General features: G+C 36.6%; 2 protein-coding genes across 10 annotated transcripts in view; both read right to left on the reverse strand.

Annotated features, from left to right (window-relative positions):
• The window catches only part of LOC103994846 (probable protein phosphatase 2C 33), a 6,159-nt gene extending 2,471 nt beyond the window's left edge, over positions 1-3,688 (reverse strand). The window contains exons 1-3 of one of the 3 annotated variants that reach the window (XM_065121414.1): positions 2,891-3,688; positions 1,531-1,905; positions 1,266-1,383 (exon numbers count right to left, since the gene is read on the reverse strand). In XM_065121414.1, the coding sequence (XP_064977486.1) occupies positions 1,266-1,383; positions 1,531-1,905; positions 2,891-3,145 (748 nt within the window). In that variant the 5' untranslated portion in view covers positions 3,146-3,688. Of the gene's footprint in view, positions 1-1,265; positions 1,384-1,530; positions 1,906-2,799 lie in introns of all 3 variants that reach the window. The other 2 variants (XM_009415288.3, XM_018830750.2) reach the window with 2 other exon arrangements.
• Positions 3,689-13,288: 9,600 nt separating this feature from the next.
• Positions 13,289-27,381, reverse strand: LOC135619421 (uncharacterized). Of its 7 annotated transcripts, none has more exons than XM_065121416.1 (8): positions 26,835-27,381; positions 25,150-25,241; positions 24,313-25,013; positions 20,293-20,363; positions 18,322-18,411; positions 18,050-18,244; positions 13,968-14,072; positions 13,289-13,697 (listed from the first exon to the last, which is right to left on the reverse strand). In XM_065121416.1, the coding sequence occupies exons 1-7, from the start codon at positions 27,207-27,209 to the stop codon at positions 14,010-14,012; spliced, it is 1,587 nt and encodes a 528-aa protein (XP_064977488.1). In that variant the 5' UTR covers positions 27,210-27,381; the 3' UTR covers positions 13,289-13,697; positions 13,968-14,009. The 7 variants fall into 7 exon arrangements, with proteins under 7 accessions (XP_064977488.1, XP_064977489.1, XP_064977491.1 ...); XM_065121417.1 differs by having other exon boundaries at positions 13,289-13,709; XM_065121419.1 differs by lacking the exon at positions 13,968-14,072.
• Positions 27,382-72,089: the final 44,708 nt, after the last annotated feature.

Consider the following 72,089-nt stretch of genomic DNA (forward strand, 5'->3'; position numbering starts at 1 on the left):
AAAATTCAAAAGAGGACAAACATGTGATTATAGATCTCCTTTTCATTAATCTGCAGTTGTAAACTTCAGAGTTGAGAGAAGTACATTTTGCTGTTTCAGCTTAAGGTTAATGGCTCTTTATACAAGTTGCTTAGGACAATTAGAGAATACAAAGAAACTCATTCATTTGTTTGTTGTTGTGATCATTTCTAAGTTTTGAAGCCTCTAAAGCTGAAACTTCATATTTAATCTGAAATCACAGAACTGTTATAACCAAATTTTTGAGTGACATAGAGAGCAAAAACATCATCATAGTGTTCCCCATGAAACCACCATCATTAGACCAGACTGCAGGCTGTACAAAGTCCCTTTATATACTAAGAAATACTTATAAAGAGAATCGTGTCATCTTAAAATATAATGCACACTAACCCTTGATCTGCATCAGCTTTCCTTGACATGCAACAGGAATTTTGTGTCTCTCCGCAATGATATTTCTTATTATTTTTAAGGTGACTGTTATCCAGAAATGATGTGAGGCTAATGTATCAATACACCATATATCAGTGCGTCTAAATTAGTAACAATCTTGGTCAGCAAGTTCAAAAGACAGAACCTTAACTTCATCAAGTATAACATACCCTTCATAGAAAAATAGCCAAATAACTGATCCAAAAAAATAAAATATATTTGAATGTTTAAGTTGATCATCTTGGTTGCAAGTATGTAAAGAAATAATCAATAAATCATGAAAATTGGAAAACAATTGTTTTGATGGGAATTTTGGAGATTAAGATAGGTTAAAAAGAATTAGAAACTGCAAACAGTTTTTTACAAGGAAGAATTCCCTTCCATTGCACAGGATCTAAGTTGTCCTCTGTATACATGCTTTCAAATTCTGATGAGACAAGAAAGTGTACCAGAAATCTTAAACGAAATTTGCACACAAGACCCTGCAGTGTCCAAGCAAGGGAGTAAAATCTGTTGTGCGGTAGGCAAATCATACTAGTTTGACCAAAATAAAACAGATGAACTGGATTTAATAGTGATATTTGGTATATGCCACAATGTAGAAAGGTCAAGCATATAAATAATGGACATTGATAATTTTCTTCACACAGTTAAATTAATCCCTACCCAAATAAGAGGCTTCTGTTTACTCGCAATGAGATAAAGAGCAGATCGCATACATAATCATACTAGATATACCTGACATGACAGCAAAAATGAACAACTACATGTGCACTCAAATGTATCAAGAAAAATAAAAGAGATGGCAAACGTACTTGGAAGATTTGGTTTAAGATCCACAGTCAATTGAACTGCAATCAAAGAGTTGTTTTCATCTCTAGTGCCAAGTACTGCTCTTGAGTCTCCAACATTTCCAATCACAAGTTCTTGACCCTGCAAACAAGACATTCTAATAATTCCACGAAACTGTTTCTCAATTATTTAAAATAGTTACTTATTAGAAGCAGCACTCTTCATAACCAACATGTATCTGCTTCACAAAATATATGAATAATAAGATGTTAATGAATAATATTTAACCTGCTTGACCAAAGTGACTGCTGTTGTCCCACTGTAAAAGCAATCTATATCAGAATGCTGTCTCAGTTCTTTATCCATGATTCTAAAAGCCTTCAGAAATGGATCTTTTAGTGTCCTTAAAATATGGGAATGCTCATCATTTTCTTCAAAATCAATGGAAGTGTGATTCTCCTCTTTGAGGGAAACAGTTGAACTTGTGTCTGAATTGATGCTTCCTGAATTATTTACAGTGGTTTCTCTACAATCCTCACCTTCCCAATTGGAATTTAGCTTTAATGGGAGAACATCTCTGACTCTCTTAGCAATCATATGGCCATGTGGACCATGGCCATCAAATACTCCACAAAATACAGTGTCATTCCTAGAGCCAAAATTCTGAACAAGAGAAAATTTATCCAGAGTTAGTAATCTGATGTGACTTTATAGTTATCATAGAAAGAAGTCAATGCCAAATGGTTGGCGATGTCAAAAGTGAAATAAATTAGTTCACAAGCAAAACATACTCAAATAAGATATTGGGGAAAAAAGAGTGTGACAGGAAGAAATATGTCATGTTCACTTCTCTCAACCTCAAAGTAAACTGAAAATTAAGGAAATAATTGGGCATAGCCCAAAGAATTTAGTAGGATCTAAAAATTCCAGATACAAGTACTTAAGATATCCGAAACTTGATCATGTCAATCATAATCCGGGTGAAAGGATGGATATCCTAAAGCAGCTACTAAATACTTAAAGCAAGCATGCCAAGGTCACACTGAGCATAGTGGACATCTTAGATACAGGGCTGGATTAATATGAAAAACTTTCTATTCCAATGAGATTCTATAAACAAAAGTTTATAAAAATCAGAAGAAAAGATAAATTTCGCACTACCAAATCAGAGGCTGCAAAAGATAAATTTACCATAACAACAATGCTAATGAGAAGGTTCATCATAGTACATCACACGAAACCAATGCAATTTTGAAGGAGCGGTAGAAACAAATTATGCCTGGCATGCAGAGTGTCAATTTCATGCTTGAATTATGGAATAACTGTGATGCATCAGGAAAGAGTGGATGCAAAAGAAAAAGATCATCTTAACATCAACAAGAAACACACCCTGGTGAAACCAGGAACTCGTTATAAAATGCAACAAGTCAGTTGATTAAAAATCAGAAAAAGGCTTGCAATTGAAAAGAAACATAAGTGTTTCATTTAAATCGCTGCAATGCATTAGAAGATCACGCAAAAAAAGAGAAAATGGTTATCACATCAAAGAGAATTCACCATGTTCAAGCTAGAAATCCATAACCCAACGATCTTGACATGTTCTTGCAATGATTTAGCTATCAAAGATGGCAGAAATTGGGTTTCGAACCTCCCAAACAATCATGGCGTCCTGATTGGGTCCCTTCCTGCCTTGCTGGGAGAAGAGCGAGGCGACGCCGCTGGACCCGTTCAGGAACATCCTCCCGGGGATCCGATGGAGATGCTCCTCTTTCTTAGAGTGGCTCCGCGGCCCCGGCTTCTTCCGTTGCCCCCTCCGAGGCCGCTTCGCCCCCAGCGCCGGCGACGAGGGGGACGACGGGCTGGAGGAGCTGCTCTGCCCGTCCGACGACAGGCAGGACCCCATTCGGAGGGCCCTGACCACGCCCAATATGCACTCCAGACCAGCCAGGCAGCCGCACCCGCCCTCCTCCCTTCTTGTCGGCTCCGTCGAGGCCTCCCCCCAACTCGACCTCCTCCTCCCCTTCTCCCTAACAAACCTTTCGAAGGATCACAAACACACGGGTCGATCCATTCCGACTAAGAATATTCAACAACGATGCCTACGGCCAACAATTCAGATTGCTTCCGGTTCAGAAACCCGATTCCTCACTGTTCTTCCTCGATCCAGCAGAAATATCGAGGAAAAGGCGAAGAGGAACAGACTAAGGAAAGGGGAAGCAAAATCTACAAGGCGAATCCCAACAAGAACACACAAAAGATCACAGCAACAACAACATCAACAACAACAACAAAGTACGCAGAATAAAAAAAAAAAGGGAAGGGGAGGGATCCTCATGTATGGCTGCGTAGAATTTCCAGACGAAGACGGCAGGAGGAAGAGGAACAGGAAAAAGACATGGTTTTGCCTTTGTTTTCGGGATGTCATGTTCTCCATCTTCTTTTTAACGAGTGGGCAGAAAAATTGAAGGAAAGGAGAGAGTCCTTTTTCCGGACGCCATTTGCGTTTGACCGGATCTTCTTCCTTTCCCATGCGTGGCGTGGCGTGGCGTGGCGTGGCGTCTGCCCCCGCACTGTTCGTTTCATTTCCTCCTTTTTCTTTTTCTCTCTTTTATGAGCTATTTAATCCCATAAAAAATAAAATAAGTGAAATATAATGGACGAATTTTCGAAAAAATATCTTTTTCTTAAAATTATTCACTTTTATATTTTCAAAATAGTATCCGTATTTATCGATATTTGAATCGATCATTCATAATATTAGTTATAATATTTTTAATGTCTTTATCAAACAGTAATTTAGCTCGAAACTTAATAAAAATTAACCTCATATACAAATAGAATTTTACTTAAGTATAATTGAGGAATAATAACAATCAAATAGAAAATTTCTGATATAACTTATATTCACCTATGGATCGATCCATCAAGTAAGAGTTGTAGCTGTGTCTTATATTTTAGGAAATATAACAAAATGGAAATGGTTGAGAAATATGAAAAATGATATTTTGGAAAAATCAAAAAAGGGTTTTTTAATAAATTTATCCAAAAATAATTTATATTTTTTAATTATAATTTTTTTCTTTTTTATAGACGATGGTAAGACAATTGTAATTGAGTCAATTTTTAATTGAAGGTTATTTACAGCCTATGCATGTCTATTATTATGATTATTTTCCTCACAGCTTATCCTAAATTGGATAAATGGAGGTAATATTCAGCTTAATTAATTGCTAAATTAAGACTCTACCGTAAAGATACATGAACTCTACATTAAAGATATGGAAGGAGCAATTTACTAGAAAAAGTTCATAATAATGAGTTTTTTATATTAAATTATCTTTAAATATTAATAATACTTGACACCCTTAAATATGAATCCGTTCAATCCAATCAAGATAACTCAATCTCGGTCAGATTGATTTTGAGTTGGATTCCTTGGGATCGAGGATCGGATCAAGTCGAATCCCTTCCACCAACCCATGAGCCATCTCCGTCACCTCCTCTTCCCACTCCACCACCACCTCCTCCACCCAATCTGTCATCACCTTCCTCTTTTCATTAGCTTTCCCTCTCCTAGTTGTCTCCTCCCACTCTATCGCCTCGCCTCCTCTTCCTCCTCATTGGCTTTCTTCTCCTTCACCCAATTAACTTTCTCTTTCTTTTGTCTCTCCCTTACTTCCTACTACTTCTCCAACTCTTGTTAGGTTGGATAAGGAATGAGCAATTTTCTTGAAAAGTCCATAATAATGAGTTTCTTATATTTATTTTTTCACTTTGAAATACCTTTATATTTTAAAATTTAATAATTTTCTTAACCAATTGGTGCCCTTAAATCATGAATTGGTTCAATCGAATCAATGTGACTTAGTCTATATCAAGTCGATTTAAGTTAGATCTCTTTAGATCAAATTAGATCGAATCCCTTCTGCCAACCCATGAATTATCTTCACCACCTCCTCCTCCTCCCACTTCGTCTCTATCGCCTCCTCTTCCTCCCAATATGTTGCCTCCTCTCTCCCCCTATTAATTTTTTCTTCCTCCTCTTTAGCTTTCTCTCTCTTCTTTTCCTCCTCATACTCTATTGCTTCCTCCCCCTCCTATTAGCTTCTCCTCCTCTCCCTTCTCTAAATCCACTAACATCAGCTCCTCCTCCTCCCACTCTATGGTCTCCTCCTTGCCCTCGTTGACTTTCTCTTCATTTCTCTCTCCTTTAGCTTCATCCTCCTCTCACTCCACCTTTACTGTCTCCTCGTCTCACTCCATCTGAAATACCCCGATTAGTCCCATATTAGAAGTGGACAAGATTAAGATTGACTTATAGGGGTCTAATGAGTATACTACTATCAACTTCAACTTAAGCATTTTGGTTAGTAGTTTGGGTCAAACGAAGTTGATAGGCCAGTTAGCCCATTAGACCTGAATCATGACATTTAGTATTAGAGCCGACCTAGTATATGGATGAAGTTAAAGGACTAGTCACAATGTGGAGCCACCATTGGGCTATGTCTCACATACACCATGTTAGGTTTTGATCTAAGCAATATAGAGCCTTAATAGAGACATCAAGCTCTTGAGTGGGGGAGATTGAAATAATAGAGACATCAAGCTCTTGAGTGGGGGAGATTGAAATACCCTAATTAGTCTCACGTTAGAAGTGAATAAGATTAAGATGAGTACACTATTATCAATTTCAGCTTAAGTATTTTGGCCAATGATTTAGGCTAAATAAAATTGATAACCTAATTATCCCATTAAACCCTGACATCCTTTGACCCTTATTTAATTGGTCTTGTCTAACACCTTGAGTGCTAAATCATCCATGACCTCTACTATTTTGATATCTCTATTGAGATCTAATTTTTAATTTTTTTCTTTTGGTCATTCTTGTTATCTATCTTTATTTGAAGAGTATATTTTGAAATTTTATATGAATATTTATTTATTTTTTATTTATGAATAAAAAATAAGCTCATTAACTTATCAATAAATAATATGTATATATCTTTAGCTTCTTCTATAATAGTAAAAATTATATCAAATTTTGGAGATAAACTCATAAAATATTTTTTATTACAGGTTGATTTTTTAGACTTTTACCATCAGATCTCATTTGACTTACAATATAAAAGACATTTAAGAAAAAACCAATGATAGATTCAAAATCTATCATAAGAATTTTGAATTAGAATTAGAAGCTTTAAAGTTTTTATCTTATTTGTGTCTCTAAACACACCTTTTAATATTTTTCAGACTTTTGTTGATATTAATGTCATCATGATTCAGGGGGAATATGAACTCATATATTGGTTATTATAGCATGTAGAGGGATCTTGTATCTTTTTGCATATTCTTATTCATTTAATCTTTTTGATCTTTGATAATGTTAGGATCTTATAGATCATACTTAATAAGATCAATCTCTACTAAATTTCATAATTCTTGTGAAATAAATAGAATTTTCATTTTAATTACCTAAAATTGATAATTTTTACCTTTAAAGATAGGAAGAAGTTGATTAAGAATACTTTAATGCATATAATCTTCTTTTTTCTTCTAGATCTACTAGTTTTTCTTTTTTTTTAATCAACTTATTCATGTTAATCTTCTTCAAACTAAGTTCTGATATCACATTTGTTAGCTTTCTATGTAACTTTAGGGAGAAAGAGAAGAAGATGGTAGAAGGAACTAGGAATCCTTCCGATCTATAATGCTTTGGATTGATCAAAGAATATCTATTTATACTAACCAAAAAATAAAATATAAGTTTTTCAAATAATAAAAAAAATCATCATATCTCAATATATTTTTTCATCCTTATCTATTTATTTTAATAAAAATCTTATTTCTTATTTCATTTAATTATTTGAATTAATCTTATCATTGATGAGGCTCATAAATCGATCCTAAACATCCGGAAAAGACAAACATATAAAGGTCAATGAAGTTGAGCTCGAATTTCTTATTATCCATGACATGACTCAGGGAAGATAAGTAGCTTAATGCTCAAGCCTTAAGTTCCTCCGAGTGACACTCGACCAGAAGGATGATGATGTTATTAAAAATAAAATAAATTATAATAATTTTTTAATTATAGTAACTTTAATGTAATTTTTTTTAAAATATAAGAATAGTGATGATAAAGAGTCTAAATATAAAGGATAATTAACTTTTATTATGGTGATAGCTTGTAGATTGTTTGTCTCCTCTAAGACCACTAAACTTTCTCATGCATGATAACATACAGCGAAAAACACGTGGCTTTGGTAAAATGGCGTGCAATGGTTAATTGGCTACCAAGTAATGTCAATGTCATCCTCAGTCCTCGCATATAATAATGAAATATCTCGTCAGACTACCACGTGGTTCCTCCGTTGAGGATTTGTAAAAACAAACATGAGCTATATATATATATATATATATATATATATATATATATATATATATATATATATATATATATACACGTGAAAATTAAACAAGTTCTATAACACTGCTGTCTACCGACTACTGCAATATTTAGGCAAAGTGATTTAACCACGTTTCTTTGGAATATATGACATGATGATGGTGTTTAATGCTTACTAGCAAATGCTTCGTGAGACAAAAAGCAAAAAGGTAGGATACTATGTCTCATGTGGCTCTACGAACTCAAGGATCCACTATAAAATAATATCTAAAGGATATGGATGAGCTAGCTAGATGCGATGTCATATCATTTTACTTTTTCTTTTTTAGGATACATTGTTTTAATATATTTTTTAGATACATTGCATATTATTTAAATTAATTAATATTGATTGTAGTTAATGATTGTAATTAATATGCAAAGGATCTTAATTTTAAACTAATAATGCTAACTACAACTAAAATTTATGAATGTCAACAATAAACACGTATGTACATCGAGAATTTGGTATATTAAAATTTATAAACGTATCAAAATATTAGTCTAATGATAATATACTAAACTCACTTTAATCCTATAAATTTATAGTTCCATTTGTTAATCGTAAGTTTTAATTTTTTTTTTCTTACGTGCAACAAGTTTTAAACCTTACTCATTGTTGAAGATAAATATTGATTATAGAATTTACTGATTGATAATAAGATTTGTTTTTTTTTTTTTGGTCAATGATTCAAAATTTTATTCAACAAATTTTTGACGTGTCAATTAACCTAATTGGTAAAGTATATTTTTTACGATCGATAGTAAAATTCTATAATCAGATTCCATACCTTCTATAAAAACACGTGAATCAATCAATCACTTAATAGATCACACCAGATGGAAACCATCATGCATCCAACGAGCAACCTCTCATCCGTCTCTTTCCTTTCCTTTCCTTTCCTTTCCCTTCAACAAATAAAACAAAAGGGTAAAAAAAATACATCTTTACATGACATCCGATCTACCAAGCTTCACCCATATCCGTTTATGGGGTTTGTTTCTTTCTCGAGACATTAATTTGTAGGGACAGTGTGATGGGTCCCTGAGTTATTGGTCGTACATGCATCTTCCTCTGCTTTCATCTGCCGTGAAGCATTTGCCCACAAGTGTTCACCATCCTCATGTTCAAATTACTTTTTGTCATGAATCTTCCGATATATCCATGCTATAAAATAAGTCCAAATATCATAATATTCCAATTATTTAGACTCATCGTTATGTTAAAAATTTCAGATATAAAGATTGTAATAAATCATAATAATGTCTCAATTATTTGAAGTCATCGTCCAGCTCGTTAAGGTCCCAACAGCACCAAACCATTGATCCAATTAGTGTCATTACATTAGGCTACTTGCAGAATAACATCTTACAAGTGTTCTAATTAGAGGACTTAGCAATAGATTAAGGACCATGTGCTTCTCGTGATGAGGGACATAAAAGCATTACCAAGTCAACAACATATCGTGTCATGTTCTATACAGTCAAAAGGAAATATATAAAGAAGGATTTAAACTTCGTAAGCAGTAAAAAAATTTGAAAATTTATATTGCATAATTTGACACAGAATATTACATCGTTATTTTTCATGCTTGCAAAACAAAACAAATATGTCATAGTTTAGAAGAGATCGAATCGCTGCTACATGATTATGCCTTGGCTATTTACTGATCACAGAATTGTGCAAAGCTTTACTGGACTTTGCATTGAACGTTAAGACAATGTAAGATAATTCTTCTTAATCTAGAAAACTATATTAATATTACGTATACGTAGTGCACAAAGCTCCCACCACTTTGCGAGTATTAAGAGAATGTAAGATGGTTTTTCTTTAATCTAGAAAGCTATGCTAACATTGAACATACGCAGTACATCATGAGGCTCAGGTTTGGGAAAAGTCAGTTGCATTATGCGACGCTGCCTCTTAAATATAGAAAGAAAGACTGTTCGTGACTCGAATCTTAATCCTCCATGTCTCACGGAAGATCTGTCCTAACAAACCTATGTTAACATTGTTTTATATATCATGCCTGGTTCTAAGCTGCACATCAATTTTGTCTCTTGTAATGACAATGTATTGTAAGGCACTTATAACATATTGTCACCAGCAGGCACTAAAACATAACAGGTGAAGACCTGCACTAATTATCGATTATGTCTTGTAATTAGATATTTTTAATATTTCTATTTCTAGACTTAAAAAAAATTATATTAATATCTCTATAATTATGAAAGTAAAAAATTTAATATCATTTACTCTACTCTACGTTACTAATGGAAGCTATAGCATTATCGATTTTGCTAATAATAAAATAATCATTTCATGCGTTATCAATGATGCTTTCGTGTCGCTAGGCAGGTGTGCCGGTCCATGCTCCATCACCCTCCCCTAGTAGCACCTTCATCTACTCCCCTTGCTAACACATGCATATCCTCATATCCCCGCTGAATTGTGCCTCCGTCGGCTTCCTCTCCTCTACGTCGCCCCATGTCCAAGGGACCATGTCGAAGGCCATTGTCGTTCATAATAATTGTGCTTATGTCGCCATGGGGAAACCACTGAGGGCACAGAACATGGCGCATGCAAACCCACAACACTCATCGTGATTCCATGGCATGTCGAATGGGTGGACCCATGCATCGGTCATCGCATTGTAGGCTAGCGTGAATCGCAATGAGTGTTCTTTCTCTCGTCGTGCCTACTAGCCACAAACACCATCCAACCCTCCTCTTACTCGAAATAAGCAAAGGAGGAGTGTCGTGGGTTGGGGGGAATGGGGGCCCCACAATGCAAGAGTCGAAACACCATATCTTAGACATAGACGTCATTGATGAAGGCCCAAGAGTAGCGGTCCAATCCATTTATCACCGCTAGCTCTCTCTTGATGACGACCATTTAATAGGAGAGCGAGAGGCCATGGGAGTAGCTAGGGATTGGTGGCGTTGATGTCCACGCATCGATGGCCACAGGGAGACATGAAAATCTAAGGGGGGACATAGAGGGTTGTTGTTGGGGAGAGATGGGCTTCCATTGGACAAGGCGGTGGAAGTTGGTTGCCCTCACCTGGTCCATTATCGCCCTCGTCGACTCCCAATCGAGCGAGGCCAATAGACTTCCACCACCTCGTCTAATAGGCATCTCTCCCCAGTGGTAACCCTCTTTATTCCCTCACGATTTTTTATCTCTCGCTTGGACTTTGCTGCCATCGGTGCTTGGACCTCGCTACCACCGATGCTTGGACCTCGTTGCCATTGATCCCTAATCACTCCCGTAGTCTCCCAGCTCTCTTGCTAGTTGGTCGCCACCGAGAGGGAGCTAGTGGTGGTTAACAAATTGGACCGCCACTCTTGGGCCTTTATTGACATCATCCACGTCTATGACATAGTGTCCCAAGTATGGCACCATGGGGCCCCCGTGCCTAGTCCCGAGCACTCCTTGGCATGTATCGGGTTGGAGGAGCGCCAAATGCTATTTGTGGTTGGTGAGCATGATGAGAGAAAGAACATTCTATGTTTCACACTAGCCTATAATCCAATAGCCCACCTACTCGACATGGCATGGGAGTACAATGAGTGCTACGGGTTCGTGCATTTTACATCCTCGATGGCTTCCCCATGACGATGTAAGCGCAATTCTCATAGACAACGAAGGCCTTCAACATGACTACCTGGAAGTGAGGTGATGTGGAGGAGGGGAAGCTAGCTAAGGCGAGGTATCAATGCATGTTCGTGATCGATAAGGACGAAAAAATGTTATATAATAACAAAGGGAGTAAATAGAGGTGCTACTAGAGGGCGATGGGATATGGCGACCATTGGTGAACGTACCTAGTGATGTGAAAGCATAACTAATAATGCTTGAAATAATCATTTTATCATTGATAGAATCAATAATTCTACATGTGTTATATCTTATGTTAATAAAATCAACGACATTAAGGTAAATAAGATTAAATGATTCACTTTCATAATTATCAGAATATTAATATAATTTTTTTAAATTTAAGAACCCAAATGCTAAGAGGATCTAATTAGGATAATATGTAAATAACGCATGAAGACTTAACCATCATATTATATATAAAAAGAGAATATTACTATTTCAAGAAGATCTCATAAAGCCATGCCAATGTCATAAACAAACAATCAAAATGGTCTAAAATAGTAAATGCATTTTGATTTCTAGAGAAGACGACAAACCAACATGCAATTTTTCTCACGTAGTAACTTTTTAGTTCTTTAAGAAAATGTACGTCTAATTTGCAACAATGATATAAAGAATTCGGGATAAATTTCTTATTGGTGCAAGCTGATAGCATATAAGATTTTCTCAACTATATGAGAAAATCTCTCTACTGTTGAGAAAAATCTTCCCTCCTAATCTGTATAAATAGGAGAGGGACATGTTAATGTATTCAAAAAGATCTCATAAAGCCTATGCCAATGTCATAAACAAACAATCAAAACTGCCTAAAATAGTAAATGCATTTTGATTTCTAAAGAAGACGACAAACCAACATACGATTTTAACTTTTTATTTCTTTAAGAAAATGTACGTCAGTATTTGCAACAATGATATAAGGAATTCATGGTAAATTTCGCAGATAAGATTTCCCAGGAAATCTCTTTATTCTGTTGAGAAAAATCCTCCCTCGTTCCCATTTCTCTATTCTGTTGAGAAAAATCCTCCATCCTAATCTGTATAAATAGGAGAGAAACATGTTAATTTTGCTTACGATTCACCACATCCCTTGCCTCTACAAAGCAAAGAAGAGGGAAACTCTTTCCTCTGCTGCAGCTTCCTCTTCTATTGCAGCTTCCATCTCTATTGCAGCATCACTGTAGCTTTCTCCTTTGTTGCACCTCGCTACAGCTTCCTCCTCTGCTGTAACATCACTACAACATACATTGCTGCAGCTTTCTTCTATTGTAGCTACCGCCATCGTCGTCGCAACCACAACAATAACAACAGCAGCAACAACGATCTGCTCTTGCCCTACTCACGAAGCCTCTAGCTCGTAAATTGTTTACTTTGCATCGATCCAAGATTAGTATTCTTGACAGGAGCACCATCTTGCGGAGGCATGATAACAGATAAAATTTTCCCAACCATATGAGAAAATCCTCTATTCTGTTGAGAAAAATCTTTCCTCATAATTTGTATAAATAGGAAAGGGACATGTTAATGTATTCAAACTTCTTCAATAATTCTTCTTTATCTTCTATTCTTTCCAATATAAACAACTCCATTCTTGATTTGAGATCAGGCCAACAAAACTGGAAGCCTTTCTATATTGGGAAATCTACCATAATTATAATGCAAATATCCCAGATTCCTCCTCATCCTCAATCACAAAGAGAATTAATGAAGAGATAAAAACAAAAAATAAAGTTCTAATAAATTATAACTTATCAACATACCAACAATGATACCATAAAAGTTATTATACACATGACCGGTGTTGGCAGATGATTGCATACATTCATTCCTGTCACAAATGTCATTTTATTACCAAGCAATTAGGCATGGCGCATCCAAGCCTAAGAAATATTCTCATTGATATAACTCTAATCACACGACAAATGAATAGCTACAGCAGATACATAATGCACAAATGAAAATTATGAATTCTTGTGATACATTCGGTTCCTATGAATATACAACATTGCACTAAAAGCAGAATGAATTAATTGAATGAGTTAAACCCTTTTTTCTAGAAACATCTTATACCAACACCAGTAGCAACTTTGGAGGGCCACATCATCCTTCAGATTTATACTGGTTTGCATGTATATGTAGACAGAACAATGACTAGGAACAATATAGTGTGCCTCGCTGAAAGCCTGTTGGTGGATGTTTCCTCACACATGCCTCCCATTCCAGATACTGAAATACCAAACTAGGGGGCATCAAAGATGCGGCAAAACTAAAGACTACCAGGTCATCACCAACTTGTGTGAGCATTTTTGTGACCATCAATCTTGGACAAACATTGGGTTAACCAAACACCTGATTCAACATCTGTGAGCAATTAGTGGCACATCGTTTAGAATTAGGAGGAAAGGTAGATAAAGACATACAAACATTTCATTAGAACCAAAGAAGAGATCTTATGACACTTGGTTTAAACATGAAACTTTATGGCTTGTTCTTCTTAGGACACTGACCTCACATCAGTTTGAATGATGGGCATCATTGGTCTAAATCACAAGCTTAAGGATCCAATTAATAGATCCTTAAATATCAAGCTTATAGAGAGGGATTTATTTAGTTGCTTACCATGTTGAGGTCAAAACAATCTGTTGTCAGTAGCACACATTACTATGAAGTTCCAGACATATTTGATTGTTGCATTTCCTCTTCCGATTCAATACCAAGATTCTCCTATTCAAAGACCTTGAGAAGTTTAAAAAAATGATTAATGAAAAGAATTACTAGACTACAAAAGAGTGAAGTAGAAATGATTGAGTTCCAACATGTTCTATACCCATATATGTCAAATTTATTTAAATAATGTTTTAGTTTATTGTCATCTTCAGCAGCTGGAATTTATTAAGATCAGTAACTTAGCCAAATTCCTATCACGTTAGGTTCATAAACTCCAGAATTGGCATCAAAATTCCAAGAGAGATATTGGTAATTTAAATTATAGTAATTATAATTATCACATGTTTATGTTTCAGAAAATGCAATAAAAGAATACACACTTAAATGTAATAACAAAACTAACTATTAATAATAATAATATAACACATTCATGAGATAATAATCTCGTGTAGAATACACAGCTAGTTATGAACAATATATTAATTTGTTAAAATATTAACATCATGATAATAGCCAATTTCAAAGATATTTAACAAGATAGACATTTTTTAGTTAATATGAAACATAAGCATAGTTTTATTATTTGAAACATCTCATTAAGTATTTGAAAGTGGAAATTGCAACACACTTTAGGTTGGAAAATCCTGATCAAGAGAGACCTCTGTGCGTGCCACACCTTTTTTTGTGTTTGACTTGTGCTACATGCTAATGGAAATATGGAGTCAATTCACACTCTTATAAGCATTTACCAAGCCTTAAGGATTATATGGCCATTATAGCCAAAAGAAAAATGTTCATAATGAAGAGCTTCTATCTTTTTCCCCGACTGGATCGGGTAAAGTTTTAAGGATACTATTAGACAATTGTTGTCCTCTCCCCTGGGGTATTTCTATTCTACACTTAGTGTCTCATAAATGGGGCTGTAGATTAGGACTTCTTATGATGAAAAGGTTCTTCTAACCAGATCGAGACATGATACTGTTTCACTAACTACTATAAAGCATGGACATAAACACAATATGACAGTCTTAAGAAGATGCTGTCCTGGTAAAGCCTATGAAGGACACAACAATGTAATGGACTTGGCACCTAATACATACATATTTTCCTTTTTTTTTACTTTAGGTTCATATGTTTGATACAGACAATTTGCATAATATATCAAAACATGTATTATAACAGTTCATTAGAGAAGCAAAAATGTTCACAAAATTTACCTCAAACACAAATATATAACAATAAAAAGTAAGCCAAAAGTCCAAAATACATCCATTTATCTATATTGGCATCTTAAAGCCTTTATGTAATTAAGTATCCTAAGCAAGGTTCGCCGTACCGTACCGTACCGGCGTTTCGACCCAGGCTCGGTACCGGTACGGTACGATATACCGCTCGGTACACCCAGGTGTACCGAGCGGTGCACTCACGTGTACCGAGCGGTGCACTCACGTGTACCGAGCACTGTACACTGCTACAGTGCTACTGTACATGCTACAGTCTCGGTACGGTACGGCGCGGTCCGCGTACCGCTGGCCTGTCGGACCGGTACGTACCGCCCGTACCGGGCGGTACAGTCCGGTACGACAAACCTTAATCCTAAGGTTGTAATACTTTATAAACGTGCAAATGATAAAAGATATGTTCTGAACTATTTGACAAGCGGAAAGTGTTTGACCAGTGTCGCATCAACTCAATGAACAATTTGAGGTGTCAATGCTTCATATATGCTTGAGGGGCTGCTTGAATTTATCAGCTATTTTGTCTATCCCTAACTATTGGCTTGCTTTAACATAGGTTACCAATACTATTCTAGACCACAAAAGCCATCTAGCCAAGAAACACTTCCAGGATATGGCAGTAGGAACAGCTGCCACCTGATAAGTTGTTGATGCAATTCTTAAATAAAAAAATGGGAGGAACGGGTAGAGGACAGAAGACACAACATATAGGCTTAAAGAGCCTTTGTTTGACTCGAAGTCCTCTACGTGCTCAGAGTGTCATCACAACCAAGGATTGACTTACCGAATCGTACCGCCCGGTACGGGCGGTACGTACCGGTCCGATAGGTGACCGGTACGCGGACCGCCCGCTACCGGGCGGTACACCCAAAAACCCTAATATCGGGCGGTAACGGTCGAAATTTCGACCGTTACCGCCCGGTACCACTCGGTAACGGTCGATTTCGATCGGTACCACTCGGTAACGGTCGAAATCGACCGTTACCACACTGTAGCAGTGCTACAGTGCTCCAACGGTCAAATTGACCGTTGGAGCCCTTTCTCCTCCTATTTAAACCAATCTTCTCTCCCCTATTTCATTATACTCTCTTAAACTCTCTCTCAAACCAATTTTCTCTCCCGTAATTGGTCAACGTTTGCATTGATTCATACGAAGGTCCGCAATAGACTCTCCTACAGACGGTTAGAGAAACTAGTATATGTCCATTATAACATGCGGCTAAAATTACGATGTGCTGAGTTGGATAAGGAGCCAGAGGAACCAGATATTGATCCCATTGACCTCCAATTCTACAACGAAGATTCAGAGCCAATGTTAGATTGGGTTGAAGCAGCAGAGAACCAAGAGGATCCTCTACTTGATGAGGCGGGAGATCCTCAGCGTCCTTCGCGTTTTATCACCGAGGCAATAGAAGAAGAAGAAGAAGCACAACCCCAACAGGTGGAAAATCCCCCTCGATTACAACATGGTATGAGTCAAACTGCTCGAGGAACTACCGATACCCAACGGTCACACTCGTCCGCCCAACGTGCAAAGGCAAAGGGGAAGGCAGTAGCATCAGTTGCATCGTTGGAAAGAATCGAGTCGGGCGACGAGACACCTTCACAATCACATTCTCTTTCTCGCTCGGTCCAGAGACATGATAGCAACACGGACAGCAGTGCCTCAACAGATGATGGCGGTGATACCGGGCAGTCGTTGGTCTCGTCTGCACAACTTGAGGGTGGTGAATGGACTGAGGAGCAATATTTTACACATGCCACTCAAGATTCAGATCATGGAACTCGACAAGGTACTGGTCAAGTTTATGCGCGGAAGGGAAAGGAGAAGGGGAAGGCAGTGGATGAATATGAACAAATGCGACAGAGCATACATGATATAGACACAGAAAGAGACTCATCGTATTCACAGCAATCGTATTATGGAGAATCATATGGGCAACAACAGTATGGTGATAGTTGGTCATCCTTCTCTGAGCAACAGCATGATACAGAACAACATCAATATATGCCTCAAGAGCTGCCTCGAACAAATATGATTCATGACGATCAATCTACGATCAGCACCACATTGATGCATCAATGGCATACGGTGTATCAATACACTATGTCATGGGATCAATTTCATGATTGGGTCCAACAAACGTATCATATTGATATGTATCGGATCGAGGACCCTGATCCACCACCCGTGGAGGCCCGTCGTTCGTTTTGGTGGTAGAATTAACAATCAGGTATATCTAGATATATGATTATTTAATTCATTTGAATTTTAGAGTTTATATTGTAACAAAATCGTACCGCCCGAAAAAGATATGTGATGCTATTCTTATCTAATTTACATTGATTTTGTCAAACTTATATTATTACTATATTTATTTGTAACTTGAAAACCTTATCCTAACTTTTTTTTTTATTTTCAGGTATTTTCGGAGGGTTAAATCGGTGAAATCGGGTGTACCGCTCGGTACACCTCGGTATACCGGTCGGTACACCCGTACCGTACCGTACCGAGCGTGGGTCGAAACGCCGGTACGGTACGGTACGGCGAACCTTGATCACAACAACAAAATGAAGCTGTAAGATCTTAACCAATGTTGGGCAGCATGGATTTTTTCTCTCCATTGAGCTATGTTTAGGGCAACAATACAAGTAGAAATATATTAATTGAAAAACCAATAAAAAAATCTCAAAGATCCATAACTAGCTAGGCAATGTTGAAAAGAAATATATCATCTCTTTTATTGCCAGACCAAGTTCACCATCCAAAAATGATGAACATAGACCACATATTACCTGTTTACTCTCCAAATGTGGAGAAGTTCCTTTTGCAGTGTTGGGGCATCCTGAATTATTTCTCCTTGGCTGTTTTTTCCTGTGTAGTGTTTGAATTCCATGGATAAAATTAATCATCAAACTTCCATGCCTTTTAGATTTGTTGTCATCCATCAAGTTGTTTGGACCCCATGTGTACATAACATATTTCCTCAGCTGGTTTAGTGTAAAACAAATGTTAGGTATGCAGTATGCTGAAGATATAAATCAGCAACTGTAATCTGTGTGTATACCTTATCCCAATTCTTCTGTGCATGTTTTTGTCTAACAATATTTCTCATTGCAGTATCTTCATGGCGAAGTTTAATAATTCTAGCCTCAAACTGACACAGAATGAAATGTAAGAGTGTTGGGAGTCACCAAATCAGTAATCAAGAATTCAAGATATATGTATGTAAATTGCAATCATATAGAGGAACTCAATGATTTCCATCCCAGTCAATTGTATGACAAGGATCAGCTATCATAAAACTTTAATAGACTTAATGGTGGATGCAAGGTTGCACTGATCTAGATAGAAGAAGTATTCAAGAAAACTAATAATGACACTACAAATAGTAGACATACAATCACTTTCATATCAAACTCTTAAAGTTCACAATCAGATCAGTTATGTCAATAGGCGTTTGGGCAATCCTCCATGTGCTCAGGCAAAAAGAGGCAGGCCAACTTTGATGGGCCCTGTACAGGTGCCTTCAACTGAACCCAAGGGCTCGCCTAGGCTGGCTCCGATTACCCAAACCACCCTACCTGATCCAAACCCAATTTCCCCAGCTCCCCTCACAACCCTATCTAAATGTGATCTCCCACACAGCACAATTAGTCCCTCCATCCAGCCACATCCAACATACCAGTCATTGACCATCCACCATCAGCTTTTCGCCGCCAGCTGCATCTCCTCTATCCATCTGGTACTCTCCTCATCTCGCCCTTCCCTCTTCTATTTCCTCTCTCTCTCTCTCTCTCTCTCTCTCTCTCTCTCTCTCTCTCTCTCTCTCTCTTCTCTTTCGTGTATGTTCCACCATCTTAGCCTTTTCTTTCCTCTTCCCTCTTCCCTCTTCTTCTCTCCCCATCACCAATGACAACCAGCACCCCACATTGTAGTCGCCTTCTCTTCCATTTTCTATCTCCTCTCTTTTCCCTCCCTGTTCTCTCCGCCCCTCTCTAATGTCTGGCACCACTTGTTGTTGCCCTATTTTTGCCTTCTCTCTCCTCTCTTCATAACTAACAATGGAGGCTGCAGTTGTCCTCCACTGCCCTCTTTCATCTTCTCTCTGCTGCCTCTTATTTCCTCCCCTCTTCTTTCCTATCTCTATGGCTTATTTAATCAATTTGACATGGAAATTGAAACTACAATACAAGGACAATAACAATTGAAGGTACATGGGAAGAACATCATCAAAAAACGTTAAAAAGGATCTTGGATGGAATTATCATTATTTAAAGGATCCACAAAAGGGTAATACTATCACTTGCATAATATGTGATAAAACTATTAAAGGTGGAGTATCTTGAACAAAACAATATCAAGTTTTTTTGTTGATTTAATGATATAAAACTTGTGTTTTGTTTGAAAATTTTGTTTCAATGATAATTTGTTTTCAATTGTATTTTAAACTTTTTTGTAGGGTAAGCATTTAGTTTTACTCAAGCAAGCACCTAAGTGAATAACTAGTGCCTCGGACAATAAGAGACCTTAACACTTTATAACATTGTGCTATTGGCAACAGTGGATTATATATTGAAGGCAATGTCAAATATAGATTATCTTATTTAACCAGGAATATTGTTCATGACATCACTAAAAAGCATTGATATATGCATCTGGCATCACTACTGCATTAACAGTGTGCAACTATATTGATAAGGCACATCTCACTGTAATTTGAAAATGACTGTGTCAACCGGGCATTTTGATCTACTGTAGAACACATAATTGTTGAAATCTTAAAATCACATGTATATTGACATCTTAGTATACATGACATGATTTACCACTCCAGTTACACTTAAAATAGAAAGTACATTGACATATTCAAGGTTTAGCTACAAGGTTTATTTTACATGAGACAAATGAAATCTTTCAAGGAGCTTAAAATGAATTTAAGCTAAATTTAGCATGAGAGACAACAAAAAGTTGTAACTTGCACATTTGCAATTGACAAAGAAACACTTGAAATGAATCACTAATGAGAAGAAGTTACCTGGACCAAGAAGAAAAGAAAAATTGCAAGGCTAATAGCATAAAGACCTCCAACATCCGCAAGGAAGCCCACTGCAAGTATTAAAAACAAAGCAACCTTATGATTGTGCAGGATGTATAAATTTGCAAACAGGTTTAAACACGACAAGCTTTGCATAAACCATGTAAATGACAACAGAAGGGTTTTGTTTTTCCATTAAGCAAACCAAGTAAATCAGAGTTTAGAAAAGGCTAAACCAGAAGTTCTTTGCCTTTCCCTACTACATAGGTAATATAATGCAAAATAGTAATTCAAGAACCAACACCCTGAGATTGGATTGCATTTATCACTGTCAAAGCATATGGTATGAATTCTTTCAGGAACATTAATAATTAGATGAGTAGCTCTTTCTTATAATTTCATCAAGCAGAGATGGTAAATATCAAAATTTCAACAGATAATAACACAAAAAGAAAACAACCTAAGAACCGACCTGTTGATACATTGAAAAATTATTCCGGTATTGCCTGAAAAAGCAAAAGCAATGAAGCCAGAACAGGCTACAAGAGAATTAAATCACATTATTACTTCAATATGTTATTAGTATAATGAATCTCAAGGCCTTTATCAAATCTTTATCAAACAAATTGAAATTATAGGGAAGGCTTCTTAAGATTACAATTCCTATAAAGACTAAAGGCATGTTAGGCTTATGGTAACAAATTTTGCTCTGATACATATCGGATGATATTTATTGGTCTGGACTTGAACCAGCATGTGGACCATGGCCTTTCATCCAGTCCGATCTGGTAAGCAGGTTAGTGGAAGGTAATCCGCAAAACCTGAGCTTACCGCTCAGTTCAGACTTGTTACAGCAAGCCCACCCCTGGTTCATTCTCTATCTCTCTCATCGCCAAAGAAATTATTGTTTTTTTTAAGTTGACTTTTGACAGTTATCATCATCTTTTTAACACTGTTATTGCTGTCGTTTTATTAATACCTCTCTCGACATCTGTCACTGGTTCTCTTTGGATTTGCCTTTCAATGCCTCCTGCTTGTCACCGCTGACTGTTACTGGCACTTCCCACTGTTCATCACTGTCACTGCTGTTGCTGCCCACTCAGTAGGTTTTGTCCTCTTCTCCTCGTTCTACCCTTCTCCTATTCCGCTCCTTTTCCCCTTCTTCTCCTCCACATTTTCTCCCTCTCCAATTGCTTCTTGGTGTTGGTGTATCCTCCAACCCCTTCACATTGTTGACCGATATGCTAGTATGTCATATGCCAATATGCCGGTTTATATTGCACCTATGGTGGTACGGTGTCTGGTATTATGATTTAAAACCATAATTAGGGTATCCAAAGTTTCTACTAGTTGTGCATAATGAGATTTAAAACCAATGATTAGGCTATTGAGAATGTGGTGATGTAGAATAGGGTAGAGAAATAAAGAGAGATCAAGAGAGGTGTGAGATTAGAGATTAGAAAGGAGAGAAGGAGAGAAGTGAGATTAGAGATTAGAAAAGAGAGAAATAGACTAGAAGAGAAGATGCAATTCTTTTTCATTCAAATATGAAGTGTCTCATCTATTGACAAGATTTATAGGGGTTTAGAAGCCTTAGTATAATCAATGTAGGCAATGATTCCCAAGAGTAACCTCCTAAGGAATTTATATGCCTTTAAGAAAGGCCAAATGTGACTTCTAGGAGACCTAAACAGATTTAAAACAACTTATTACAACTTAGAAGAAAATGAGTTCACTTAATACAAGAGTGCACTTAATACAAAAGTAAAGTCCCAAGGTTACCATATAGAAAACCCAAAAGATTTTTCAATTTTCCACACAACTCTTAGAGTTTCTAGACCAATTAATTGATGAATATTTGCTGATTTCTTTACTTAGAATAAACTTCTCGGAAATCCTTTATAAAGCTAGATGATTCTCCAACATGTGGTCTATGTCTCAGTCCCTACTTTAATGTCGGACTTAATTCCATAATTAATGAACTTAAGAGAAGCCATAAGATGGTGATCAATACTTTTTAACTAAGGTCATAGAATACAATAAACAAAAACAATTGACAATGCTAAGGAGTTCTATTATCAAAAGAAAATTGAGATGAACAAGGAAAATGGATCATCGTTAGAGCCTACTCGAGGAGAATTAAGCTTAATAAGTGCTTGCTAAGTCAACATGAAGCTTTTTTTATTCACCAATGCTTTTAGTGGTTGTTTTGAGCCTATGATGGAGTTATCAAAGATATATAGTGCTTATTTTGTGGTCAATACTCTCAGCAAGATTATTACTAGCATACTTGGGAAATAACCGACTTGATCAAGGTAATACAATTAATTAAACATAAGAGAAACATAAAGAAGATAAAAGCTAGTACAACATAAATAAAAGAAAACTAAAAAAGGAACTTTAAAGAATTTCACGGAATAGCTAGAAATTTTTAACCACATGGAGTTGGATTATGCCATCTATTTTGCTGTTATCTTCAACTATGATTAGAACTTATACTTCAAAGATTCCAAACCCCAAATATTCCCACCCACCCTTTTCGAAATTCTGGGGCATTATCTGTGACACACACTATTAGCTATGAGCAGGCAGGATCCCAGTCTCCACCAATTACTCAGCTCTAGCAACCCTCCATTGACCTTACCAGCCTACAAACTTGTTCAATATCTATATATCAACAAGATGTTAAATTTTGGCTGAATGAACCTTTTAAACAATTGAATAGGCAGTCCACCAATTTTTAAGTTCAACTATGGAGCTAGCATGTCAGTTATATTAATCCCAGTGGCCTAGAAGTGACCTCTTGAACACCAAATTTGAAACTATTTATAGACTTTATTATAGTATAAAAAAACTGCAGCATAATAATTGCACCATACTAGTCCATAGAGTGTACTAACTGTACCGATCGATGCTGACATATTAGAAATTTTTATATCTTCAGTGGTCTACTAAAGCATACCATACTGCACAGTTGGTACCTATACCAATCAGATAAGATTTTGGTACAATTATGGGCAAAGGTGCCAGTTATAAACCTTTGACTTTATGCACTAAAACAATTTTATCAAGCTAATTAAGTCACCTACAAAGTTTTTTATAAGTTTAAGGAAATTATGCTATTCATGTAATTTATTTGAATGATTACTTTTTTATTTCAAACAATACCTAGTTTGTCTAGCTATCATTATAATCATGCTTTAGGCATCAAGTAATCTTTCAGGTTCTTGGAAAGTTAAAAGAAACTATGCTGCAAATCATTTAAAAGAATAAATTTCTACAATCAAACTTTACCTAAATAGTTTTTTTCCCAGCTTTATTGTGTTTATGCTTTAGGTTTTCCAACTTTTCCATGTTTTACATCTGAAACTCTGATTCAAGGGGCAAAACCAAACTAGCATTGAGAAAATGTTGATTTTATCTCTGATTCTTCCCTCTACTTAGTTCCAACATCTTTCCATATAAAGTTCTTTTATCTCTGATTCTTCAAATTTAGATAAAAATTTCATGAAAATATATGTGAGCTTATACACAAATCCAAATACTTCAAATTTGTACGAATCCATAATCCTAGAAGGAAGTTGATTTTACATCTGAAGTAAAAGTTGCTTACCAGTGGTTGGCATTCATTTTTCTTCAACTATTAAAAGAGATATTTTCAGACAATCTTCCTTGTAATCATCCTGAAGCCCTGATTTTAACATTTTAAAAGTTAAAACTAGTAGGATTTTTTCCATGCTATCTTGAATGTCCAAGGATGCAAACAAATCTGCATCCCATCCATGGAAGTGCACAGTAAATCCTGAATATTTCACCATAATGAAAAGAAACAAGAAAAGGCATTACATCTAACCATAATGATGACCTATATCATGCTAGAAAACCAAAAGGGCAATTTACATTATATTTTTAATTGGTTAGCTTCTAGCAGGATTTAAACAAAAGGGAGATGTTCAGAAACAAGCATGGATAATTTATCAAAAAACATTTACATACATATACAAATAATAACTATCTTACCAATTCCCATCATATTTTCCTTGTTGATCTCCACAATATAATCAGAAAGATAGCTGATGAACAGTGTAGTATTGACTAAACCATTCTTCGAACCTTGAAGGGAAGCTTGGAGATCACTAGCTTCAGAAAAAGATGATCCAGAGATAAAGTCATGAAAGAGAGGCTGTATGAGTTTTAAGTTGTTCAAATTGTTATACACCTGAGGAAACAAATGGATCCTCAAAACATTCACATCTGACCCTCTGAAGGTTTTGGGCTCATCATTTGTGTATGTATCTGATATCATTGTACCAGTGACAAAGCTAACATGATTACCATCAGCATGGTCCTTTGCTGAAAGGTTGAACCGGAAACCTACAGAAATGGCAGGATCATTTGGGAGGTCAACAAACTGCCATGAAATATAATGATTTCTTCGAGGAATCTGACAACTGTTGCATTTAAGAGATATAGTAGGACCACTGCTTGTGTTTTGGCAATTATATTCTACATACGTTGACAAAGGATAAACTCTGTAGTCAATAGAGCCAACAGTTCCAATCACCAGGGAATCAAGGCCACGTAAATGAGAACAGCTCATGCTAGAAATAGTGGTTATATTAAATTCCAAGTCATTGACAAACGAAAGTAGATCTGGGGCATTTGCAGGTCTGACTCGATGCACTTCGATGCTCCACTTAGTAATAATCTGATACAGCAACCTGTCATAACAGTTGAGTCATCTTACAGTGATGCTAAACAGATGTAAACTTTTCAATAAAAAAATAAAACATGATTAATAAAATCAATAAGCCTTGAAAGAACATACTCAAGTAGAAAAAGTCATGTGTCACTTACGCAGACAACAGACCAACGAAGAGTATCCAGCTTGCTACAGAAAATGTTCCACCCAGTTCTGTTTTCCTTTTTATCACCACCTTGTTGTCATCCTATATCAAAATGGAATGACCAAAGTGATACTAGAAAATGTTCAACCCATCTACAAAGAGTTTTTTATTAATAGAAATTGAACCAAAAACAGTTCAGTCAGAACTGATTGGTCTGTACAGGGTGCATACCAATACCATACTTGCCCAATCTGGGAATCGATATTGTAACTGAATCTTTAATCCTTGTATAAAGCAATATTTTTAGTTATGTGAAGAGCATTCAGATCTCTTTGTGATCTCTTAGTGAAGTTTTTATTGGTCTTTCTATATCTTCTCACACCAATAATTCTAATTGGGTATCTTATCTAATAACAACATCATCAGTTTTTTTTGGACATGTTCATGACATCTTAAATGGTTTTCCCTTATTTTATCTTCTATCGGGGCCACACTTTATTATTAGTGAATAAAAACATTCCTTCATATTTTCTAGTAACTTCATACACTCATCTCAACATTTTATCTTAGCTGCACAAACTCTTTACATTTGTTCTAAAATTGTCCAACACTTTGATCTAGGAAGTATGACTGGGCTAAAAATTATCATATATTTTTTTTCAATTTAAGGGGCATAGGACAATCACACAATACTCTCAATGCCCTTCTCTACTCTTTAATTTCTAGTCCATATTGTGTTATGCTGAGCCCTGATATTCATGAGTTACACTTTAAAAGCTTAATGCAGTTACATGAAATAACTCTCTGATTCAACATTTCAACAAACTAAAACAACAATGCTAACAGAAACCTTTCAATCTCAACTATCTTTTGGCAACAAGGCAACTTTTCAGTCATCTTTCAGCCTAACCCTATGGTTAAACTACTCCTTTTAAGAGATTTCTATTGGGAACTCCTTTTTGCTATATATTCCTAAGATACCCCTCTACAAATAGACATAAATGCCCTCAACTTATCACTTAATTTCGATAAACTCTTCCCACTCCTTTCATACCTCCTCTTTTTCTTCTCCTAATCGCCAGAGGGAATGCAACTAAGGTTTCGACATCGGTGCTCACAGGAATGATTGACTGGCAAATGAAATGGGTTATATAATGTAATGGTAATTGAGTGATTGTGGAAAATAATGGTATGATTGATAATTGAGGTGTTGTATTTAGTAAAATTATATTTTATTATTTCTTTAGGTGGTTTTATCAAGAAGGGGGGCTGCCAATAGCAAAAGGGGGATTGCCAATAGCAATCTCCCTCCTTTATGATATTTTTCATCAAGACACAAGGCTCCAAAGGATGGTAGTTGTTTATAGCAGCTTAAGCTGAACAATTTTCTCTTAATGTCCATTTATTTCATTGCAATCTGCAAACTCTTCAGGTTAATCCTTAAATCTATCGTCCAAAGTGACTAGGAAACATGCCACTTCTGTCAACAAACTCCATCATAGTATTAGGGGAACAGCAAGAACCAAATAGTCAGGTGCATACCAGACAGAGTGAGGTAGTCTTACTCTGTAACAAACCTAACTTCATCACAGTTCTAGACATCAAATTATTAGATTCAGAAGATGGAATATGAACATGCATCTGAGATTTCCGACCTACATAATTAGAGGTGAAAACAGAAAAAGAGATGCTGACCAGCCAATGTTTGGTATCGTAGAACGTGTCGAAGCGGCTGATCCACCAGCGGAGTCGGAACCAGAAGCTGCGGCCGTTATCGACCCTGGTGAAGCGCAGCGCGAGGCAGAAGGCGAGCCAGACGAGGAGGAGCACGAGGGTGGCCTCCAGCAGCACGGCCTGCGACTGCGTGAAGCGCTTGATGTCGTCGATGGGGAGGACGGTGGTGAGGAAGGTGGGCGCGGGCGACACCCCGGAGCTGACCATCCAGTCGCCGCCCGTCTCGAACAGCGCGCAGCTCCCGTTCACCAGGTATCGCCCCGGGTTGCACGCGCACAGCGTCCCGTTGTACCGGAACGCCATTGCCGGGCACCCGCCGCTCCCGTTCACCTCCATCTCCTCAGACGAATTGGGAGCAAGAAGGCTTCGTCATCTGAAGAAGAAGGAAGAAAGGGGGATTCGATTTGTTGAGGGTTTTCGAACGAAAGGGGGAGGAGAAGCCACCCGTCCCTGGATCAAGTCATTCAGCAGCAAAAATGATGGGCGTGAAGACGGGTTTTGGCTTACGGTGGTATTTATTTGTTTGAGCTCGATGGAGTAGCGAAGCACCGAGATGACTTCTATTTGTCAGCTTCCTCAGCGGGAAGCATTCGGGCCGATGCTTGGCGTCCGCGCAAATTAGTAATATAAAATTAGCTCAAATAAAAATTAGACGAATTTTAAAAAAAATAATAAAATGTTCCTACTTAAAAATAATAATAAAATAGTTGATAAACTATTTTATCCATTTACTCTGGACAGCTAAGTTATTATTTTTTATTCAAAACAGTAACTTTTGGATATCTGTTCAGTAAGACTTTATAAACCCATTCATGTTGGTATAGTTCCCTGCTGATTTGATATTTTTTTATTAAAGAGGCCTACAAAGTGGTTGGTACAATGTATGATAAACCTGCTGTCATATGAGTGCTGATCTCCTTCTTTTTGTTTCTCTTTGCTTCCGTACGTGGATTGCTACTGTTCTTCTTGTTTATATTGTACTTTCATGAAAGCTACTGTAGGGTGGATCTTATTTTGATGAAATATTTTTGGTTGATGATATTCACGTATAGATCGTTGAATCTCGGATTTTGATGATGAAACCAATTGATAAGTATTTATGTTTTAATCTGCGTTTTGAGTGACGTGGGATGCTTCGATCAGGATGAGATAATTAAACCAGAAAAAATCATGTTGAGCCAGAGGAACATATCAAAAGATTGGATGTCGGACCGGAGGATCGGTCGACGCATCGATAGAAGGCTTCGGGCCATGGATTCGAGCATCGGGCCAAGAAGAGCAGATATTGTACCAAGGATATCGGAGTTGCGGAGTCAACTGACCGATTGGGTAATAGGCCGTAAGAGAGGACGATGCGCCGAAGAATCAGATGAAGCGTCGAGAGACTAATAACCTGCTAGACAATATGATTAATGCTTAGTATTAATTGTCTAGATCGAAGTGTATTTTACATGTGCAGGATTAACTACGATAGTAAGGCATGAAGCAAAATGAAGTCCCGAAGTCAAGGACGCAATTTCATTAGGAGTTCGAGAGTTTGTTGGAAGTCCGGACGTTCATCGGAAGTTCTATCGTAACCAGCCGAAAAGTCTCAGAGCTTACTAGAGAAGCTCGTCGAAACTCGCCAAGAAGATTATCGTGAAGTCTAAGAGCTTGCTGGGAGTCCGTTGAAAGCTCACCGGAAGAACCAAGATATAGAAACTTGTTTAGCTTGGCAAATGTCTTAGGAATCGTAGTTAGCACGTAATTGGATTTGGATTTAGGTCAATCCAATTAGGGGCTAGCTAGGCCCATTTAAGACTATGTTGGGCCTAATGAGAGGCCTAAACAGTGCCACAAGAAGTAGCACCTGTTAAGATCAAGAGCACTAAGAGGGGGGGGGGGGGGTGAATTAGTGCAGCGGAAAACTTTCGACGATTTAAAGTGACATTCGTACGATAAAAATAATTTCGATAAGAAAGCCAATTTGAAAATTACTTTAACATAGATTAGGGGAAGTGTAATTAAAGTAAAGCTATAGAGGCAGTTTGTAGTTAAGATAGAAAACAGAAAGTAAATGCAAACCGAGATTTAAAGTGGTTTGGTCAATCTTGACCTACATCCACTTTTGGCTTCCTCCTCCGATGAGGTCACCGACGTCCACTAAAGGCCTTCCTTCAATAGACGAAGGCCAACCACTCTTTTACAGTTTCACTCCTTTTAACGAGCTTAGGAGACAACCCTTACAGAATTTTCTCTCCTCTCTTGAAAGATCAAAACTTGGAAGAAAAGAGGGAGGAGAACTTCTAGCCTTCATAACACTTTTGAGCTCTAAAAATCACATAGTAAGATTGGATTTTCGGTACCCTTTCATGCAGGAAAGGGTGGGGTATATATTGGCCCCAAATTGGTTTGAATTTGGAGCTAAAAAATGTCATCTCCTAAATTTCCGGGGTCCTAGTGATACTACTGCCAGACTGGGCGGTATGACTGCCTGATAGAGCTTAGAGACTGAGCTCTGGCGGTGCCACCACCTGACTGGGGTGGTTCCACTGCCCAGTCTTGCTCGAAGACTGAGCCCAAGCGGTGCCACCGCTTGACTAGGGTAGTTCCACTACCCAGCTTTCTTGGGAGACTGAGCTCCTGGGCGGTGCCACCGCCGACCCAAGCGGTGCCACTGCCAGCCAGGAAATATGGGTCCGAATTGGCTGATCCATTTAGCCCAATTTGGGTCTATCAAGGGCCCAATTGCTCCCAGATTAAATTAATGGGATCACCTCCTATTCCTAGCTTAATCTACATGCTAACTATGATATTTCTTAAGACATTTACTATAACTTGCTCTGGTGCGTCAATCGCTTCTTCCGGCGAGCTTTCGACGAACTTCCGGCGAATATCTAACGAACCCTCGGCGATACTCCAGCGAACTTCTAGCAAACTACTAGACTTGCGATGATCCACTTAGCGAGTTCTGACGAGCTTCTTTGGCAAGCTTCTAGACTTCTCGGATTTATTCTCGCAGAACCTCCGACGACTGTCCGGACTTCCGTCGAACTCTCGAACCCCCAACGTGATCATGGTCTTAACTTCGGCGTAACTCCTACTGCTTGTCTTACTTCCATCATAGTTAATCCTACACATGTAAAACAATTTTCGATCTAGACAATTAATACTAAGCATTAATCAAGTTGTCCGGCATGTCATTGGTCCCTCAATGCTTCGTCCGATTTTTCGGCGCATCGTCCTCTCCTATGGCCTATTGCCCAATTGGTCAGTTGACTCCGCAACTCCGATATCCTTGGTGCAATACCCGCTCTTCTTGGCCCGATGCCCGAGTCCACGGCCCAAAGCCTTCTATCGATACGTCGACCGATCCACCGGCCCGACGTCCAATCTTTTGACATGTTTCTTTGGCCCAATATGATTTTTCCTGCTTTAATTGTCTCATCCTGATCGAAGTATCCTGCATCACTCAAAACGCAGATTAAAACATAAACATAATTATCAATTGGTTTCATCATCAAAATATGAGATTCAATAATCTTCCCCTTTTTGATGATGTCAACCAATTGATGACAGAGTTAAACTTAACTCCCGAAGTTTAAACAAACTCCCCCTATCAATATGCCATATTGATAGAACCTTGAATTCAAATTGAATTCAAGTCATTGCAATATTCATCATGAATACTTGCAACACGTCATCATGAACTTATACATAAACTTATGCATAACATCATACCTCTCCCCCTTTGTCATCAACAAAAAGGAGAAGTCCAACTATTCTTATGTTTGGAATATAGGTTCAACTCATTGCATGAAAAACATAATATCTACTTTTATTATCATGCAGTTTTGAAGCTAGAAAATTTAACAAGTTTTACATCATGCTTAGAACATTCAAGCTATTAAGTTTTAGATATGCAAGTTTTACAATATACAAGATTGCACTTTTGCTTCTTTTGAGATAGCAACTTCTACATCATGCAAGCTAGCAAATTAGAGGTGTTCAAGAAGGCAACTCTTACTTCTTGAAGTATGCAAGTTGCAAGCTAGCAAATTTTTTACTTCTCATACAATGTTTGAGCTTGCAATTTTGCTTCCGTTGCAAAGTGCAAGATTATCATGTTTAGGATTTTGAGATAGACAAGATAGCATATTTTTATATTTTTTTGAGATTTCAAGCTAGCAATTATCGGTGATGTTCAAGATAGCAATTTCTTCCCTTTTGAGAAGTGCAATTTTTTCTTTCATCTTGAATTGTGCAAGCTAGCTAGTTTGCCTCTTTTCATGATGTTCACACTAGAAATTCTTGCTCCCCCTTTGTCATTGTCAAAAAGAAGGGAAGACCCTTATATCAATTTTCAGATTATAACAAAGGAAAGTATCAATCTTATTTGTGTATCATTATATATTCAAATTAAAACATACACAATTTCAAAAATCTTATTTTTCATTCACGATACCGAAAAATAAATCAATCATCATTAATGAGCATATCATACATGATACTCAAATATTAAAATTTTTAAGCATTTATCAACATGTTGATCATGATACCAAACATTCATCATTTAAAGCATTCATGATACACATCATATGCAATACATCATTTACATCATTATCATAAGTATTGCATACATCATTTCAAATTCATGAATATTTCATCATTGCATGTATTATACCAAATCATAAAATATAAATCATCATTACATGCATGATTCTAAATCATCATTCTATCAGAAAATGATAATTATTGATTTTTACATTATTTCAAAAAAATCAAAGTGTTGCATGCATTTTTATCTAAGGCAAAAATTATATTGTTGCATGCATTTTTATCTAAGGGAAAAATCATAGTGTTGCATGCATCATTCCAAAACATTTCCAGCCATGCAAGCCATAAATACAAAGAAATCATGTCATGAAGGATAAAATCATTTTAATACCAAAAGACATTATTCATATAGTAAATATATTTTTTAAATAAAATATCAAGAAAAATCATAGGAGTACAAAGAAGAGATCTTGTTTTAAAAGAAAATCAAGTAATAAATCCAAGAACTCACAAGGAAAAATCATGATTCATTTAGAAAATCTCCTCTTAAGAAAATATCAAGTAGAATCATAGGAGATTGATTAATGAGAAATTTTGATTCGTCATGAAATCTCATGCATCGAATGTCGAGAAATCAAAATGACGATTCATAAAAAATCACAAGTTATATTCAATTCATGAATACTGAAAGAACATTCAAGATTCATTTGGATAATTTTTCTTCTTTAGTAAATGACAAGAAGAAATATGGGAGTTAAAAAAAAATAAGATCTTGATTCATAAGCAATTTCAAGTTATAAATCATGAGAAATCAAGATCATAATTTCGATAAAGATTTATTCAAATTTAAATCATTAAAATTATTTTCATAGTCCAAGAGATTCATAAAAGTGATATAAATGGATTCATTAATCTCCCTTTTGGAAAAATTGAGAAAGTAGGAAAATTAAAATTTTCTAGGAGAAACCTTTTTTCTTTTTAGTTGTTTCAATTCATGTGATTTATTTCATTTATGCCAAGTAAACACATGCATCAATATTTAAAACCAAAAAATAAATTTCATCAGGAAAACCATCAAGACCACTAAATCACAAAAATCATCATTTACAACCTTAAAATCTCATGCATAAAATCGTCAATCATGTTATCAAAGTATTTAATATTTTCATTACATCATTATGTATTACTTCAAATCAAATATGATTTTATTTAATCAAAATCAAGAAATAACAATGGAAATCAATATAATACACATTTTTACTTCTTAACCACATATAGCATGATTTCATAAGACATTTTCAATCAAAATCATTTTGTTTATCATAAACATGTAATTTTCATGATTATTTTCAAAATTACTAGAATGATAAGCATGATTCCTAATTTTTGCATTTTCTATATTAAATTATTAAACATATAAATTTCAAGAAAATTAATTCTAAACTAAATAAAAAATGAAAATGCATCATGAAAAGCAACATGTAATTTTGAAGTAAATTAAGGGGGTTTTGATTACCTCATTGTTGAATGTCGTTAAGACGTAGTTTGCCACCTCACCTTTCTTGATTTTCTCCTCGTCTTCGGAGGAGCTCGATTCATCCCACTTTGTGTCCTTCTTCTTGCATTCAAAGCAATTAGTTCCGTTCTTTTTGTTCTTAAATTTTTGTTTCTTTAATTTTTTAAATTTCTTAGTGAGTAGTTCTTGTTCACCATCACTTGAGCTTATGCTCGAGTGGTCTTCAAGTGTTTTATGTCCCAAATCCTTCCTGTTCTTTGGAAGGTGGATTTGTTCATCATGTTCATCATGTGCATTGTGCACTATTTCATATGTCATCAATGAACCGATAAGTTCTTCGAGTGGAAAAATATTTAAATATTTTATTTCTTGTATTGTTGTTACTTTTGATTCCCAAGCTTTAGAAAGTGATCGTAAAACTTTACTAACAAGTTCAAAATTCGAGAAATATTTGCCAAGAGCTTTTAAACCATTGATGACATCCGTAAAACGGGTGTACATGTCAACAATAGTTTCGCTTGGCTTCATTCGAAAAAGCTCGAAATCATGCATCAAAAAATTTACTTTAGAATCTTTTACACTACTTATGCCTTCGTGTGTGATTTCAAGAGTGCGCCAAATATCGAAAGCCGTTTCGCATATAGAAACCTGATTAAACTCGATTTTGTCTAAGGTACAAAATAGAGCATTCATAGCTCTAGCATCTAAAGAATACGTCTTCTTCTCCAAATCATTCCAATGGTTCATTGGAAGAGAAGACATTCGAAAACCGTTCTGAACAATATTCCATAAATTTAAATCCAACGAATGCAAGAAAACTCTCATTCGAGTTTTCCAATAAGTGTAGTCCGTCCCATTGAATCAAGGAGGATGATTGAGAGAGTGACCCTCTTGGATGCCGAAAAGAGTCATTTCTATATGGGTGTTAAACCATAATAGAAAACCGTGGCTCTGATACTAATTGTTAGGATCAAGAGCACTAAGAGGGGGGTGGGGGGGTGGGGTTAATTAGTGCAGCGGAAAACTTTCGACGATTTAAAACGACATTCGTATGATAAACATGATTTCGACAAGAAACCCGATTCGAAAATTGCTTTAACTTAGATTAGGCAAAGTGCAGTTAAAGTAAAGCTATGGAGGTAGTTTGTAGTTAAGATGGAGAACATAAAGTAAATGCAAACCGAGATTTAGAGTGGTTCGGTCAATTTTGACCTACATCCACTTTTGGCTTCCTCCTCCGATGAGGTCACTGATATCCACTAGAGGCTTTCCTTCAATAGGCGAAGGCCAACCACCCTTTTACAGTTTCACTCCTTTTGACGGGCTTAGGAGACAACTCTTATAGAATTTTCTCTCCTCTCTTGAAAGATCAAAACTTAGAAGAAAAGAGGGAGGAGAACTTCTAGCCTTACAACACTTTTGAGCTCTAAAAATCATAGAGTAAGATTGGATTTTCGGTGCCCTTTTATGCAAGAAAGGGTGGGGTATATATAGGCCCCAAACTGGTTTGAATTTGGAGCTCAAAAATGTCATCTTTCGAATTTCCAGGGTCCTGGTGGTACTACCGCTAGACTGGGCGGTACGATCGCCTGACAGAGCTCGGAGACCGAGCTCTGGCGGTGCCACAGCCTGACTGGGGTGGTTCCACTGCCTAGTCTTGCTCAGAGACTAAGCCCAGGCGGTGCCACCGCCTAACTGGGGTGGTTCCACCACCCAGCTTTCCTGGGAGACTGAGCTCCTGGGCGATGTCGTCGCCGACCCAAGTGGTGCCACCGCTAGCTAGGAAATCTGGGTCCGAATGAGCTGATCCATTTGGCCCAATTGCTCCCAAATTAAATTAATGGGATCACCTCCTATTCCTAGCTTAATCTACATGCTAACTACGATATTTCTTAAGATATTTACTGCAACTTGCTCCGGTGCTTCAATCGCTTCTTCCGACGAGCTTCCGGTGAACTTCCGACGAACTTCCGCCGAACATCCGATTCTTCGGCGCATCGTCCTCTCCTATAGCCTATTATCTAATCGGCCAGTTGACTCCACAACTCCGATATCCTTGGTGCAATACCTACTATTCTTGGCATGATGCCCGAGTCAATGGCCCGAAGCCTTCTATCGATATGTCGACTGATCCACCGGCCTGACGTCCAATCTTCTAACATGTTCGTCCGACCCAACATGATTTTTCCTACTTTAATTGTCTCATCTTGATCGAAGCATCCTACATCACTCAAAACGTAGATTAAAATATAAACATAATTTTCAATTAGTTTCATCATCAAAATACGAGATTCAACAGCACCGTCATGGCACTGTCTTTGAGACTATGTTAGGCGGTGGTATCGCCAATTTGGGCGGTTGTACCACCCCTAGCAGGGTGCCAAGCAATGGTACCTCCAGTTTGGGCTGTGGTACCACCCAACATAGCCCCCCAAGCAGTAGTACCGCCCAGTGCAGTGTCAGTGTCAAACTAACACTAGCGGTGGTATTGCCCAACACATGCGATGGTATCGCTTGGACCTAGGAAACCCGGGATGAGATGTTTTAGGCTCCAAGTTTGAATCAACTTGAAGCCTATAAATATCTCTCTCATCCCTAGTTAACATATACAAGCATAGAGAGATTAGAAGTGAGAAAACGTTGTTGCAATTATAAGAGAAATTCTCTCCTCTAAATTCTAAGTTTAGAATTCTATTTAGAGAGGAGTGAGTGCTTGTAAGGATTGTCTCCTAAACCTGATAAAAGGAGAAGAGGAGTGTAAGAAGGAGGTTGATCTTCGCCTATAAAGGAAGATCGATAGTGGATATTGGTGGCCTTGACGGAAGAGGAATCGGCGAAGTGGATGTAGATCATGACGACCGAACCACTCTAAAATCTGGTTTGCATTTACTTGCTATTTACTTTATTGCAAACTGAATTCCTCCTTCATTATGTTTCTATACAATTTCAAGTTAACATCTTTATGAAACAAGTTTTATCAAAACGAAACATTTTTGAAGACGTGATTTTACTACTGCACTAATTCACCCCTCCCTCTTAGTACCGACCCCGTTCCTAACAATTGGTATCAGAGCCTCGTTTTCTCATTTGATTTAACACCCAAAGAGAAATGACTCTTTTCGGCTTTCAAGAGGGTTACTCTCTCATTCGTCCTCCCTTTTTTAATGGGATGGACTACACATATTGGAAAACTTGAATGAGAGTTTTCTTACTTTCTTTGGATTTGAACTTATGGAATATTGTTGAATCCGATTTTAAAAGGTCTTCTCTTCTAATGAAAGATTGGAATGATTTGGAGAAGAAGACTTTTTCTCTAAATGCTAGAGCTATGAATGCTCTATTTTATGCCTTAGACAAAAATAAAATCAATCGGGTTTCTTTGTGCGAAACGGCTTTCGATATTTGACATATTCTTGAAACCACACGCAAAGGCACTAGTAGATTAAAAGTTTCGAAGATTAATCTTTTAATGCATGATTTCGAATTGTTTCATATCAAACCAAGCGAAACTATTGGAAACATGTATATCCATTTTACGGATGTCATCAATAGTTTAAAAGCTCTTGGTAAAATTTTTTCGAATTTTGAACTTGTTAGTAAAGTTTTACGATCACTTTCTAAAAATTAGAATTCGAAAGTTACGACAATTCAAGAATCAAAAAATTTGAATACCTTTCCGATTGAAGAACTAATAGGGTCTTTAATGATCTACGAAATGACCTAAGTGGCATAAAACGAATTTGAGAACAACCTTCTAAAGAATAGAAAGGATTTCGGACTTAGAACACATGAAGACCACTCGAGCATAAGCTCGAGTGATGGTGAACTTGAACTCCTCATGAAATTTAAAAAGTTCATGAAACAATAATAAAAAATAAAAATAAATTTAAAAAGAGTGTAACTACTTGCTATGAATGCAAAATGAGGGAAGCACCTTGGGATGAAATGAGTGCATCCGAAGACAAGGAGCAAACCGATGAAGACGAGGTGGCAAACTACACCTTAACGACTTTCGTCAACAAGGTAAACAACTCAAACAAAACTCCTTTAATTTATTTCGAAATTACATGATATTTTTCACGAGTTAATTTTAATTTAGTTTAAAAAAGAATTATTATTTTTTGAAAATTACATGTTTAATAAATGAAAATGTAAAAAATTAGGAATCATGCTTATCTAGTAATTTTGAAAATAATCATGAAAATTACATGTGTTATGATAAAGGAACAAAATGTTAGATTTAAATCATGCTAGATGTTTTAATGATAATGTGTATCTTAATGATTTTCACATTACTTTTGATTGAAAACACTTAATGAAATCATGTTTGATTTGAAGTAATGATTTGTTAATAATGCTTAATGAGTTTATCTTTCGAAATTATGTATGATAATTCTTGTGATTTATGGATTATCGATTTTTACCATAATGAAAGTGGCTTTTTCAGTTTTAAAAATGATGCGTGTTTTGATTTGATATAAATAAAAAAGGTAGGCTTATATAAAATAATGTAAGTGTCATGCTTGACGATTTTATATTTAATTAAGCATGATGATGATTTGATCTTAATGATTTGATATTTGCTCTTTCGATTTTAAACTATGATGTATGGTTTTCATAAGAAAAACTTGAGCATGTTTATATGAAATCAATCACTTAAAATGAAACACATAAAAAAAAGGGGAATACATTTTCCATCTCTATTGATTTTTTTAAAAATATTAATGAATCCATGTATATTATTCTTTTGTGAATCTTTTGAAAATGATTTATATTTGACGATTTGAATTTGAATGAGATTATCTTGATTTTTTGAGATTTATAACTTGAAATTTTTCAATAGATAAAGATCTTAGTTTTTGATCTCCTATGCTTCTTTTTGTCATTTACTAAAGAGGAAAATTATCCAAATGAATTATGAATGTTCTTTTGGTATTCATGAATTGATTATAACTTGAAAATCTTTTATGAATCAAGATTTTTCATGATCTCAATTCTTTTCATCATTTTATTTAAGAGGAGATTTGTTAAAATGAATCATGGTGTCTCTTGATTTCTTGAAATTATAACTTGAGAATTCTTTTTACAAATCAAGATTGTTTATTATGATTCTTTCTTTTTGCTAATTGAGTTATTAAAAAAGAATCATAATATGTCTCTTGATTTTTACAATTTGTCTTCATTATTTGTGTATCTCATCACCAAAATTCTCTTGATATTTTTCATGTGATGATATGAAATTATGCATAAAATACTCTCAATATTATTTTTATGCATACAAATGAAAGTTATGATCATGCATGTTAGGATGTAATATAATTTGATATTTATATACCATCATGATTTGAAATGCTATGATTTATTGCCAAAATGATGTATCATGAATACTTGAATATCATGATATGCCAATAGTGATTGATTTATTTATGTCATGCATGAAGTAAGGATACAAATGTAATATTTTGAAATTATGCATGTTTTAATTTGAAAATATAATGATATACAAATAAGATTGATACTTTACCTTTGTCATGCTTTGAAAATTATTATAAAGGGAAAAAGAGATACAAAATTGTATTCTTCCCTTCTTTTTTTATAATGACAAAGGGGGAGATAGCTAGCTTGCATAAGTCAAGAAGAAGCAAAAATTTGCTAGCTTGCAAATTGCATAGAGAAAGAAATGCTATCTTGCTTATCTCAAGAAGCAAAATATGCTAACTTGCACATCTAGCAAAATTAACAAATTTGCATATTTCAAGAAGCAAGAGATGCTTTCTTGAACATCTCAAAACCGCTAGCTTGTTCTATAATGTTATAAAATTTGCTAACTTTTATGTTATAGAACTTGCTATCTTACTACTTTGCATATATATGATGATAGCAAAATTGTATGACGATAAAACTGGAGATTATGTTAATCATGCAATAATTTAAACTTATATCACAAACATTTGATAGTTGGAACTTCTCCTTTTTGTTGATGATAAAGGGGGAGAAGTATGATTATGTAATGCATGATGACGTGTTACAAATATTCATGATGAAATTTGCAATGACTTGAATTCAGCTTGAATTCAAGGTTCTATCAATATGGCATATTGATAGGGGGAGTTTGTTTAAACTCCGGGAGTTAAATTTAACTCCGTCGTTGATTGGTTGTCATCATCAAAAAAGGGAAGATTGTTGAATCTTAGATTTTGATGATGAAACCAATTGATAAGTATTTATGTTTTATTCTACATTTTGAGTGACGCAGGATGCTTTGATCAGGATGAGACAATTAAAGCAGGAAGAATCATGTTGGGCCGGAGGAACATGTCAAAAGATTGGACGTCGGGTCGGAGGATCGGTCGACGTATCGACAGAAGGCTTCGAGCTATGAATTTGGGCATTGGACCAAGAAGAGTGGATATTGCACCAAGGATATCAAAGTTGTGGAGTCAACTGACCGATTGAGCAATAGGCCGCAAGAGAGGACGATGTGTCGTAGAATCGGACGAAGCGTCGAGGGACCAATGACATACCGGACAACATGATTAATGCTTAGTATTAATTGTCTAGATCAAAGTATGTTTTACATGTATCTGATTAACTATGATAGCAAGACATGAAGCAAAATGAAGTCCCAAAGTCAAGGACGTGATTTCATTGAGAGTTCGTCGGAAGTCCGAACATTCGTCGAAAGTTCTGTCGGAACCAGCCGAGAAGTCTCGGAGCTTACTAGAGAAGCTCGTCGGAACTCGTCAGGAAGATTGTCGTGAAGTCCAGGAGCTTACCGGGAGTCCACCGGAACATTGCTGGAAGAAACCAAGACATAGGGACTTGTTTAGGTTAGCAAATGTCTGAGGAATCATAGTTAGCACGTAATTGGGTTTGGATTTGAGCCAACCCAATTAGGGGCCAGCTAGGCCCATGTTAAGACTATGTTGGGCCCAATGAGAGGCCCAAACAATGTCCCAAGAAGTGGCACCATCATGGCACAGTCTTCGAGACTATGTCAAGCGGTGGTATCGCCCCTAGTAGGGTGCCAAGTAGTTGTACCGCCCCTGGCAGGGTGCCAGGCGATGGTACCACCCAATGCAGTGTCAGTGTCAGATTGACATTGGCGATGGTACCGCCCAACACAAGCGGCGGTACCACCCAGACCCAAGAAACCCCAGATGAGATGTTTTTAGGCTCTAAGTTTGAATTAACTTGAAACCTATAAATACCCCTCTCATCCCTGGTTAACATATGCAAGCACAGAGAGATTAAAAGTGAGAAAACACTATTGCAATCATAAGAGAAATCCTCTCCTATAAATTCTAAGTTTAGAATTCTGTTTAGAGATGAGTGAGTGCTTGTAAGGGTTATCTCCTAAACCCGATAAAAGGAGAAGAAGGGTGTAAGAAAGAGGTTGATCTTCGCCTATAAAGAAAGATCGATAGTGGATGCTGGTGGCCTCGACGAAAGAGGAATCGACGAAATGGATGTAGGTCACACGACCGAACCACTCTAAAATCTAGTTTGCATTTACTTCTTGCTATTTACCTTATTACAAACTGAATTCCTCCTTCACTACGTTTCCGTACAATTTCAAGTTAACATCTTTACGAAATCGATTTTATCGAAATAAAATATTTTTAAAAATATGATTTTACTGCTACACTAATTTATCCCCCTCTTAGTGCTGACTCGTTCCTAACATAGACATTAGGCGAGATTTCAAGTTTGGATGAAAATTATTTGTCAAATAGCGCAGGTTTTGAGACTCTTTTTATAGACTTAAGCAATCATTTTCTTATGATGAAGATGCTAATAGTGATGGTTTTTTGAAAATAAAATCATTGAAGAAAGATTCCAAGAAGAGACTAAAAGTGACACAAACCCTAATATTTATGATGTATTAGATTTTGTTCGTCAGCAAATTATTTTAAATGAGAATATGTATGATAATATTGAACAAATACTGGTTGAATATGGTTGTAACTAAGATGACAATGTGTTATTAAACGTACTAGTTTCTTTCGTCAAAAATTATGATTATTGATCAGGTATGGTATTTTAATGATATTAAAGTTATTTTATTTTTTTTAATTTATATTATTTTATAACCCAAATTATGTCTTCGTACATGTGTTTTGAGATAGGACCAAATTTAAAAAAACCTTGAAAAACTATCTCATTCGAATAAATTTTGAGATTAAACATGTTACAACTAAAAGTTATAAAATAAAAAAAAATATATAAAGTTTTCGATTGCCAATGGATGATAGTAACTCATAATGGAACTGATAAATTTCAAATTATCAAGTTTCATAAAAAGTATAATTGTAATTTACCATGGGGATCATAAGGAATGCAATAGTTCTTTCATTGTAGATTAAATAAAAAATATAAATATTGATTATACTCTATTATTGGTATTCAAGAAAATTGGAGTTATTATTTCATAAGACTTATCTTTCATCAAGTTGATCAAGAAGGCTTATCTTGATCAAGTTGAACAAACATGGATGCTTGGATGCCATATCAAGTTGACCAAATTTGTATTTATATGCGAAAAATTTTCCATTATGCATTGTTGGACAATACTTGTTAAAGGAAAAAATAATTCTTAGTATGTGATATATTATTTTTGCCTAAAATCCGAAAATAATGTATCACGTTGAAGGACTGATCCAATATACCTAAAATTTTAGAAAATGCTTGCATTGTACTCAAATGGACCTATGTCATTGGTTTTTTATTTTAGGGAATATTTTTTAATATTTTTTGAATTAGTCATCTTGTGAACTATGTGCTATTTTTTATTTTTGGTCAGTTTCTAATATTCACAAAAAAGTGATGGATTCATATAATGTTTTTTGACATTTGAGTTTCTAAATTGGTCCAAAATACTTGGTAAAAAATTGGACTAAAAAAATTATTTCCTAATATGTGTTATATTATTTTTTTAAAAATCCAAAAATAATGCATCACATTAAAGGATGGGTCCAAATAACTTAAAATTTTTAAGAAAACAATTAAATTGGACCCAAATGGACATATATCATTGATTTTTTATTTTAAAAATTTATTCAGTATTTTTATAAATTATTCAAATTGTGTAAAGTAAGCACTATTGGATGATACTTGTCAAAAGAGAAACTATATTCAGCTTGCGTAGATTAAGCATTGTCCATCTGAACATTGCACTGTTCATATGCTCAGCTTGCCTAAATCCATGTAATATTTTTTAATATTTGAGTTTTTAAATTAGTCCAAAATATCTAATAAAAATTTGGGATAGAGAAAATAATTCTTAATATACGATGCACTATTTTTGTCCAAATGACATGAAACTTTTATGAAAGGGTTAAATTGGACCCAAATGGATCGTATATCATTATTTTTATTTTATAAAATTTATTTGATATTTTTATGAATTATTCAACTTATAAACTATGTGTCATTTTCTATTTTTAATGAACCTTTTCCCATTTTCACATAAATATCATGAATCCACTTAATATATTTAAATATTTGTACTTTTAAATTGGCCAAAAATACCTAGTAAAAGTTTGGGTTAGAAAAAATATTTCCTAATATATGTACTGTTTTTGCCTAAGATCCAAAAATAGTACATCACATTCAAGGACTGATCAAAATTATCTAATTTTTTTTAAAAAAAAAATATTGGACTCAGATGGACATATATTATTATTTTTCTATTTTTCGAAATTTTTACAATATTTTTATGAATTATGCAGCTTATGAACTATGTCATTTTATATTTTTGACCAATTTTTTCTCATTTCCATATAGATATCATGAATCCATTCAATATTTTTTGAAATTTGAGTTTTTAAATTAGTCCAAAACACCTAGTAAAAATTTGAGGCAAAGAAAATATTCCTAATACGAGATGCATTGTTTTTACCAAAATTCAAAGAAAGTGAATCACATTGAATGACAGGTCCAAATGATCTAAAATTTTTAAGAAAGGATTAAATTGGACCTAAATAGATATATGTCACTAGTTTTCTATTTTAGGAAATTTATTTGATATTTTTCTAAATTATTTAACTTGTTAATTATGTTATTTTTATTTTAGGTCAATTTTTTCTATTTTCACATAAACATGATGGATCCATGCACTGGTTTTTGACATTTGAGGTTCTAAATTGGTCCAAAATAATTGATAAAAATTTAAGTTAGAGAAAATAATTCCTAATTTGCAATGCATTATTTTTGCCTAAAATGTAAAATAATATATCACATAAAAAAAATTTAAAATAATTTGACTCAAATAGATATATGTGTTAGGATCAAGAGCACTAAGAGGGGGGGGGGGGGGTGAATTAGTGCAGCGGAAATCTTTCAACGATAAAAAAACGTTCGAACGATAAAAACGATTTCGGTGTGAAAGCCGATTCTAAGATTACTTTAACTTAAGATCAAGCGAGATGACGTTAAAGTCAATCTATGAAGACAGTTTGCAGTTATGATGAAAACCAGAATATAAGCGCAAATTGAAATACGACGTTCGTACGAAGAGACTGATTTACGTCTAAATGCTGATTCGTAAATCACTTAATTAGGCGAGATGCAGTTTAAGCAAGGATATAAAGGCAGTTTGCAGTTATGATAGAAATCAAAACGTAAAAGCAAATTGAAATATGATGATCATACGAAAAAACAGATTTACGTCTAAACGCTGATTTGGAAAGTGCAAAGCTTGAAACCCGATCGTATATGCGCAGAAAGAAGTAAGCTTTAGAGGAGGTTTGCAGTAAAGTTAATATGCTCAAAGTAAATGCAAACCGAGATTTAGAGTGGTTCGGCCAATCTTGACCTACTCCAATTTTGGCTTCCTCCACAAACGAGGTCACCGACGTCAACTAGAGGCCTTCCTTTAATAGGCGAAGGCCAACCACCCTTTTACAGTTTTACTCCTTTTGACGGGCTTAGGAGACAACCCTTACATAATTTTCTCTCATCTCTTTACAGCTCAGAACTTGGAAAAAAAGAGGGAGAAGAACTTTTGGCCTTTACAACAATTTTGAGCTCTAAAAATCACAAAACAAGATTAAGATTTCGGTGTATGTTCAGTACCCTTTCAGTGCTGAATGGGTGGGGTATTTATAGGCCCCAACCCAGTTCAAATTTGGGGCTCAAAACTGTCAATTCCCTGAATTTTGGGATCAGGCGGTTGCAACTCTTGACTGGAGCGGTTGCACCGCTTGGCAGAGCTCGAAGACTAAGCCTCTGGGCGATGCCACCTCCTGTCAGGGGCGGTTGCACCTCTTGCCAGAGTTCAAAGACTGAGCTCAGGTGGTGTAACCTCCTGATTGAGGCGGTTGCACCGCTCAGCCAGTGCTCGGAGACCGAGCCCAGGCGGTGCCACCTCCTGTCAGGGGAGGTTGCATTGCCCAGTCTCGCTCGGAGACTGAGCCCAGGTGGTGCCACCTCCTGGCTGGGGCGATTGTACCGCCCAGTCTCACTCGGAGGCTTAGCCCAGGCGGTGCCACCTCCAGGCTTGGGCGGTTGCACCTCCTGCCAGAAATCAGGGTCCGAATGGGTTGATCCATTCGGCCCAATTTGGGTTTTTCAGGGGCCCAATTGCCCCAAGATTAAGTTAATGGGATCACCTCCCATTTCCAACTTAATTATTGTGCTAACTACGATATTCCCTAAGACATTTACTGCAACTTGCTCCGGTGCATCAATCGCTTCTTCCGGCGAGCCTCCGGCGAACTTCCGTAGATCCTCCGATGAACCCTCGGTGATGCTCCTACGGACTTCCGACAAACTCTTGGACTTGCAACGATCCACTTGGCGAGTTCCGATGAGCTTCTTTGGCAAGCTTGTGGACTTCTCGGATTTGTTCCCACAGAATCTCCGACGACTATCCGAACTTCCGTCGAACTCTTGAACTCCCAACGTGATCATTGTCTTGACTCGGGCGCAACTCCTGCTGCATATCTTACTTTCATCGTAGTTAATCTTGCACACGTAAAACAAAACTTCGATCGAGACAATTAATCCTAAGCAATTAACTAAGTTGTCCGGCATGTCATTGGTACCTCGATGCTTCGTCCGATTCTTCGGCGCATCGTCCTCTCTTGCAGCCTATTGCCCAATCGGCCAATTGACTCTGCAACTTCGATATCCTTGGCACAATACCCGCTCTTCTTGGCCCGATGCTCGAGTCCACGGCCCGAAGCCTTCTGTCGATACGTCGACCGATCCACCGGCCCGACATCGAATCTTCTAACATGTTCCTCCGGCACAACATGATTTTCCTGCTTTAATTGTCTTATCCTGATCGAAGCATCCTGCATCACTCAAAACACAGATTAAAACATATATCAAGTAGTTTCATCATCAAAATATGAGATTCAACAATCTCCCCCTTTTTGATGATGATAACCACTTGATGACGGAGTTAAACTTAACTCCCGGAGTTTAAACTAACTCCCCCTATCAATATGCCATATTGATAGAATCTTGAATTCAAACTGAATTCAAGTCATTGTAATATTCATCATGAATACTTGCAACACATCATCATGAACTTATGCATAAACTTATGCATAACATGTCATGTCATCAACATACTTCTCCCCCTTTGTCATCAACAAAAAGGAGAAGTACCACAATCAAGTGTTTGTGATATTGGTTCAACTCATTGCATGAAAAACATAATATCAAGTTTTATCATCATGCAGTTTTGAAGCTAGAAAATTTAGTAAATGTTACATCATGCTTAGAACATTCAAGCTATCAAGTTTTAGATATGCAAGTTTTACAGCATACAAGATAGTGCTTTTAGAACATGCAAGCTAGCAATGTTACAACATTTTAGAACTTGCAAGCTAGTAATTTAGAGATGTTCAAGAAGGCAACTATTGCTTCTTGAAATATGCAAGTTGCAAGCTAGCAAATTTTTACGATATGCCAGTTTTGCTTCTTGAGATAGGCAAGATAGTACTTTTGCAAATTTTTGTTTGGAAACCTTGTGATGTTCAAGATAACAAGCTCTTTCTTCTCTTTTGAGAAGTGTCATTTTTGCTTTCTTTGCAAAGTGCAAGCTGGCAAAATGCCAAACTAGCAAGAGATAATGTTTTACATGAGGCAAGCAAACAATTTGGCAAGTGTTACATTTGCATATTCTCTTTAGTTGTGCAAGAAAATAAATAAGTTTTTGCATTTTCTTGACATTTCAAGCTAGCAATTATCGGTGATGTTCAAGATAGCAATTTCTTCTCTTTTGTAAATTTTGCCTTTTTCTTGAATTGTGCTAGCAATCTATCTCCCCCTTTGTCATTGTCAAAAAAAAAAAAAAAAAAAACCCTTTACATCAATTTTTAAATCATGACAAAGGTAAGTAATCATTCTTATTTGTGCATCATTATAGTTTTAATGCAAAAATTCATTAACATTTCATTTTTTTTTGAATGATACCGAAAAATCAATCATCATTATGAGCATATCAAACATGATATTCAAGCATTCATGATATATCATTGTGGCAACATGATCATAGCTATTCAAATGATGGTATCTAAATGTCAAAATTCATTACATCCTATCATGCATGATCGAAACTTCTTATTTGTATACATCAAAACAAATTAATGAATATTTCATGTATTCTTATCATCACATAAGGAATATCAAGAAGAATTATTGGGTGATGAGATAAATATTTCATGAATACAAGGAATTGCATAAAAATCATATCATAAGTGTTTCATGTATTCATATTATCACATGAAGCATACAATACAACAATGCAAAGAAATCATGTCATGAAGAATATTAATGTGAAAATTCAGCAAAGATCACATGATACAATCGCAAAGCATGATATAATCATGCGATATATCATGAGATGATAATTTATCATATCAATGAAAGATATCAATGAGGATCAATTCGTGAATACCAAAGATATGATTCATGGTTCATTAAAATTCTTCTTAACAAGTTCACGATCAAGATTCATATAATTCTTAATAAAGCAAATTGATGTACAATCATCACACAAGACATACAAGGTAAAGAAATCTTGTTATTTCTATATTATGAAATATATGATATCAAGGCTCATCATTCATTTGAAAAGATATAGTACAAAGAGCAACTTGAAACATTCTTATCAAGATCACATTTTAAAATATTCCAAGTATCAAGATATCAATATGACACTTCATTGAATTTTGAGAAATCAAAAGACAAGTTACACTTCATTTGAAGAATTCCTTTTTGATAAATGTAGGGAGCATAATTAACGATCTTGATTTATAAAGAGCTTCATGTTATAATTATCAAGATCATGATTTTAATAATTATTTTCTTTAGCAAAGAATCACAAAAGCATTTTATTTTTGCATAAGAAATCTCATTGTATTATGATTTATAAATTCTTTCTCTACACATGAATCATAGGAGATATGTATGTGAAACAAATCTTTGCAAGTAAAAACACTATCATTCATATTTCAAGATGAAATTTATAAGCAGGAATCATTTCATCAAATCCATTTCAGAAAAATATTTTTCATATAATAAGTGTATGAGAAAATCCGATTATTAGGATACCAATTGTTAAGCGAATCCGAAAATGAAATTAACACTTTCATGCATTCAGACAAGATTTTGCTATAGATTTTCAAGTTCAATCATGAAGATAAAACATGCTCATGATCATAAAAAATTATGTATCCAAAACACATAATTTCCAACATGTTATTAAGGCATGTAATAGTGTAAAATCATCATAGCAATTAAGTGATTTGAACATTGAATCAAGAAAGTCCAAAAAATAATCTTAACAAGTTTATGCATTCGAGCACATTTTTGCCATAGTTTTTCAAATACACTCATGAAAATAACACATGCTTATCATCAGCTTAAAATCTCATGCATAAAATTGTTAATCAAAATATTTAATTTCATCATTATGCATTTCTTCAAGTCAAACATGATTTTTTTAAAATCAAAATCGAGAAATAACAATGTAATACACATCATTACTTCTTAACCATGATTTCATATTTTCAATCAAGATCATTTTATTTACAATATTATCATTTTCGAAATTACTTAGCATGATCATAATTTTTTTTTTAAACATGTAATTTTTAAGAAAATTAAATCTAAACTAAAAGAGAAAATACATCATGAAAGCATCAAGTAATTTCAAAATAAATTAGGGGGATTTCGATTACCTCATCATTGAAAGCGATTAGGCGTAGTTTGCCACCTCGCCTTTCTTGATTTTCTCCTCATCTTCGGAGGAGCTCGATTCATCCCACTTTGTGTTCTTCTTCTTTGGCCTCTTCCTTCGTTCAAGTTTATTATTTATTTTAGATTTTTGTTTAATAAACTTATTAAGATTTAGTGTTCGAAGTTCAAGTTCATCATTGTCCTCATCACTTGAGTCATCGCTCGAGTGGTATTCATTTGTCCGGAGTTCCAAATCCTTCCTGTTCTTTGGAAGGTGATTTTGTTCATCATGTTCATCATGTGCATTGTGCACCATTTCATATGTTATCAATGAACCAATTAGTTCTTCAAGTGGTAAGTTGTTTAGGTTTTTAGCTTCTTGTATTGCAGTTACTTTTGAATCCCACTTCTTAGAAAGAGAACGCAAAATCTTGTTTACGAGTTTAAAATCCGAAAAACATTTTCCAAGAGCTCTTAAACTATTGACGACATCCATGAAACGGGTGTACATGTCGCCTATAGTCTCGCTTGGTTGCATTCGAAAAAGCTCAAAATCATACAATAAAATGTGAACTTTCGAGTCTTTGACTCTACTAGTTCCCTCGTGCGTGATTTCAAGTGTTCGCCAAATGTCAAAAGCCGTTTCGCTCGTAGAAATCCGATTGAACTCATTTTTGTCCAAAGCGTAAAATAAGGCATTCATAGCCTTTGCATTTAAAGAAAAATACTTTTTCTCCAAATCCGACCATTCGTTCATCGATTTAGAGGGAAGTGGAAAACCGTTTTCAATGATATTCCATAAATCCAAATTCATAGAAATCAAGAAAACTCTCATTCGAGTTTTCCAATAAGTGTAGTCTAATCCGTTAAACAACGGTGGATGAAAGATCGATAAGCCCTCTTGAAAGCCATGAAGAGCCATTTCTCTCGGGTGTAAATCCGAAATGAGAAATACCGGGCTCTGATACCAATTGTTAGGATCAAGAGCACTAAGAGGGGGGGTGAATTAGTACAGCGGAAATCTTTCAATGATAAAAAAATGTTCGAACGATAAAAACGATTTCGATGTGAAAGCCGATTCTAAGATTACTTTAACTTAAGATCAAGCGAGATGACGTTAAAGTCAATCTATGAAGGCAGTTTGCAGTTATGATGAAAACCAGAATATAAGCATAAACTGAAATACGACGTTCGTACGAAGAGACTGATTTACGTCTAAATGCTGATTCGTATATCACTTGATTAGGCAAGATGCAGTTTAAGCAAGGATATAAAGGCAGTTTGTAGTTATGATAGAAATCAAAATGTAAACGCAAACTGAAATATGATGATCGTACGAAAAAATAGATTTACGTCTAAACGCTGATTTGGAAAGTGCAAAGCTTGAAACTCGATCGTATATGCGCAGAAAGCAGTAAGCTTTAGAGGAGGTTTGCAGTAAAGATAATATGCTCAAAGTAAATGCAAATCGAGATTTAGAGTGGTTCGGTCAATCTTGACCTACTCCACTTTTGGCTTCCTTCATCGACGAGGTCACCGACGTCAACTAGAGGCCATCCTTCAATAGGCGAAGGCCAACCACCCTTTTACAGTTTCACTCCTTTTGACAGGTTTAGGAGACAACCCTTACAAAATTTTCTCTCCTCTCTTTATAGCTCAGAACTTGGAAGAAAAGAGGGAGAAGAACTTTTGGCCTTTACAACAATTTTGAGCTCTAAAAATCATAGAACAAGATCAAGATTTCGGTATATGTTCAGTGCCCTTTTAGTGCTGAATGGGTGGGGTATCTATAGGCCCCAACCCAGTTCAAATTTGGAGCTCAAAATTGTCAATTCTCGGAATTCCGGGATCAGGCGGTTGCACCTCCTAACTGGAGCGGTTGTACCGCCTGGCAGAGCTCGAAGACTGAGTCTTAGGGCGGTGCCACCTCTTGTCAGGGGCGGTTGCACCTCCTGCCAGAGCTCGAAGACTGAGCTCAGGCGGTGCAACCTCCTGACTGAGGCGGTTGCACCGCTCAGCCAGTGCTCGGAGACCGAGCCCAGGCGGTGCCACCTCCTGTCAAGGGAGGTTGCACCGCTCAATCTCGCTCGGAGACTGAGCCCAGGCGGTGCCACCTCCTGGCTGGGGCGGTTGCACCGCCCAGTCTCGCTCGGAGACTTAGCCCAGGCAGTGCCACCTCCAGGCTTGGGCCGTTGCACCTCCTGCCAGAAATCAGGGTCCGAATGGGTTGATCCATTCGGCCTAATTTGGGTTTTTCAGGGGCCCAATTGCCCTAAGATTAAGTTAATGGGATCACCTCCCATTTTCAACTTAATCATTGTGCTAACTATGATATTCCCTAAGACAATTACCGCAACTTGCTCCGGTGCGTCAAACGCTTCTTCAAGCGAGCCTCCGGCGAACTTCCGTCGATCATCCGATGAACCCTCGGTGATGCTCCTACGGACTTCCTGCAAACTCCTGGACTTGCGACGATCCACTTGACAAGTTCCGACGAGCTTCTTTGGCAAGCTTGTGGACTTCTCGGATTTGTTCCCGTAGAACCTCCGACGACTATCCGAACTTCCGTCGAACTCTCGAACTCCCAACGTGATCATTGTCTTGACTCCGGCGCAACTCCTGCTGCATATCTTACTTTCATCGTAGTTAATCCTGCACATGTAAAACAAAACTTCGATCGAGACAATTAATCCTAAGCAATTAACCAAGTTGTCCGGCATGTTATTAGTCCCTCGACGCTTCGTCCGATTCTTCGGCGCATCGTCCTCTCCTGCAGCCTATTGCCCAATCGGTTAGTTGACTCCGCAACTCCGATATCCTTGGCACAATACCCGCTCTTCTTGGCCCGATTCTCGAGTCCACGGCCCGAAGCCTTCGGTCGATACGTCGACCGATCCATCGGCCCGACGTCCAATCTTCTGACATGTTCCTCCAATACAACATGATTTTCCTGCTTTAATTGTCTTATCCTGATTGAAGCATCCTGCGTCACTCAAAACGCAGATTAAAACATATATCAAGTAGTTTCATCATCAAAATACGAGATTCAACAATATGTCACTAGTATTTTATTTTATTTTATTTTTTGATATTTTTATTAATTATTCAGCTTATGCATTGTGTGTCATTTTTTTTATTTTTGACCAATTTTTTTTTTCATTTGCATAGAAAAATGATGAACCCATGCAATGGTCCAAAATATCAAATAATTTTTCTAAATTTTTATCAAGTATTTTGGACTAATTTAGAAGTTGAAATGTAAAAAGATATTGCATGAATCCATCATATTTCTATGAAAATGGAAAAACCAAAAAATAGTGCATTGAATATTATGAAATATTTTCTCTAACCCAAATTTTTACCAAGTATTTTGGACTAATTTAGAAGCTCAAATATAAAAAAAAGTATTGCTTCAATTTAAGATATTTATGTGAAATAAGAAAAAAAGATAAATAAAAAATAACACATAGTTAACAGATTGAATATTTTATAAAAATATCAAATAATTTTTTAAAATGAAAAATAATGACATATGTTCATTTGAGTCCAATGCAAACCTTTCCTAGCAATTTTAGGTCTTTTAGAGCAGTCTTTCATTGTGATGCACTAATTTTGGATTTTATCCAAAAATAATATATCACATATTAGTAAATATTTTCTATATTCCAAAATTTTTTCTAAGTGTTTTGGACTAATTTAAAGACTTCAATATCAAAATAAATTATATGGATTTATGATATTTATGTGGAAATAAAAAAAAATGAATAAAGATGAAAAATAACACATACTTCACAAGATAATAAAGTAAAAAAATAGTGACATATGTTAGTCCAATGCAAATCTTTTCTAAGAAACACCGATGTTTGGAATGTAAGTAGAAGATCAAATGTTAAAAAATATTTTACGAGTGCAATATGTTTACACAATATGTTAGGACCATATCGACACTAAGAGGAGGGGGGGTAGTGAATTAGTACTTTTATAAGAAACGTCTATTTGAAAACTCGTTCAATATAAAAAAAATCATTTCAATAAAGCTCATATCGTAAAGTGTTTAAGCTTGACTTAGAGTAAATATAAAGTGAAGTGAGCAGCTAAGTAACCAATAAAAGTAAGCAGCAAAAGAAAAGTAACCAATAAAAGTAAGCAGCAAAAGAAAAGAGCATACTAGATTTATAGTGGTTCAGTCGTCACAACCTACATCCACTCTTTGATTTCTCTTCACTCAAGGCCACCGGCTTCTACTACCGATTTTCTTTCCAACGGGCGAAGATCAACCACCCTTATAACTCTTTCTCATTTTCACAAGCTTAGGAGAGAACATTTACACCTTTCTTTTTTAGACTTCATTCCTCCCTTAGAAACCTTCTAACTCTAGGAGAAAAAGACTTGCTAATTTAAAGAGACTACAATACTTTTTTCTTAAATATATTTTTTCACTTTTCTACTCAATTTCATGTTCTTCCAAGTAGAAATAACTGGGGTATTTATAGACCCTAAATGACTTCAAAAATAAAGTAAAAAAAGATTACATCCCGGGTCCTAGTGGTATCACCGTCTACAACACTGATACTAAGCGGTACCATCACTTGACATAGTTTAGGAGACTGTGTTTAGATGGTGTAGCTGCCAATGCATTAAATAAACCAAATGACATTACAAGAAATTCAAGCCGTGAAGGTAATTTTAGGAATACCCTTTTTTTTTATTTTTAATTGATAATACTCTAATCTCAAATCAAATTTGGAGAATAGCACCTTGCAACCGATTATAAGTTATCAATTCTAGGGAGTGAGTATTTGATCTTAATATTCACCTTATTCAACTCTCTTTAGTCTCTACAGAATCACATTATCCCATTATCCCATCCTTCTTCTATACAAATAGTATTAAGGATCCCCATGGTGAAAAGTAAGGCCAAACGCAATTTTTTATCTAGGAGCTCCTGCAAATTGTATCCTTAACTCCTTCAGTTCTACTAAAGGTCATTCTCTAGGGTACTTCAAAAATAGGCTCAGTGTTAGGTAATAAGTCTATGTCAGACTCAATCTCCTTGTTAGTCCAAGAAGGATATTTGGAAATACCTTCAGAAATTCATTCATAACTAACACATCCATTGACCTGACTTTTTTGTTCCCCCTATTATCAATAGCATTTATTAAATATCTTGCATATCTCTCCTCTACCACTAGTTGATCTATATTAATTTCAAAAAGTAGTGAATCATTCTCACTTAGTAAATTTTAAAACATCTCATCCTCATGCTATCAGCATCGCTTCCTATCAATGAGCCAATAACCACTCTGACGGTCTATGTTATCTCTTTCCCATTTTGTCAACCTATTAATCATCATATCTTATTGAATTGTATAGGTGGTTGCCTTTGGGAGTCACCACCAGAACTATTTGTGTGTTATCTAATTCTCATGGTATCTTTCTGATTAATCTTAATTTATTCACATACTATCTATCAAATATAAGAACATTATATACTTTTTAAAGAAGCAAATCAATACAATTCAATTATTAAAACTTATAAGATGGTCAAGTAGGTTCCCATTCTTTTGTGGATATAGACAATCTATAGGATTCACGACCTGGGTCATAATATTACAACTTGAAATATTCTACTCTTGGTTGCACGCTTATCCTACAGACATGACTAAAATAAGATACTACTAATGCTGTAAAAAATGGTATAGTCAAAAAGTGAATAATTTTGAAATATACTAATTTGTTAAAAAAAGATGGCTCCATTTTTTAAGCTATTGGGGTATATGAAAACCCCACTCTTTTCTGTATGAAAGGGTACGAAACCTATTGGTATAATCTTGAGTTCTCGAGCCTTAAAGTGTTGTAAAAGTTAGAGTTCTCCTCTATCTCTTAGCCTTGTAACCATCCAAGAAAGAGGAGTGAGACTTGTAAGGGTTTATCTCCTAAACCCGGGAAAAGGAGAAAGTGCTATAAAGAGGTATTCGGTCTTCACCTATCGAAGGAAGGCCTTTAGTAGACATCGATAATCTCATCGAAGGAGGAATCCGAAAGTGGATGTAGGTCACATTGACTGAACCACTCTAAAACTCGGTTTGTATTTACTTTGAGCAACTTTCTCTCGTAGCAAACTGTCTCTCCTCCTTAATGTGTTTTAACTACATTTACATACACTTTCAAGTAAACACCTTTCGAGATCGGCTTTAATCATACGAAGACTTTACGAAACCAAGGCTTTTCATTTGTGCAATTTACATTACTACAAATCACCTTAGTCTTCTCTTGCATCTTCACGAAAGCTTTCAAGTTCAAATTCTTTCCGAAACGGATTGAATCGAAACCATTCTTGCTAGAATCGGTTTTAATCGAAATAAGTTTCTTTTTAAATAACGAAAGCTTTTCGCTGCACTAATTCACCCCCCCTCTTAGTGCCGCTCTTAATCCTAATAATTGGTATAAGAGCAAGGTTCACTCTCATTTGGTTTTAAACCCAAGAGAGATGGTATCTACCGGTAACCTAGAGGGTCATTCAATTACACATCCGCCCATGTTCATTGGGATGGATTACATATATTGGAAGACTAAAATAAGGATTTTCCTAATTTCAATGTATTTCAAATTATGAAATATTATAGAAAATGACTTTCAAAAGTCTTCTCTTCCGATGAACGATTGGAATGATTTGGACAAGAAGACTTTCACTTTAAATGCAGGCTGTGAATGCCTTATTTTGTGCATTAGATAAAAACGAGTTTAATCGACTATCGATTTGTGAATGGTTTTTGACATTTGACACACACTTGAAGTGACTCATGAAGACACTAGTAGAGTGAAAGAGTAAAAAATTAATCTTTTAGTGCATTCTTATGAGTTGTTTCGAATGAAACCGAGTGATACCATTGGAGACATGTACACCCGATTTACGGATGTCATCAATGGTCTAAAAGGATTTGGTAAAAGTTTTTCGGATTTTGAACTTGTTAATAAGATTTTAAGATCCCTACCAAAAAATTGGGACCCTAAAGTAACGGCCATTCAAGAGGCCAAAGATCTAAATAATTTTCCTTTTGAAGAACTAATTGGATCACTAATGACCTATGAAATGAAATGTAAAGCTCATGAAGAGCTTGAGGACACCCTTCCAAAGAACAAGAAGGATATAATATTGAAAACACAAGAAGACCACTTGAAAGAAAACTTAAGTGATGAGGACTTTGATGAAGACTTGGCACTATTAACAAGAAAATTTAAAAAAATTATATAAAAAAAATAAAAATGATACTAAAAATAAATTTGAACCAAAGAAAGAACAAATGATATGCTATGAATACAAGAAGTCGGGACACTTTAAGAGTGAATGTCCTCAAGCAAAGAGGAGCCAATCAACACCGAGCAAGTTGCTCACTATGTGCTAATTGACTACTGGAGATGAGGTAACAAGTTCATTAGATGCAAATTTAACTTTCGATGAGCTTTTAAGTACTTTTCATGAATTATTTGATGAATGTAGAATTTTGAGTAAAAAGTACAATTCTTTAAAAAGGGAACATGCTTCTCTTATTAGCAATTTTGATAGAGTAAAGATTAAGCATGAAAATAGCTTAGCTCCTTGCATAAAATGCTATGATTTAGAAATACTTCAAAAAGAAAATTTGCTACTCAAATATACCTTCAAGAAATTTGAGGTTGGTAGCAAGTCCTTGAACATGATCCTTGCCAACAAGGGTCACGTTTATAGGAAAGGCGGAATCGGATTTGTGAGTAGCTCTCATCAAAATCCAACCACCTTTATTAAAAGCCCTACCTTGCATATATCACCTCACACCAAATGCAACTTTTGTTGCAAACCTAGACATGTTGCGTACAAATGTCCATTCAAGAAATATAGTCCACATAAATTGATTTGGGTTTCTAAAAGAACCTCAAATGACTCAACGCAATATGATAAATTATGTAGATCGATTTTTTAGGCATCCAAGATTAAATGGGTACCTAAAAATAATATCTTTTTATAGAAAAATGTACCATCACAAGCTAGGAGCAAGAGATGGTACCTTGATAGTGGATGCTCAAGGCATATGACCGAAGATCCATCTCATTTCTCTAAGCTCACTAGCCTAGACAAAGGATATATCACCTTCGGAGATAACAACAAGGGTTAAATCATTGGCAAAGGAACCATAGGTAACAAATCCAATCTTCTTATTAAAAATATATTATTAGTTGATGGTTTAAAAAATAACCTTTTGAGTATTAGTCAATTATGTGATAAATAATATATTATTAGACTTGAATCTAATTGTTGCATTATTGAAAAACCATACAAAAACACATCTATGATTGCACTAAAACAAAATAATTTATACACTATTGACATCAATGATATTTACAATGAAATGTGTTTTTCGATTTTGAATGACGATGCTTAGCTTTGGCATAGAAGATTAGGTCATGCTAGTATAAACTAATCTCTCAAATTTCATCTAAAGAACTTGTAAGAGGAATTCCTCATATCAAGTTCGTCAAAGATAATATGTATGATGCATGTCAACTAGGAAAACAAATAAAAGGTAGCTTCAAACCTAAGAACCAAATAAGCACCTCTAGGCCTTTGCAATTGATCCATATGAACTTGTTCGGACTAATTGCTACATCAAGCCTAGGAGGTAGCAAATATACATTTGTCATTGTGGATAATTTTAGTAGATACACATGGACTTACTTCTTAGCACACAAAAATGATTATTTTAGGTATTTCTCCAAGTCTTATAAACTTGTTCAAAATGAAAAAGGTTTTATGATTTCATCAATACAAAGTGATCATGGTAGAGAATTTTAAAACCGTGATTTCTAAGAATTTTGTGAATCTAATGGATACAACCACAACTTCTCTACTCCAAGAAATCCTCAATGAAATGGAGTAGTAGAAAAAAAGAATAGAAACTTAAAAAAAATGGCTAGAACCATGTTAAATGAACATAGCCTACCCAAATATTTTTGGGCCGAAGCCGTAAATACGACATGCTATATCATGAATAGGGTTCTAGTAAGACCATTACTTTCCAAAACTCCTTATAAGTTATGGAACAACAAAAAACCTAATGTTTCATATTTTAAAGTTTTTGAATATAAATGCTTTATATTGAATGAAAAAGATGTCTTAGGAAAGTTTGATGCAAAATCCGATGAAGGAATTTTTCTTGATTATTCTTTCATTTCTAAAGTCTTTCGTATCTTTAACAAAAGAACTTTGATTATAAAAGAATCAATTTGTGGTTTTTAATGAAATTTCTGAAGTTAAGAAAAATGATTTTGATGATGATCTTAATTTTGAAAATTTGAACTTGAATGAATCCCTTTCTCCTTCTAGCAACTTAGATACATCTTCTTCCGAACCTTCTTTACCGAAGGAATGGAAGTATATAGATATTTATCCTAAGGAGCTAATAATAAGAGACACATTTAAAGGGGTTCAAACTCGTTCATCTCTTAAGAATTTCTATGCAAACATCGCTTTTCTCTCCCAAATTGAACCTAAGTGTATTGATGAGGTCTTGAAAGATGATTTATGGGTCATTGCAATGCAAGAGGAGTTGAATCAATTTGAGAGAAATGAGGTATGAAAGCTTGTTCCTAGGCCAAGTGACCATTTAGTTATTAGTACTAAATGGGTCTTTAGAAACAAGCAAGATGAATTTGGTATCATGGTTCGAAACAAGGCTAGTTTAGTGGCCAAGAGTTTTAACCAAGAAGAAGGTATCGATTATGAAGAAACCTTCGCTCCTATGCCACAATTAGAAGCCATACGGATGCTCCTTGCCTATGCTAGTAGTAATAATTTTAAGTTGTTTCAAATAGATGTTAAAAGTGTATTTCTTAATGACTTTATTTCCGAAGAAGTTTATGTTGAACAACCTCCTAGATTTGAGAATGATAATCTCCCTAATCATATATTTAAATTGATTAAAGCTCTCTATGGATTGAAACAAGCCCCAAGGGCTTGGTATTGTAATATCCCTCACTTTTGAAAATTATTAATAAGGATTTATATGTAAATTGAGGACATATATGTAAATATAAAAATTTCAAGGACTAAACTGCTAAGTTACAAAATGAAAAGAAAATAAAGAAAATCAAAAATTTCGATTTTATCCCACCACCTCCCACGCACTCTCTGTTGCTTCGAGAAACAGAGAGGAGCGGTGGGGCGTGAGGAGAGAAGAAAGAAGAAGAAGAGGGAAAGAAGTAGATGCTGTTGCGGTAGTGGCAGGGAAAGAGAAAAAGGAAAGGAAGAAGAAGAGAAAGGGAAGGAGAGGAAGAAGAGAGGAAGAGGAGAAGGGGCTGCGGTTGCGGCGATGGCAGCTGCAGTTGGAAGAGAAGAAGGAGAGGAAGATGAGCAAGGGAGGAAGAAGAGGCTGCGATAGTGGCTGAGGCAGCGACTGCAGCAGTGCAGCTGGGAAAGAAAAGAAAGGAAAGGGGGAAAAAGGGGCTGCGGAAGGGATTGCGGCCATAGTGGCAGCGACTGCGTATGTAGCAGCTGTGTCTGTGAAAGAAGAGGAGGAAGGAAGTAGTGCAGTGGAAGGGGCAGCGATTATGGCAGCGGCAGCGACGGCGGTTGTGGCAGCTGCGTTTGGGAAAGAAAAAGAAGGAATGAGAGTAAGAGAGAGCAGGTGACTGTGCCTCAATGTTCGACACGTGGTGTAGTTGCGAAGAAAGGAAGAAAACGGGAGCACAAAACGAAACAGAGAGAGGACACGGAGGAAAAGTAGAAGGATTTGGGCTAGCACCTTCTTTGGATCTTCGGATCGAAATCCTTGAAAGGCAAGTTCCCTGATCGTTCCTCCTGTAATTGTTCTAATCTTTCCTATTGCAAGTATCCTGATCTTTCCTCACTGTCATTTTTATCTCTACATTTGCTTTGAATATGAGGAACTTTGAATTGTTCTAGCCTTGCATTTGATATATCTCCTATTTAGAAGTAACGATTCGAATCTGTGCAACTTCTGAGATTCTGACCTTTTGATACCGAGCTGCCTATAAGTCTTTGTTGGAAACTCTGATTTGTTCAAAACTGATTTCATTGGAAACTAAACTCGTAGATCTTTCTTTGATATATGGATTGAAAGATTTGGAATCCAAACACCTACCCAGTTATCTGTTGAATCTGACATTATGAATTCTGCCAACATAGATTTTGTTCTATGACTCTTGCTTACCAAATTATTTGTAACTCTCTCTGTTGGACAGTTCAATTCATATGAAGCCTGTCTTATCTGAAAGTATAATCCAATGATATATTTCTGAGTAAATTGGAGCACGATTGATAGTTTGAATCATTTGTTCAATGTGCCTCTTGTATTCTGCCAGAAATCGAGCTTTGGTTGATTTCTAATATTCTGGTTTATTCCTTTGGAAATTGATATCCTTTAGCTTTCTTATTCAATTGAGCTTTATAATACTGCTTTGAATTCTTGTATGCTCTTGTCCTTAAAGTTATTTGCATTCTTGAAAACTATTGTGTAACGTTTATGCTATATTGTATTGACTCATTTAGGCACATGTGTATCCCATTGTTCCGCATTTGCTTTCGATATATGCCTATTCCATTTCCTTTCAAAATCCGAATATCATTGTGAAAGATTATTGCTTACTTCGTATTGACTCGTAAAGGCACATGTACGTTTTGTTGTTCCGCGTGTGCTTCCGATATGTGCTACTTATTGTTAAAACTGCCCTCTTGTACTCTGGTATTGTGGTATTGTCTGGACCTTTGCCAGAAATGGTAAAGGGTGTTATTCTGGACCTTTGCTAGAAATGGTAAAGGGTATGTGCTTAGAGCCTGCGATGCTCTGCCCGCCCCCTCTGACTTTACCTAGACGTGGGTGGATGGAGCTCCCAGACGTGGGAGACTTTTGTCAGGTGGTCATTCAGAAATGGATGAATCACATTTTGACTGAGATCTCACTACACCTTCTATATGTTTGATATGATATCCAGAGCTTTGGTTATGTGTTTCTGTACATGCTTTGGATAAGAATGATATGATTGCAACGTCAAGGACGACGTTTGAGCTTCTGTACAGTTTTTGTTTTTGATATGCTCTGAAATGGTTCATTCTCTGTTAATATGTTTCGAAATGTTCCATATGCCATTGATATGCTCCGGAACATTTCATACGCCATTGATAAGCTCCGAAATGTTTCATTTGTTATTGATATGCTCTGAAACATTTCATATGCCTTTGTTATGCTCTGAAATGTTCCATATGCCGTTGATATTCTCCGGAACAATTCATATGCCATTGATAAGCTCCGATATGTTCCATTTGTTATTGATATGCTTTGAAATGTACCATTTGCGATTGATATGCTCCGAAACATCTCGTACGCTATTGATATGCTCCAATTACTCTGTGCTTCATTTGTTATTAATCAAATATGTTTTGAATGACATGATACATATGATTTTATATCTAATGAAATGGTATCCTTGAGAATTCTTGTATTCTGCCTTGCGTTATTATACCTTACTTGTTTGAAACCATTCCTTTTGTTCTGAATATGCTTTGTCACTTGCTGAGCTATTTTTAGCTCATTCCATTGTTATATAAATCTTTCAGGTCAGCTTGTCACTCTTTGAGATGTTTGAATTGAGCTGAGGCAGTGGATAGCTATTCAGAATTATAGGCAAGTCTTATTGGTTATTATGTTATTGTTGTATAAGTATGTTTTGTATGTAATGAAATGTTGTTGATGAATCGAAATGGATATACTGTGTAAAAGTGTTAGAAGATATTTCTTATTTGGAATTTCGGAATGTTAAGTCTAATTTATGACGATATGAACTTGTGGTGAATAGTTGGAGTTCTGATTGTATAATTTATTTAGCTTGTGGATTTATAAATGTTGTTCATGTTGTCAAGTTGGCTTGGGTTGCCATAAATGTGAATTATCGAGTGATGTGATATATGATTATAAACTGCACAGGTTTTATAGATGTGAATTTGATAGAATGTTTTCAGTGTCCTCAAATGTTAGTTTGGATCCTGGATTGGTTTGTGAGGAAATTGTTTTAATATCATGGATAATTTATTTCGAGGGGCGTGACAGGTATGAGAGACTTAGCTCATTTCTTATCAAAAATAATTTCTCTAAAGGCAAGGTCGATACTACATTGTTTATCAAAAATTTTAAAAATAATTTTTTTATTGTTCAAATTTATGTTGATGATATCATTTTTGATTCTACGAATGAATATCTATATGAGTCATTTGCTAACAATATGAGTCTTGAATTTGAAATGAGTTTGGTAGGGGAATTAACTTTCTTTTTGGGCTTATAAATCAAACAACTAAGTAATGGTATATTTCTTAGTCAAACAAAATATGCTTTATATTTACTAAAAAGGTTTAATATGCATAGCTCAAAGGCTATCAACACTCCTATGAGCACATCCACTAAGTTAGAAATTGATGAAAGTAGAGAAAGTTTTGATCAAAAAGCTTATAGGGGTATGATAGAAAATTTACTTTACCTTACTACAACTAGACTGGATATAATGTTTAGTGTAAGACTTTGTGCTAGGTTTCAATCTAATCATAAGATATCTCATCTCAAAGCAATTAAAAGAATACTTAGATATCTTAAAAGAACCACAAATCTAGGATTATGATATCCAAAATCTGAGAACTTTGAGTTAATTACTTATGCTGATGCAGATTTTGTTGGATGTAGATTAGATAGAAAAAGTACATCCGAAATATGTCAATTTTTAGGACATATACTTATTTCTTGGTCTTCCAAGAAACAAAACTCGATTGCATTATCTACAACCAAAGTTGAATACATTGCAGCTAGTGCATATTGTGCACAAGTTGTGTGGATGAAAAACACTTTAGAAGATTATAAGATTCATCTTAAAAACATTCCCATAAAATGTGATAACACAAGTGCAATATGTTTAACAAAAAATCTTATTCAACACTCTAGAACAAAACATATTGATATTAGGCATCACTTTATATGAGATCATGTTACTAATCATGATGTAATCTTAGAGTTTATTGATACGAAACATCAATTAGCCGACTTCTTTACAAAACCTTTAAGTGAAGAACAATATGACTTTATTAGAAGAGAGTTAGGAATGTTAATTTGTCCAAATGCATGAATTTGATGTATATCTTTTTCGGAATATCTTTATGAATTTCTTGAATGGAGCTTTCATGAGATTATGCCGTATCAAGTTTCCTTCATACCCTTGCTCCGTCACTTTTGATATACTCAATCACTTCATGGATTTCATTGACAAATATATCTCTCAGATTTATCTCTTATGAATTTTTATTGAGAAATGAATTTGATGTGATGATCCTCTCATTATGAAGGCTTATTCATGGAATTTCTTTTATCCTTCGATTCTTTCACATGAATTCTTTCTTAATGAAGGAAGAATTTTTATGATTCTTTTTTATGAGATGAACACTTGCAAGAATGATGATTTAATTTCACATGAATATCTCGATCCTTGTGAAAATTGAAGAATGATTTAATGAAACTCTTTTATCATTTTTAACTTCATTCAAAGTTGGTTCTCAATGGATTTTCCTCCTTACTCTCCTTCTTCATGCAAAGTTTTGATGAAAAATAAAAAGGGAGAAGTTGATGGAAGCTATCTCTTCAATAATTATAACTTTTAATGTTGAGAGCTTTTGAATAATAATACCATGTCATGAATGCTTGAAATATGACTAGTATGAATTTTCTTTTACAATTTGAAATGTGACATGAATTTTTACCACAATTTCTCCTTCTTGTTGATGACAATGGGGGAGAAATAATACCAAAATGTGAAAAATTGATGACAAATATATGCAATGTATTTCATCAGATATACTTGAAATGTTTGTTTGATAAATTTCCTTCATTATGATAAGATATCTATAACTTAACTTATAATTTTACAATTGATATCTTGTCATAGAATGATGAATTGCTATCTTTGTCATCTTTCATATTTGAAATATCATACTTGAAAATAGATGTCATGCCTTGACATCATTTTGAGAATATTAGATCATGATAGGAATCATGATGTATGTATTGATAAGTTTACTTGAACTTAACTTATCAATGTCTCTTGAATTCAAAGGCTTTGAATTCAAGAATATCTTTTCTCAAGTATGACATATAGATAAGGGGAGTTAAGGTTAACTCCGTCATCAATTGATTGTCATCATCAAAAAGGGAGAGATTGTTAAATCTCGAATTTTGATGATGAAGTCTAGGAGCTTGCCGGGATTTCACTTGAACATTACCGAGAGATCGTCGGAAGTTCGTCGGAAGATCGTCGGAAGCTCGCGAAAAGAAACCAAGACATAGGAACTTATTTAGCTTAGCAAATGTCTTAGGAATCGTAGTTAGCATGTAATTGGGTTTGGATTTGGGCCAACCCAATTAGGGGCCAGCTAGGCCCATGTAAGGACCATGTTGGGAGCAATGAGAGGACCAAACAGTGCCCCAAGAGGTGATACCTATTGGGAAATCATAGGGGGCGACATCATATGCGCAGCGGAAGAACAAGAAAACAAAAATCCCCGATTCCCAAAAAGATGTTCATCGTCGTGCGCAGATTGGTGCGCAAAATCTGCAAAAACACAAAACTGCGTATAAAGATTGTGTTACCTAGGGAGATCGTATATCCCTGTTTCCTTGCAGATCCTTAGGAGAGGGTGAAGGAGGTCAAGCGTCCTCCTCTCTAGCGGTAATCCACATAGCAGGGTTGCGACGACGCTCCTCAAAACTCCAGGCCTACTCTGAGGGGGAGAGGGAGAGGAGAATAGGAAGGGCAAGCAAAGACTCTAGCCTATGAGGCTGTGAATCCCTCCTATTTATAGAGATCCCGTGTCAAAACCCTAATGGGTCCTTTCCCTAGTGGGTATTGGATCTGCATCCAATAAGACAAGGGCTCCGTCGGATATCTCATATCCGAACCTCTACTCATCGCAATGCCTACCATATGTGTGTGACCCTCTAGGCCCAATATCGAGCTGGCCGTGAGTCATACCTGTCAGAACTCCTTCTGACTGAGTGAATTATTATCTCTGTAATAATTCACTCGACTCATCGACTACGGAAGTACTAGGCCACTACGCCGTAGTCCCCAGACGATACAGGGGAATCCAATCCATTGGACCTGTCTGTCCTCAGTTGCCATGTACCTATAGTCCCTCATCCATCTAATATCCCAGAGACCGTATATCGAGCATGGTGCTGTCAGACCCATACAGTTTCTACTCGAGTCTCGCTCTAATCGGATTCTCCCGGAGAACTCTTTCTCTCTCAACCCGAATGACCCTGGCTAGGGATTTGTCTGAGCAAGAACACATGGGATATTCCTCTCATGATACCGAGAGTGGATGATCCTCTATCGACACTCAATAGCCCTCGTAAGGTCGACTACCACTCCCAATGACCAGCTGTACTAGATCTGGGAACAGCCAAACCTATAAGTCTGGTATCAAAAAGTGGAGCACTCATACAGGACATCCTTGGTGTCTCAAGTCTAAGAACCAGATACACCACTAGGACTACGGAATCGTTGTCTGACAATAAGGCATCATCAACCATCCAGCATTCCGTAAGCGGATCAATCAGTGAACTCATTCTCCAATGAGCACCTGTACTGTATCCCCAGTGTCCCTACACGAGCAGCTATGAGACCAGCTGCATCCATCATATGGACGGGTATACAGCACACCAGTCTATCCGGTTATCACGATGTCCCTCTCGAGTAACCTATGACCGGGATTATTTAGGATATGTGTTTAAAGGTGAATCGATCTCATTATCGTGATCTCATCACGATCCGATTCCCATTGCACAAATCCAAGGACATCACAATATATATGCATTTATGCAATAGTTATAAAGTGATATACGCCAAAATATAATAAGCAAAAAAGATTCTGTATCAAGTCACACGTGCCATCACTCACGTGATTGGCTTGCTGGGCACCTATGACTAGCAATCTTCCACTTGACCTAAAGCCAATCACCTATGTGTCTGATCCCCATCAGACTCCTGTGACGCTCAAAGACAATCTGAGACAACGGCTTTATTAGTGGATCTGCAATGTTATCTTCGGATGGAACAATTCCACTACTACTTCTCCTCGGGTTACGATCTCTCTTATAAGCTGGAACCTCCTCAGAACACTTCTGATGAGACCCGGGTTCCCTTATTTGAGTAATCACCCCATAGTTGTCGCAATATAAGGAAGTCGACTTGTCGCTATCCGGCACGACTCCCAAATCTGTGATGAACTTCTTCAACCAGACTCCCTCCTTTGCTGCATCTGATGCAGCAATGTACTCCGCCTCTGTGGTCGAGTCAGAAGTGGTATCTTGCTTGGAACTCTTCCAGCATACTGCTCCTCCATTCAAGGTGTACACATACCCTGAATTCGACTTGCTATCATCGACATCAGACTGAAAACTTGAGTCAGTGAAGCCTTCAACCTTAAGGCTATTACCTCCATATACTAGTAAAAGATCCTTAGTCCTTCTCAAGTACTTAAGGATACACTTTACTGCTTTCCAGTGCTCCAAGCCTGGATCCGCCTGATACCTGCTCGTGACACTCAGAGCATGCGCTATATCAGGCCTAGTACATAGCATGGCATACATGATAGACCCTATTGCTGAGGCATAAGGTATCATATCCATGTTCGCCCTTTCTTCTGGAGTCTTTGGGGATATACTCGTAGAAAACGATATCCCATGTCTCATCGGTATGAGACCTCTTTTGGAATTTTTCATGCCAAACCTTTTGACAATAGTTTCTATGTACCTGGACTGGGACAAGCCAAGCATCCTTTTGGATCTATCTCTATAGATTCTAATCCCCAAGATATAAGATGCTTCTCCTAAGTCCTTCATGGAGAAGTGTCTAGATAACCAAGCATTTATTGTGGATAGCATTCCTATGTCATTCCCAATGATGAGGATGTCATCCACATATAACACCAAAAAGCTAATAGCGCTCCCACTTACCTTTCTGTATACACAAGGCTCATCTTCGTTCTTAACGAAGTCATAAGATCTGATTGCCTCATCAAATCTTATGTTCCAACTTCGGGAAGCTTGCTTTAGTCCATAAATGGATCTAAGCAACCTACACACCTTATCTGGGCAGTTCTTGGACACGAATCCCTCAGGTTGCATCATATACACCTCCTCCTCCAGGTTCCCGTTGAGGAATGCGGTTTTCACATCCATCTGCCAGATCTCATAATCATAGTGTGCTGCAATAGCCAATAGAATTCTGATGGATTTTAGCATTGCTACGGGTGAGAAAGTTTCGTCGTAGTCAACACCTTGCCTTTGACGATACCCCTTAGCCACTAGCCTTGCTTTATAGGTCTCTACCTTTCCATCTACTCCGATCTTTTTCTTAAAGATCCACTTGCAACCGATGGGTACAATACCTTCGGGTGCATCAACTAGGTTCCAAACCTTATTGGAGTACATAGAATCCATCTCAGAATTCATGGCTTCTTTCCACTTCCCGGAGTCTATACTCATAATAGCCTCCTCGTAGGTCTGAGGATCAATATCCTCTACATCCTCTGCTCTAATATGTCCCACATATCTCTCAGGAGGATGGGATACTCTATCAGACCTGCGTAAAGTTGAAACTTGTGTATTAGATACCTGAACAAACTCGGGCTGTAGAGTGGTGCTTGAGCTTGGTTCTCCATGTTAGGATCAAGAGCACTAAGAGGGGGGGGGGTGAATTAGTGCAGCGGAAATCTTATAATAATTTAAAAACAAAAAGCTGCGTTCGTTCAAAAACGATTATGATGCAAAAGCAAATTCTCAGTTTGTATCTAAGTGCAGTTTGCGTCTAAGCGCAGATTGCGTCTAAGCGCAGTTTTGCGTCTAAGCGCAGTTTTGCGTCTAAATGCAGATTTACGTCTAAACGCAGATTTACGTCTAAACGCAGTTTTACGTCTAAACGTAGTTTTACGTCTAAACGCAGATTTACGTCTAAACGCAGTTTTACGTCTAAACGCAGTTTTACGTCTAAACGCAGATTTACGTCTAAACGCAGTTTTACGTCTAAACGCAGTTTTACGTCTAGACGCAGATTTACGTCTAAACTTTGAAACTCGTTTGTATATTCGCAGAAGGCAGTATGCAGTTGAAATCAAGACGTAAACGTAAACTGAAATCTGATGATTGAGCGAAGAAATCCGATTTACGTCCGAATGCAGTTTTACGTCTAAATGTTGAAACTCGTTCGTAAAATCGTAGAGGACAGATTGCAGTTATTAATAGGATTAAAATGTAAGCGTAAACTGCAAGGAAGCTCGTTCGTAAAAGCGCGGAAAACAGTTCTGCAGAATCAAACGTAAACGTAAACTGTAATGTACGAAAATACAAGTTTACGTCTGAATGCAGATTTGGAAGAACAGCACTTAGAACTTGTTCGTGAAAGCGCAGAGAGCAGTAGTGATGAGGGAGGTTTGCAGTAATGATAAAGTGCTCGAAAATAAACGCAAACCAGAGATTTAGAGTGGTTCGGTCAGCCTTGACCTACTCCACTTTTGGCTTCCTCCACCGATGAGGTTGCCGACGTCAACTAGCTGCCTTCCTTCAATGGGCGAAGGCCAAACTTCCCTCTTACAGTTTCTCTCCTTTTGACAGGCTTAGGAGACAACCTTTACAGACCTTTCTCTCCTCACTTTACAGTTGAAAACTTGAAGAACAGAAGGAGGAGACTCAAGGCTTTACAACACTTTTGAGCTCTTTAGAATCACAGAAAAGATCACAATTTCGGTATAGGTCTGTGTCTTTTCAGTGCTGAATGGGTGGGGTATTTATAGGCCCCAACCCAATTCAAAATTCGAGCTCAAAACGATCAAATCGATCAAATCCCAGAATTTCTGGGATCAGGCGGTTGCACCTCTCGACTGGAGAGGTGGCACCGCCTGGCAGAGCTCGAAGACTGAGCTCTGCCGATTGCTTCTTCTCTGCCAGAGCTCGAAGACTGAGCTCGATGGTTGCATCACCTGGCAGAGCTCGAAGACTGAGCTTGGTGGTTGCATCACCTGGCAGAGCTCGAAATCTGAGCTTGGTGGTTGCATCACTTGGCAGAGCTCCAAACTGAGCTCAAGCTGATGCACCATTCTGCCATAGCTCGAAGACTGAGCTTGGTGAATGCATCACCTGGCAAAGCTCGAGACTGAGCTCAGGCTGATGCACCACTCTGCCAAAGCTCGAAGACTGAGCTTGGTGGTTGCATCGCCTGGCAGAGCTCGGAACTTGAGCTCTGGCGGTGCAACCTCTTGGCTGGAGCGGTTGCACCTCCCAGCCGTGCAGCCCTGGCGGTTGCACCTCCTGGCTGGGGCGGTTGCACCTCCCAGCCCCTCAGCCCAGGCGGTTGCACCTCCTGGCTGGGGCGGTTGCACCTCTCAACCCCTCAGCCCAGGCGGTTGCACCTCCTGGCTGGGGCGGTTGCACCTCTCAACCCCTCAGCCCAGGCGGTTGCACCTCCTGGCTGGGGCGGTTGCACCTCCTGGTGCAATCAGGGTCCGAATGGTTCACTCCATTCGACCCACTTTGAATCTTTTCAGGGGCCCAATTGCCCCAAGATTAAGCTAATGGGATTACCTCCCATTTTCATGCTTAATCATCGTGCTAACTACGATTATCTCTAAGACAACTTCTGCAGCTTGCTCCGATGCGTCAATCGCTTCTTCCGGCGAGTTTCCGGCCAACTTCCGTCGATCAACCGATGACCCTCGGTGATCCTTCTGCGGACATCCGGCATACTCCTGGACTTTGCGACGATCCACTTGGCGAGTTCCGACGAGCTTCGCTTGGCAAGCTTCTGGACTTCTCGGATCTGTTCTCTCTGAACCTCCGACGACCGTCCGAACTTCCGTCGAACTCTCGAACTCCCAACGTGATCATGATCTTGACTCCGGGGCAACTCCTGCTGCTTGTCTTAATCTCATCGTAGTTAATCCTGCACACTTATCTCAACACATAGATTAGATAACAAATGACAATTGACTTCATCATCAAAATCCGAGATTCAACAATCTCCCCCTTTTTGATGATGACAATCAATTGATAAAGGAGTTATCCTTAACTCCCCCTATCTATATGCCACAGTTGAGATAAGTCAACCTTGAATTCAAGACCTAAGAATTCAAGTGACGCATTGATAAGTTAGATCAGTTAAACTTATCAATGCTCCCATCATGATGCCTATCATGATGTATCTCTTCAAGAATTATGTCAAGGCATGACATACATCAACAAGTTTGTATGATAGTGTTTGAAACCATTCATCATGTAATCATATAAAGCAACGAAGGACTTCTTACATGATGCTTACATTTGAGATTTGCTAGTAAGTTTGCATTTTCTTCACAATATCAAATCAAGATATGATGCAAACTATAGTACATGTTCACATATCTCTTGGTGATGCAAGGATGGCATAACATTGTTTATAGCATCACTCAAGTATTTGCAACTATGACATAGATATGATTATGGCAGTTCAGCTATGACATAGTGTTTATCAATTCATATTTTTCTCCCCCTTTGTCATCAACAAAAAGCATGATCAAGCATATAAAGGAAGTCATGACACATATATCACTTTATTGTTTTTGCTTGACGGAGGAAAGTCATTTTCCAACGAGTTTTCATAAGAGTGTACGGGAACATCCCATTTTTAGCATACAACCCGAAAAATGAACTTTTTACATGCATTTGGTTAAGAATATTTGTCACATAATTTGCAACATGTTATTTGATCAAGCGTTGTCAAGGCATGTAATAGTAATAACTCAAGTATTTGTCACATAATTTGCAACATGTTATTTGATCAAGCGTTGTCAAGGCATGTAATAGTAATAGCATTCGAATAATTTTGATGTAGTAACACAATTATTTCAAGTGCAGCATTATATCATATTGCATAGCAGGATTTTTATTTCAGCAAGTGTAGCATTGCATCACATGGTAAGATATCAGCTTGTATGATGCAAATTTTTGTTTGATACATGGCATGATAGCAATCATATTAGCAATAGCTACCATATCAATGTCATACTGCTGACTTATCAACTTACATTGGTATGTTGCTTCATATTTTCAAGGCATAGGTTTTTAAACCTTTTTAGTTTCAGTGCAAAAACCGAGATAAACAACAAGAGATGTTTGCAAATATGCTTACACAGACAAAGATAACCATATCAGGGTAACATATGTACAGCATATCAGGTAACCATAAAGACAAAGTCCTTCATGAATAACATAAGGAGTTTACAACATGTCATATCAAAAACATCAGATGTTTATACAAGCTTATTCATGAGGTGGAAGATTAAAGTGCCTAAATAAAGAGTCAAATTGTCGATGGATTTGTTGTAGCTCGGTTAGGATTTGATCTTGTCGAAGTTCAAGCCGTTCTTGTCGTTGCTCAAATCGGTCCATCCGAATCCCGATATCTTCGATGGATGATGTGTGAGTTTGCTCAACCGGATGTGTTTCCTCAAAGGGACAGATTGGAGGAGAGTGGGTACCCCTAAAGATTGGGGTTTCCGGCTCTGGTTCAGGTTCAGGTTCAGGGGGATTAGTTCTTCTAGGCATTCTAACCCAGTTACCGTTTCTATAGTGACATCTTAGTCGGTGAAGTAGATTTTTGTTTATTATGCTGTATCTATCTGATTTCATTACTTCTTCTTCTAGTGGTATTTGAATGTCGTAAGCTTTCATTATTCTAGTAATAATTCCACCATATGGGAGCATCATATCTTTTGTAGATAATTCCAACATGTTTTGTTGGATCAGATAGCCAAGACAAATGTCACGTTCTTTCATGATTAGGTACATAATTCCTAATTCCAATTGACTCACTTCATCATGATGATATTGCTTAGGAAGAATTATACTAGTCATGATATGATGAAGTATCTTAGTGTTAAAAGGCATTAGATGTTCACAACTTTTAGAAATAGATTCTATGTTAGGATTGGCAAGGATTGTTCCTAAGGCGTCAACGTAAGATGTTCCAATAGTATTTTCATCCCATGATCCTTTGAAGTAAAGTCCTATGCTTTTCATGGGGATACCTATTATATCACAAATGAATCTATCAGTGATTGAAATGTGTTGTCCTAAGAGATAGGTTGATATCCTTTCTTCATCATCTTTTTGCATGTTGTTGTAAAACAATCGAACTAGTCTAGGATAAATGGGTTCGTTGATCTGCAAAATGGGAAGTAGATTTAGGTTTGCAAACCAATGGATAGTCTCTACATCTCTTAGTTCATTTAGATCTACATATTTTCCCTTATTGATGCTTCTTAGTTCGAAGGAGAGAAATTTTTCAGCATGGTTTTTGGAATCAAAAAGAGTGAGATCAAACTCTTCTACTACTCTCCTCTTTCCCTTGTCCCTTGAGGATCTTCTAGATCCCATTACTACTGCTGTTTTAAAGGGATGATGATGAGCTAAAGAAAATGAAGAACAAAACAGAATTTAAGAGCTTCTTAGAGAATACCTTTGTGAAATCTTCAAGAGAAGGAAGGATTCTTGATGTTTTGCTCCGAAATGGGAGGTATTTGGAAGGCTTAGAGGAGTGAAGTGGGAATGGAGGAGTCTTGGAAGAGTAGAGGAGGGAATGGGGGTGAGTTGGGGTCGGTTCCTTAGCCGGCCCTAGCGTGATTTTAAGGGGGCAGAGCTGCTGGCGGTTGCACCTCTGGCTGGAGCGGTGCAACCTCTGGCAACCCGTGAAGGCTGGAGGTGCAACCGCCAGCTGGAGAGGTGCCACCGCCTGCAGCAGGTGAGCATTTTAGGATGTTTTGATTTAGGGAGCCTTTGCCTTGAGGAGAGTTTCAGAGCAATTGATGTTTGTTACATGATTTCGTATGAATTTTCATTTAAGGAAGAAGC

This window comes from Musa acuminata, chromosome BXJ2-8 (assembly GCF_036884655.1).
Source record: "Musa acuminata AAA Group cultivar baxijiao chromosome BXJ2-8, Cavendish_Baxijiao_AAA, whole genome shotgun sequence".
Taxonomy (NCBI): Eukaryota; Viridiplantae; Streptophyta; class Magnoliopsida; order Zingiberales; family Musaceae; genus Musa; species Musa acuminata.

Coding starts and splice junctions, on each gene's coding strand:
- LOC135619421 (XM_065121416.1), bottom strand. CDS start 27,209: ATGGAGGTGAACGGGAGCGGCGGGTGCCCGGCAATGGCGTTCCGGTAC. Junction 18,245..18,321: donor CACAGAAGAATTGGGATAAG/GTATACACACAG, acceptor ACACTAAACCAG/CTGAGGAAATATGTTATGTA. Junction 14,073..18,049: donor CACATTTGGAGAGTAAACAG/GTAATATGTGGT, acceptor GTCTTTGAATAG/GAGAATCTTGGTATTGAATC.